This window comes from Saccopteryx bilineata, chromosome 5 (assembly GCF_036850765.1).
Source record: "Saccopteryx bilineata isolate mSacBil1 chromosome 5, mSacBil1_pri_phased_curated, whole genome shotgun sequence".
NCBI classification, from domain to species: domain Eukaryota; kingdom Metazoa; phylum Chordata; class Mammalia; order Chiroptera; family Emballonuridae; genus Saccopteryx; species Saccopteryx bilineata.
This window is the reverse complement of record NC_089494.1, coordinates 156,031,877-156,103,965: the sequence shown is the minus strand read 5'-3', so window position 1 is coordinate 156,103,965 and position 72,089 is coordinate 156,031,877. Positions and strand designations below refer to the sequence as shown.

The 72,089-nt window shown below is 39.2% G+C and overlaps 1 protein-coding gene across 1 annotated transcript; it reads right to left on the bottom strand.

Annotated features, from left to right (window-relative positions):
- Window positions 1–45,301: 45,301 nt before the first annotated feature.
- On the bottom strand, window positions 45,302–71,016 carry HACD1 (3-hydroxyacyl-CoA dehydratase 1). Its single transcript, XM_066279553.1, has 7 exons — window positions 70,665–71,016; window positions 59,384–59,501; window positions 59,189–59,207; window positions 59,025–59,113; window positions 55,339–55,460; window positions 48,887–49,065; window positions 45,302–45,478 (listed from the first exon to the last, which is right to left on the bottom strand). Exons 1-7 carry the CDS (start codon window positions 70,916–70,918, stop codon window positions 45,396–45,398), a joined length of 864 nt encoding a protein of 287 aa, XP_066135650.1. The 5' UTR covers window positions 70,919–71,016; the 3' UTR covers window positions 45,302–45,395.
- Between the last annotated feature and the right edge of the window lie 1,073 nt (window positions 71,017–72,089).

The window sequence follows — 72,089 nt, the reverse complement described above, 5'->3', positions numbered from 1 at the left end:
ATGGCACTAAACTGAAGGCTTTCCCCCTTAAATCAGGAACAAGACAGGGTTGTCCACTCTCTCCACTCTTATTTAATGTGGTACTAGAGGTTCTCGCCACAGCAATCAGACAAAACAAAGAAATAAAAGGCATCCATATCGGAAAAGAAGAAGTAAAGGTATCACTTTTTGCAGATGATATGATCCTATACATCGAAAACCCCAAAGAATCCACAAAAAGACTACTAGAAACAATAAGCCAATACAGTAAGGTCGCAGGATACAAAATTAACATACAGAAGTCAATAGCCTTTCTATATGCCAACAATGAAACAACTGAGAAGGAACTCAAAAGAATAATCCCCTTCACGATTGCAACAAAAAAAATAAAATACTTAGGAATAAACATAACAAAGAATGTAAAGGACTTATATAATGAAAACTATAAACCATTGTTAAGGGAAATCGAAAAAGATATAATGAGATGGAAGAATATACCTTGTTCTTGGCTAGGAAGAATAAATATAATCAAGATGGCTATATTACCCAAAGCAATATACAAATTTAATGCAATTCCCATCAAACTTCCAATGACGTTTTTTAAAGAAATAGAGCAAAAAATCATCAGATTTATATGGAACTATAAAAAACCCCGAATAGCCAAAGCAATCCTAAAGAAAAAGAATGAAGCTGGGGCATAACAATACCTGACTTCAAACTCTATTATAGGGCCACGACAATCAAAACAGCATGGTATTGGGAGAAAAATAGACAGACCAATGGAACAGAATAGAAAGTCCAGAAATAAAACCACATATATATAGTCAAATAATTTTTGATAAAGGGGCCAACAACACACAATGGAGAAAAGAAAGCCTCTTCAATAAATGGTGCTGGGAAAACTGGAAAGCCACATGCAAAAGAATGAAACTGGACTACAGTCTCTCCCCCTGTACAAAAATTAACTCAAAATGGATCAAAGATCTAAACATAAGACCTGAAACAATTAAGTACATAGAAGAAGACATAGGTACTCAACTCATGGACCTGGGTTTTAAAGAGCATTTTATGAATTTGACTCCAATGGCAAGAGAAGTGAAGGCAAAAATTAATGAATGGGACTACATCAGACTAAGAAGTTTTTGCTCAGCAAGAGAAACTGATAACAAAATAAACAGAAAGCCAACTAAATGGGAAATGATATTTTCAAACAACAGCTCAGATAAGGGCTTAATATCCAAAATATACAAAGAACTCATAAAACTCAACAACAAACAAACAAACAATCCAATAAAAAAATGGGAAGAGGATTTGAATAGACACTTCTCCCAGGAAGAAATACAAATGGCCAACAGATATATGAAAAGATGCTCATCTTCTTTAGCTATTAGAGAAATGCAAATCAAAACGGCAATGAGATACCACCTCACACCTGTTCGATTAGCTGTTATTAGCAAGTCAGGTAATAGCAAATGTTGGAGAGGCTGTGGAGAAAAAGGAACCCTCATACACTGTTGGTGGGAATGTAAAGTAGTACAACCATTATGGAAGAAAGTATGGTGGTTCCTCAAAAAACTGAAAATAGAACTACCTTATGACCCAGCAATTCCTCTACTGGGTATATATCCCCAAAACTCAGAAACATTGATACGTAAAGACACATGCAGCCCCATGTTTATTGCAGCATTGTTCACAGTGGCCAGGACATGGAAACAACCAAAAAGCCCATCAATAGATGACTGGATAAAGAAGATGTGGCACATATACACTATGGAATACTACTCAGCCATAAGAAATGATGACATCGGAACATTTACAGCAAAATGGTGGGATCTTGATAACATGATACGAAGCGAAATAAGTAAATCAGAAAAAAACAGGAACTGTATTATTCCATACATAGGTGGGACATAATAGTGAAACTAAGAGACATTGATAAGAGTGTGGTGGTTACAGGGGGAGGGGGGAATGGGGGAGGGAAAGGGGGAGGTGGAGGGGCACAGAGAGAACAAGATAGAGGGTGACGGAGGACAATCTGACTTTGGGTGGTGGGTATGCAACATAATTGAACGACAAGATAACCTGGACTTGTTATCTTTGAATATATGTATCCTGATTTATTGATGTCACCCCATTAAAAAAATAAAATTATTAAAAAAAAAAACAAAAAAAACAAAGATTTGACCATATATATGTGGTTTTATTTCTGAGCTCTCTATTCTTTTCCATTGGTCTGAGTGTCTTCTTTTCTGCCAATACCATGCTGTTTTGATTATCATGGCTCTATAATATAATTTGAAGTCAGTTATTGTAATGCCTTCAGTTTTGTTCTTTTTTCTTGGGATTACTTTGGCTATTTGAGGTTTTTTATAGTTCCATATAAACCTGATGATTTTTTCTCTCATTTCTTTAAAAACTGACATTGGAATTTTGATGGAAATTGCACTGAATTTGTATATTGCTTTGGGCAATATGGTCCTTTTAACTATATTTATTTTTCCTATCCAAGACCAAGGAATATTTTTCCATTTATTGTATCTTTTTCGATTTCCCTTAATGCGTTGTAGTTTTCATTATATAGGTCCTTTACATTTTCTTTGTTTTGTTTATTCCTAGGTATTTTGTTGTTGTTGTTGTTGTTGTTGCAACCATAAAAGGGATTATTTTTTTAGTTCATTTTCTGAAGTTTCATTGTTTGCATATAAGAAGGCAATAAACTTCTGTATATTAATTTCATATCCTGCGAACTTACTGTATTGGTTTATTGTTTCTAATAGTCTTTTTGTAGAGTCTTTGGGGTTTTTGATGTACAGGATCTTATCATCTGCAAAGTAAAGTGAAACCTTTACTTCTTCTATCTTAATATGAATGCCTTTTATTTCTTTCTATTGTCTGATTGCTCTGGCTATAACTTCCAGCATTATGTTGAATAAGAGTGGAGAGAGTGGGCAACCTTGTCTTGTTCCTATTTTAAAGGAAAAGTCTTCAGTTTTTTGACATTCAGTATGATGTTAGCTGATGGTTTCTCATAAATGGCCTTTATTATGTTGATATAATTTCCTTCTATACCCATTTTGTTGAGTGTTTTAAACATAAAGTGATGTTGTATTTTATCGAATGCCTTTTCTACATCTATTGATACGATCATATGGCTTTTGTTCTTTGTTTTGTTGATATGGTGTATTACATGAACTGTTTTATGTATGTTGACCATCCTTGTGATTCTGAGATGAATCCCACTTGATCATGATGAATTACTTTTTAATGTGTTGTTGTATTCAATTTGCTAGTATTTTGTTTAGCATTTTAGCATCTGTATTCATTAGAGATATTGATGAATATCTTTTTTTGTGTGTTTTCTTTTTTTGTGTCGTCCTTGCCAGGTTTTTGTATAAGACTTATGATGGCCTCATAAAATGTGTTTGAAAGTATTGCCTCTTCTTTAATTTTTGGAAGACTTTAAGTACAATAGGAACCAAGTCTTCTTTGAATGTTTGGTAGAATTCACTAATATAGCCATCTGACCCTGGACTTTTATTTTTGGGGAGCTTTTTGATAGTTGTTTCTATTTCCTTCCTGCTTATGGGTCTGTTTAGGCTATCTACTTCTTTGTGATTCAGTTTAGGAAGATTGAATTGTTCTAGGAATTTGTCCATTTCTTCTAGATTGTTAAATTTGGTGGCATATAGTTTTTCATAGTATTCTACATAATTCTTTGTATATCTATGATACCTGTGGTGATTTCTCCTCTTTCATTTTGGATTTTGTATATATGAGTCCTTTGTCTTTTTTCCTTGGTGAGTTGTGCCAAGGGTTTGTCAATTTTGTTGATCTTTTCAAAGAACCAGCTCTTTGTTTTATTGAGTTTTTATAGCTTTTCTCTTCTCTATTTCATTTACTTCTGCTCTGATTTTTATTATTTCCTTTCTTCTGCTGGTTTTGGGTTACATTTGTTCTTCTTTTTCTAGTTCCTTAAGATGTGATGTTAAGTGGTTTACTTGGGCTCTCTCTTGTTTGTTCATATAAGCCTGTAGGGATATAAACTTCCCTCTTATTACTGTTTTTGCTGCATCCCAGAGATTCTGATATGTTGTATTGTATTTTCATTTGTCTGTATATATCTTTTGATATCTGCTTTTATTTCTTCTTTGACCCACTCATTTTTTAGATGTATGTTGTTTAATTTCCACATTTTTGTGGGTTTGTTTACTTCTTTTTTGCAGTTGAATTTTAGTTTCAAAGCTTTGTAGTCAAAGAATATGTTTGGTATAATTTCAATCTTTCTGAATTTGTTGATGTTATTTTTGTGGCTCAACATATGGTCAATTCTTGAGAATGTTTCAAGTAAACTGGAGAAAAATGTATACTCTGGTGTTTTGGGATTAAATGTCCTATAGACATCTATTATATCCAATTGTTCTAGTGTCTGATTTAAGGCCAATATTTCTTTATTCATTTTCTGTTTGGATGAATGATCCAGTGCCATCAGTGGTGTAGTGAGGTCTCCAAGTATGTTTGTATTTTTGTTGGTTTTTATTTTTAGATCCGTTAGTAGATGTCTTATATACCTTGGTGCTCCTTGGTTTGGTGCATATATATTAAGAAGTGTTATGTCTTCTTTATTCAATGCCCCTTTATCATTATGAAATAACAATCTTCGTTTCTGACTACCTTTGCTGTCTTGTAGTCAACATTATTAGATATGAGTATGGCTACATCTGCTTTTCTTTGAATATTATTTGATTGGAAAATCATTTTCCAACATTTTGCTTTGAATTTGTTTTTATCCTTATAGCTTAGATGTGCTTCTTGATGTCAGCATACAGTTGGATTTTCTTTTTTGATCTACTTTGCTACTCTGTCTTTTTATTGGTGAGTTCAATCCATTTACATTTAATGTAATTATTGACACGAGGGTTTCCTGTTGCCATTTTATATATTGCTTTCTGATAGCTGTGTATCTTGTTTGGTTCTTCTCTTTTGTTCTTTTGTCATTTGTTTATGTTTGGTTGTATTCCATACTTCTTTCCTCTGTTTCTTATTTTTAATCCATGTGTTTTTATAGTGTTTTTTCAGGGGTGGTTACCAATAAGTAATAAAAAGGATATATGTCATATTCATTGTAATACATTATCTCATGAGTGCTTGTGTACTCCATCCTCCTTTGCTACTGTTAATCTTTGTCCCCTCTCTTTTTTGGTCTTTGTTGTCACAGATTAATCTTGTTTTTATTGTAATCTTGTTGGAGCTTTTACTTGTAATTTTGTTTAGTTCTTTGTATCTGGTTGAATAACCCCCTTTAGTATTTCCTGAAGTAGGGGTTTTCTAGTGATAAATTCCCTCATCTTTTCTATATCTGTGAATGTTTTTATTTCCCCTTCATATTTGAAAGATAACTATGATGGATATAGTATTCTTGGTTGGAAGTTCTTCTCTTTCAGTACTTTAAATATTGGGGTCCACTCTCTTCTGGCTTGTAGAGTTTCTTCCAAGAAATCTGATGATAGTCTAATGGGGCTTCCATTGTATGTTATATTCTTCTTTTTCCTATCTGCCTTGAGAATTTCTTCTTTGTCATTGGTTTGTGATGTGCCTTGGAGTAAATCTGTCTGGGTTAAGGTAACTTGGTGTTTTATTTGCTACTTGGATTCAAGGCTCTACTTCTTTCTACAGTCTTGAAAGTTATTGATTATTTGTTTGAATATGTTCTCCATTCCATTTTCTCCCTCTTCTCCTTCTGTTATACCCATTATTCTTTTTTCTCTTTTCTTTTTTTACAGAGACAGCGAGAGTCAGAGAGAGGGATAGATAGGGACAGACAGACAGCAGGAACAAAGAGAGATGAGAAGCATCAATCATCAGTTTTTTGCTGCGACACTTTAGTTGTTCATTGATTGCTTCTCATATGTGCCTTGACCATGGGCCTTCAGCAGACCGAGTAACCCCTTGCTAAAGCCAACGACCTTGGGTCCAAGCTGGTGAGCTTTGCTCAAACCAGATGACCCCACACTCAAACTGGCAACCTCGGAGTCTCAAACAGGTCCTTCACATCCCAGTCTGATGCTCTATCCACTGGGCTACCACCTGGTTAGGCTACACCCATTATTCTTATGTTGTTCTTTCTGATGGAGTGATATAATTCCAGTAAGGCTTTCTCATTTTTTTTTAAATTTCTGAGTCTCTCTCCTCTTCTCTCTGTAGTATCTCTAGTTGCCTGTCTTCTATGTCACTAATTATCTCCTCTATCTGGCCTGTTCTATTAGCTAAGCTTGTTACCTCGTTTTTCGGTTCATGTATTTTTTTTTTTAATCTTTGTTTGGTTCCTTTTTATAGTTTCAGTTTCCTTGGTGAAGTATTCCTTTTGTTCATTAAATTATTTTTTGAGCTCTCTAAATGGCCTATCTGTGCTTTCTTGTATTTCCCTGAGTATTTTTTGAACTTTAATTTTTAATTCTCTATCATTTAACTTTAAGATTTTCAAGCAATTGAAATTATTTTTCTAGAGATTTTTTATCATCTATCTGAGCTACATCTCTGTCTTTTGTATCCATGATATTTGATTTCTTTTTTCTTAATGGTATTTTTGTATTTTTCTGAAACTGGAAATGGGGATAGACAGTCAGACAGACTCCCACATGCGCCTGACTGAGATCCACCCGGCACACCCACCAGGGGGCGACACTTTGCCCACCAGGGGGCGATGCTCTGCCCCTCCGGGGTGTCGCTCTGTCGTGATCAGAGCCACTCTAGCGCCTGGGGCAGAGGCCAAGGAGCCATCCTCAGCACCCAGGCCATCTTTGCTCCAATGGAGCCTCGCTGCAGGAGGGGAAGAGAGAGACAGAGAGGAAGGAGAGGGGGAGGGGTGGAGAAGCAGATGGGTGCTTCTCCTGTGTGCCCTGGCCAGGAATTGAACCCGGGACTTCTGCACGCCAGGCCGATGCTCTACCACTGAGCCAACCGGCCAGGGCATAAGAGATAATTTTAAAAAATAAAATAAAAATTGAAAAGATACAGTGGAAAAAAATGAAAATTCAGTAGTGATAAGTGGAACAAAAGCTACAGAGAACAAGGAGCAGAAACTGAGGAAAAATGACAAAAGAGATAAAATATTAAGTCAAAAACATGCAAAATGCCACAAAAAAGAATATGAATCCAAAATACATTAATTTGTTGATAAATGATGATCAAATGAGAAAAAAAAGGGAAAAAAGGTTTTTGAAATGAAATCCTAATAAAAAACAGAATGAAAAATGTAACATCTATAGATAAAGAAGTTTTAAAGGAAAAGCAAAGAATAAAAAGGAAAGGAGAGCCGTGGCCAGTTGGCTCAGCGGTAGAGTGTCGGCCTGGCGTGCGGGGGACCCGGGTTCGATCCCCGGCCAGGGCACATAGGAGAAGCACCCATTTGCTTCTCCACCGCCCCCTTCCTCTCTGTCTCTCTCTTCCCCTCCCGCAGCCAAGGCTCCATTGGAGCAAAGATGGCCCAAGCACTGGGGATGGCTCCTTGGCCTCTGCCCCAGGCACTAGAGTGGCTCTGGTCACGGCAGAGCGATGCCCTGGAGGGGCAGAGCATCGCCCCCTGGTGGGCAGAGCGTCGCCCCTGGTGGACGTGCCGGGTGGATCCCGGTCGGGCGCATGCAGGAGTCTGTCTGACTGTCTCTCCCCGTTTCCAGCTTCAGAAAAATACAAAAAAAAAAAAAAAGAAAAGAAAAGAAAAAAAAAGGAAAGGAGATAAAATAACTAAAATGGAAAAAGAAAAAATGTAATTTTTTCCTGGTGTTTTTTGGGGTTTTTTTGTTGTTGTTGTTTTTTTACAGAGACAGAGAGAGAGTCAGAGAGAGGGATAGATAGGGACAGACAGACAGGAACGAAGAGAGATGAAAAGCATAAATCATTAGTTTTTCATTGTGATAACTTAGTTTTTATTCATTGCTTTCTCATATGTGCCTTGACCGTGGACCTTCAGCAGACCAAGTAACCCCTTGCTCGAGCCAGCGACCTTGGGTACAAGCTGGTGAGCTTTGCTCAAACCAGGTGAACCCGTTTTCAAGCTGGCGACCTTGGGGTCTCGAACCTGCATTCTCCACATCCCAGTCTGATGCTCTATCCACTGCGCCACCGCCTGATCAGGCTTTTTTCCTGTTTTGAGAGGTAGCGTCTTCCTTTTTTATGGTAGGTGGTGTTGTACTACAAGTTTTGCTACTGTGGGGCTCTTGGGCAGAGATTTGCTGTTGTGTTGCTGTGCAGATGATGTAGGCTGGTCCCATTGGTAGGCAGGAGTTGTTAGGGTTTGGAGGCTCTGACAATAGGAGACTCAGTTTTCCCAGGTACCTCTCCCCACATCTCTCCCACCTAGCAGCCTGGGGACTTAGCTGTGAGGTTCGCCCCAGCCACTGGATGCAGAGAAAGAGGCTCTAAGAGCTGCCACATACCTCCCTCAGGTACTGCTTACAGCACAGTTCTGAGTAAGGCTGTGCCAACCAGAGCTGCCACCAAGAGCAAACAGGGCTAGTGCCTTTCTAAGGGCCAGCAGACAGGTCTAGCACGTATCAGTGTGCCATGAGCTGGGAGTCGATTGCTGATCAACTTTCTAAGGGCGCCCAGGCATGTCTAGTGTGCCTCAGTGCTCTGTAGGTCTAATCTCCACAGGCTTCTCCCTTTTGCACTGTTTGGTAGCACACAGCAAGCCACGTGCACACCCAGCCCCCTCAAGTTCAGCAGTACACACAGAAGCCTGTAATCACCCACTTAGGCAGACAACACCTGTGATCTCAGTCAGTGCCAGGAATACTGGAATGCGCTTTGATGCCTGTATTGGCTTGCGGAGGCACCCCGCCAGGACAGTCCCTGGCCCAGGGATCCTGGCCTCTGTACACATCCCATGCTGCTGCTGGTGGAGCTGGAAATGCATAAATGCGTAAAGACACTTGCAACAGCCCACGCAGATGTTTATCGTTGATAATCTCAGGCTAAGCCCTCTAGCCTGCATGTGCGCGCATCCACACCAGTGGCACCAGCTGGAGCCATTCGCACACTGCCCATGATCATAGAGCCGGAAGTGCACAAAGCTGCTGGTGCCGGTGCTGGCTCCCGCGGGCACCCCACACCAGTAACCTTTGTTGGAGCCTGCTGCCCGTAAGTGCCCCTCATCCACAATCTTAGGCAGAGCTAGCATGGTCTTTCTTCTGCTTGATCATTCACCCTAACCCAGCTTCCTCCTTCTGCCTCCAACCCTCCGCTCCACTCAGCTTCAGATAAAAGAACTCCTTCCTCAGATCAGTGAAGAAAGCAAAATACCCCTTTCTCTTATTTCCCTCAGAGTGGATTATATATTCAGCCACCTTTTTGCCCAATCATACCTTTGTCTGGTGTGTGTATATTTCAGGTGCTACTGAAATTTTTTTCTTTGTGTTTCGTTGTTGAATTTGTTGAAATTTCAAGGGGAGATATCGGGAGCACCCATCACAGTGCCATTTCTCTGACATCACCTACCTATATTTTTTAATGTTCTATTCTTTCATTCTTTTTCACTCTGTTTTAGTTTACACATTTTCTATTCATCTACCTTCAATGAACTAATTGTGCCTTCTACTTTGTGCCAAGTCTTCTCTTACACCCATGCAGAGTTCTTCATTTCACATTTTAAAAAAATTTTTGGAATGTAGATTTAATTAATTTATTTATTTATTAATTTATTTATTATGTGAGTGGAGGGGAGGATGAGAGCCAGACTCCCGCATGTGCCCTGACTGAGATCCACCCAGCATGCCAACTAGGCGACAATGCTCTGCCCATCTGGGGCATTGCTCCCTTGCTTGCAATCGAGCCATTTTAGCACCTGAGGCCAAGGCCAGGAGCCATCCTCAGTGCCTGGAGCCAACTCGCTCAAACTGCTTGAGCCATAGCTGTGGGAGGGTAAAAGAAAGAGAGAGAAGAAGGGGGATGGGTAGAGAAGCAGATGGTCGCTTCTCCTGTGTGCACTGACCAGAAATCGAACCCAAGACTTCAACATGCCAGGCCTACACTATATCGCTGAGCCAACAGGCCAGGGCCTAAGTTCTTTATGTTTTATTCCATTTTGCCAACTTTGTCTCTATTTTCTTAAATTTGTTCATCTGTTTTTTTAAAGTCCCTGAGAGCTAATTTCAATTCGTGCATAATCCATGGGTCTCTTTTCATTGTTTGCTTTTCCTCTTGATTATGGGTCATAGATATTTTTCTACCTCTTTGAATGACTTTTTTTTTAATGCTAGGGTACATATTATGTATAAAAGAACAACAGAGACTAAAATTAATGTTATTATCCCTTAGGAGATTTCCCTATTTGCACTTTTCTCTGTTAAGTAGATATTGTAAATTTAAAAAAGAAAAAATGTGAGCTTATTTAGGGCTTAGTTGAACCTTAGTTTTAGTTAGTTCACTCTGGTTTTCAATGTGTTTGACTTCTTTCTGCATGCCCCTTTCCACCAGGACTCTGTATTCTAAGCTTGTGAAAATAAAGAAATTTCACTCTATCTTTCTGGTCCAGCTTCTTGACCTCTCATGCAAATGTCTTCTAGGTAAAAGTGTTTTGGATGCCTCTGAAGTCCATTCAGTCTTGCAAACCCATGCAGCAGTCAAAATTTTACTAGTTTTTCTTCTCATCAGTAGCATTTCTCTGCCTAGGCCAAGCCAAATCTTCTGTTTATGGACAGACTCAGCAAATATTCTTTAGGAAGACAGCTCAGCAATTTCTGCTGATTAGGAAGAGCTCTTCCTCCCTGAAATTTTATTTCCTCTTGTCTAGTGTGGTACCCAGATCACTAGCTAAAGCAACATCTGAGAACTTGTTAAAAATAAAAACTCCCAGCCCTTGCCAGTTGGCTCATTGGTAGAGCATCGACCTGGTGTGTGAATGTCCCAGGTTTGATTCTTGATCAGGACACACAGAAGAAGTGACCACCTGCTTCTCCACCTCTCTCCCTCTCCTTTCTCTCTCTTTGCCTCTCACAGCCATGGCTTCATTAGTTCAAGAGCATTGGCCCCAGGAACTGAAAATGCTTCCATGGAGCCTCTGCCTCAGGAGCTAAAAATGGCTTGGTTGCAAGCATGGCCTCAGATGGGCAGAGCATCAACCCCAGACTGGGGTGCAGGGTGGATCCCCCGTCAGGGCACGTGCAAGAGTCTGTCTCTCTATCTCCCCTCCTCTCAGTTGGAAAATAAGAATAAGAAAGGAAGGAAGGAAGGGAGGGAGGGAGGGAGGGAGGGAGGGAGGGGAGGGAGGGAGGGAGGGAGGGAGAGAGAGAGAGAGAGAGAGAGAGAGAGAGAGAGAGAAATATTACAATATCCCCTAGCCCCAATTCATGCCAACTGAATCAGAATCTGTGCAGAGTGGAAGCCAATAATCTGTTTCAAGACTTCCAGATGATTCTGATACATGTTAAAGATTAATATCCACTCATCTAGTTTCTTTGTTTGATCAGCTTTCCAAAAGTCTTTAAAAATATTATTTTTTGTAATTTATCTATTCTTCTTAATTGTTATGGCAGGAAACATGAACTGCTACTACTTACTACAACCTACCCAGAAACAAAAGTTTCCTACACTTGTTCTGGTTACTTTGTAAGCAAGGTAAAAGACTGGATATTGCTTTGTTGTAGCCAATATCATCTCCTTTCTCTTTGAGGACATTGAAGTTTGTTTTAGGAAATTGTTTCATCAACCACATAGTTTGGGTGATGTAAACTTCTGTTAATTCAGGACCCTGACTGGCAGAGCAAATCAGATTATTCCATCCATTCACCCATGGTAATTGGCTTAAGAGTGGACACACAAGCCTACCAAATTCAGTGATGCCTGAGTAGTTTCTAAAAGAGAGACACTCTCCACTTGCACTGGTTTTTTTTTAATGGAGTGAGGATATAAACTTGAAGCCTGACTTCTTTTGACTAAAAATGAGAAGCCTAAAACTATCAATGGACAATCTGTAAAGCCTGAGAATGCAGCCTACTCCAAGGTAGATCTGAGAGATGAAATCCAAATGAAATTATTTGAACCCTAAAGCAAGCCACTCCTGAACCCTACACTATATATGGACATTTATTTGCAAGTAGTATGACCAACCATACTAGTTTGTCTGGAGCTGAAAGGTTTCCAAAGAAGAGGAATTTTTCATGCTAAAATATGCAACATCTTGGGCAAACTGAGGTGACTTATTCCCCCTAGATGCAAGAGATATTTAGAATTAATATATCTTTATATGCTGTCATTGAGAATAAGATGCAAATTGTCATTACAAAAGAAAAACCGAGTCTTTTCTTCTAATGTAGTTTTTCTCACTCAATTTTTGTTTCATTTTGTTTCATCTAAGCCTTAGACAAGATGCATTTTAAACTTAAGTCACAGCATGTCCATTTTCTGTTGCTAAAATTGCCACAGGGCTTTTAAACAGACTAAGCCATATATTAAATCTAAATCCATTCATCAAAATGATGAATGAGTAGGAATGCATTTAAAATACATCACTAACAAATAGCTTTCTGGAAAAGTACCAGGCAAGTTTGTTTCCCTAGTGAGTTGTAAACTAAGAACAGTCAAAACCAAAATATTTATACTAATAATTTTAGCCTGACTGGGTGGTGGCGCAGTGGATAGAGCATCAGACTGAGATGCGGAGGACCCAGGTTCAAGACCTCAAGGTCACCAGCTTGAGCGCGGGCTTATTTGGTTTGAGCAAAGCTCACCAGCTTGGACCCAAGGTTGCTGGCTCGAGCAAGGGGTTACTTGGTCTGCTGAAAGCCCGTGGTCAAGGCACATATGAGAAAGCAATCAATGAACAACTAAGGTGTCGCAATGCGCAACGAAAAACTAATGATTGATGTTTCTTATCTCTCCGTTCCTGTCTGTCCCTATCTATCCCTCTCTCTGACTCTCTCTCTGTCTCTGTAAAAAAAAAAAAATACTAACAATTTTAATTTGCATAAGATTTCATAAAAAGTGCTTTCAAAATGCCTTAAGAACTGTTTGTGAATTACATAGACATGGTAGAGTTCTACTGCCCGTTAAATTAGAGGTTAGGATATAATGCACAGCATAGGGGAAATAGTCAATATTATCATAATAAATCTGCATGGTGACAGATGGTTACCAGACTTATTGTGGTGATCACATCATAAGGAATAAAAATGTCAAATCACTATGTTGTACACCTGAGACTATAATAATATTGTATGTCTACTACACCCTAAGAACAGTAATTAGGAAATATAATTACAATTTTTATTTTGTTGGTCCATATGACTTAACCTTTATCTGCATTTATATCCTTAATTATGTCAACAAGTTATTGCATTTTATCATAATGAGGAATAAACTAGGACTATGTACTCTGAAACACAAGATGAATATAAATTACTATCTGATGAATAAATAATGAATATCTTTCAACAAGGTTACTTTCCCTGTCCTAACATCTGAAGTTTCCCAAACTGCCTTGCAGGAGGCTTTTGGCTCCACAAAAAAAAACAAAAACAAACAAACAAAAAAAAAACCAAACACTCAAAAATGTGAAGTTGCAATATCCATTATTTTAAGAGCATGATCCTAATATAATGGCACAAAATAAACCCTTACTTTTTTCCTCTCCTGTGACACAGCTGTTGTCTTAGCTTTTGACCGCAGCTGTTAATGTAGTCTGTGACTACTTCAATTCTAGCTGAGCAAAAGAAACTGTAGTTCATTAAAATCCGTTTCTCAATTCAAACAACTGCCAACCATATAAGTGGCCCCTACAATTAAGGAAATGTAAAGTGATCCCCACATAGAGGAATGAAGTCAAGTCAGAAGCCAAGCCAACAAATCATCTTCTACTTACAGCTTCCCAGAAACGCTTTGGCAGGGACAAGACCAGACCATGCACTAGAATAAGTGGATGAGGGCTTGCTTGTGTCATGCCACTATATATTCATCACACAAAAAGAATCTTTTCTCCTGGACTGCACTAGATTTCAGATCCTGTCCAGATTTTATATACTTTCAATAATTCTGTTGCAGCCAAGTTTTTTATTATCAAGAGATCTAGAGAGTCTTTAGAATGATCACAACATTGAGTAGATCACATCCACACTGCACTCCTTCTGAATTTCCTTCATTATAAATTCAAATAAGCCTCAGGCAGCTATTACTCTACTTTTCAATGCATTCTTATAACTGAGCTATAAATTTCTTTGCACTTGAAGTAATTCTTTTTGTCTTTCAGCATAAGAAAATATGAATTTTGCACACAATAATGGCAGTATTTATTCAAAATGTCATTTATGCCATGTTTACATGACAAACAAAATTATTTTACTAAACACCACACTGCTGCCCTTCTAATAGCATTTTGCACGTCCTTAATTTTAATACCTCTCTAGGTTGCTTGTTTATTAGTTTTAGGGAAAATAGGGAAACCTGAATATAATTTATTACCATGAGTGATGTGTTTTGAAACCTTGTTTAAATCAGATATTAATAATCAAATATAAAATTATGCACTATCAAGTCTGATGATTCCAAAGCTGCTTGGGATCCATGAAGTCACCAGAGAAATAACTATAGTACAATACAGAATAATTACTGCACAAGCCCCAAATAGTTTATCAGCTTACAGATTCTATCCCCCCCCACAATTTCTCACCATCTCTCTGTCCTTGCTCACCCCTCCTCCTTCCTGACACAGGCACACAGACACTCCCACAGACACCCACCTAACTAACACATTTATCTGTTATCTGAGACATTTAAATCAAACTAAGAAAAAAGTTGTGTGCAGAAAATTAAGTGGTTGACTTCTTTCATCATATGCACATTGTCTCTCATCTTTATAATATCTTTCAACCCTCCATTGTGCACAATTAATACAAAGATAAGCATGTAGACCAATGAAATAAGGCACAAATCCCCAAATAGATTCTATATGGATATCTATGTTTTCAAATAATTGAGAGAAACATCATAAAGGACATTTTAAACAGCTTGTGTACACCAAAGCCCTTGTGTCCAGTGGGAGAGTGTGCAGGAAACCTACAATAATAAGAGACAATAGAGAGGAAAAGAAATTGCAGCAAAAGCAATAAACAAAGGATACACATCTCCACCAGATAAACAGCTTTTTAAAATTTATAAATAAAATATCAAGAATTACATAGATTCAAACAATTAAACTGTTCCTTTTAGTAATCAATATTGTAAACTCTGAAGTACCATTTTGTACCTACTAAATTAGCTTTAGAAAACATTTTATAATTGCTGGTGAGGATGGAATAAAAGGGTGAAGTTAATAGCACTGAAAATTAGTATAAACTTCTGGAAAAGCAACACAATGAAAAAAGTCACCTAGAATTATTAAAACACTTATACTATTGAACCCAGTAATACAATTGGTTTGTATCTATTTTAAGGATAATTCAGTAGAAGAAAGAAAAAACTGTCTGATGAAACATGTTAACTACAGAATTATTTATGTAATCATGCAACTGTGTAATTAGAAAGAAACAATTAGATAAACAATATCTGCAGAAGTTGCTCACTGCAACCTTATTTATTGAAGTAGGGGGAGTTTATGAGGATGTAAAACACAGCTCAGGGAATATAGTAAAAATTACTATAATAACTATGTATGGTGCCAGGTGGGTACTAGACTTAATCAGGGGCATCACTTTGTACAGTACCCTATGCGGTACTCCTGAAGCTAATATAATATTGAATGTCAACAGTCAATTAAAATTTTAAGCCTGATTTGTGGTGGCACAGTGGATAAATCATCGACCTGGAATGCTGAGGTGGCCGGTTTGAAACCCTGGGCTTGCCCAGTCAAGGCACATATGGAAGTTGATGCTTCCTGCTCCTCCCCTTCCTCTCTCTCCCCCCTTCTCTAAAATGATAAATAAAATCTTAAAAAAAAAATTTTTTTTAAAGAAACTTTTTTAAAGTAAAAGAAGGAAGCCTAGAATCAAATGAATATCCAAAAGAAGAGAAATTATGTAAATATATCAGTTTCATGAAATATGATGTGACTATTTTATTTAATTGATTTATTTTGTTTTTCCAAGTGAGAGGAGGAGAAATAGAGACAGACTCCCGCCCGTATGTGAACCCGGCAATCCCTGTCAGGATCTAGTACTCTGTCCGTCTGGGGCCATGCTTGCAACTGAGCTATTTTTAGCACCTAAGGTGGAGACTCCACCGAGCCATCCTCAGTGCTCCAGGGATGCATTCAAACCAATCAAGCCATGGCTGCTGGAGGGGAATAAAGAGAGAGAGAGAGAGAGAGAGAGAGAGAGAGAGAAGGTGGGGGAGGGGTGGAGAAGCAGATGGTCACTTCTCTTGTATGCCCTGTCTAAGAATCAACAGGACATCCATAAGCTGAGCTGATGCTCAACCACTGAGCCAACCAGTCAGGGCCTGATGTAGCTATTTTAAATAATAATTACAATTGCTGTACATAAATCTGAGAATAAGTTTAATATTATGTATTTATAAATAAATTATAGAGTGGAATTATGGGCTGTTTTTCCTTCAATTTTTTTTTAAACATTTGAAAAGAATAAAAATAGGAGCCCTTTTATAAATAGGTAACCAGTTCATAGGCAACTGATAATACAAGCAAATTTGTATGTCTGTTTTCTTTGGGCACCAGCACCCTTCACAATTCTCTTTGGCTCTATGACTATGCTTTCACCAGTGGAACATCTGTGAATGCCACTGCCACATCTGGCCCCTAAAATCTTCCCACATGCCAATCTGGGAGTCTCTTCTGCCCAGCTACCTTGACACATACAGGCATGCTGACCTGGAAAGTCACATGTGAAATGTGGTCATAGGCTAAAAGGAGCCCAGGTCCCCAAATCACTGAAGTGAGCTGCACACCAACCCATTTTTGACCTTCAGGTGAGCTGGCTGAGACTTCTGGATATATTGACATTGGGTAGAGTAGCTAGCTTTACTCTCCTCCTCCCTGACTTGCAGTTTGATGATTTCCAATCAGCTATAGCAAGGAATTAAAGGAAACAAGCTGGAGCTCAATCAGGCAAAAATTCCGTTAGAATACTGTGGCTCCCACACAGACAACCCTGCTTCTTTCTCTTTCAATAAAAACTATCAGTTCTCTCTCATATGTCACCCCCACTTCTTCCTATTTAAACTTATTTTTTCATCTAAGCAAAAACTCATAATTTTGGTATCAAATTATCATCTCAATAAGTATTTGAAAACAGCCTACCTAATGTTATATGGAGAAAGAAGCATCTATCTACAGCCAATTACATCGGGTGGGTATTGGGAGGACTTAAGTGCAGTCAAAAATCAAGGCAAGGAAAAGGAAGTCTGAGAGTTTATGGCCACGGGGTGCCTGCATATGCCAATATGTGGTTGATATGTCTCTTATGGTTCAAAGAATTTGAAGTCAATGTGATTATCAAAGCATTGGTTAAGAAAATTTCTCAGGTTCAAAGTCTTTGGGGAGAAGGCGAAGAGGAGTTGTTGAACATCTTGCCACTGCCACTGGTCTGAATTGTCAGTTGAATTATCATCAACAAGGAGGGCACTACTTAGACACCTGCCAGGACTGGCCATCTCATGCCCATGTAGGTATCACTAATGATCCTGGCATTCTTTCCAGCCCATTCTGAATCCTGGGCACAGTGTCCCAGCAGCTGCTGACAATCAATCAGTTAGTAGATGACATCAGAGATTCTTGTCCTGCTACAAAGGTTGACAATTTCTCTAAGGATCTTGTGACTGTAGTTCAGGGCCGCTTGCCCTTAGACAGTGGGAGGGCCTTATGAAGCCACTCAGAGAATGTAAGTGCCTTGAAAAAGGCATATAGAATCAGAAATATAAACTCTGAAACAGAAAAAAGTACCTATTTTTTAAATCTTCACCGTCACAAACTGTAATTTTACTGATACAAATAAAACAGAAGTGTATAAATTTCAGTCTATAATTATCAAACCATGTAATCTAATCGGAATTGTTGTTTATTCTTAAAATTAACATATTATTTGAGAGCGCTTTTTTTTTTTTTATAGCAAAACTACTACAAAATGACACCTGGAATTAAAAGTAAACTTCAGTATGGCAACACATATGTATCCTTTGATCTCCCTTCCTGACAAATCTCCATTCTCTCACAATCTGCCCCTACCGGAATGACTGCCATACATTTGTTTTCTATCTTCCATTTTATCATCTGAGCCCTGCCTATATCCTCATCTTTCCTCACTTTTCAGAACATACCCTGTGTACCAGTCATGCAGAATTCCCTACAGTTTCCTACTGCAAACTCCTCCCAACTGCCTGCCTCTGCCCACCACACCCTGCCCTGCCTTTTCCATACACGTAGAATCCACATCACCCTTCAAGTCTCAACTTCAGGTGGCCTTCTTTGCAGACATTCCTATGTTAGCTGTCCCTCTTCTGTGTTCCCAAATCATAAATACAAAGCACTTGGCACATACATATTTTTTTTAAGCGAGAAAGAGAAAGAGAGAGACAGACAGGAAGGGAGAGAGATGAGAAGCATCAACTTGTAGTTGCAGCACTTTAGTTGTTTATTGATTGCTTCTCATACATGCCTTGACCAGGGGGCTCCAGCCAAGCCAGTGAGCCCTTGCTCAAGCTAGCAACCTCAGGGTCATATCTGTGATGCCACGCTAAAGCCGGCAGCCCCAGTCTCAAGCTGGTGAGCCTGTGCTCATGTAGGCAACCTCAGAGTTTCAAATCTGTGTCCTCAGCATTCCAGGTTGATGCTCTATCCACCACACCACCACAAGTCAGCAGCATACACATTTTTAACCATGGTCTGACTTGTCTTTTCTTTTTTAACAGAGTATAAGTCCCTTGAAGGCAGAAACAACCTTTCATCTTTGCATGCCCAGAGCACAGTGTTGGCAAATAGGCAGTTGCTTATTAAATTTTTTATGTGATTTATGAAGTGAATTGTGCAGCTTACAGCTATTTTGCCAAGACAACTTGTTAACCTAACTCCAAATCTCAGCTTTTTAGTTTCCTAGAATGCAATTGAGTAGCATGATTACTAAGGTATTACAGAGATTCTATTTTTTGAGACCAGGCTATTTATTTACTTATTTATTTATGTTTGCCTTGTTACAGTTTATAAGTTATTTACTAGAAATTGCTAACAAGTTGCTTGTCTCTACATATCAGTTGCTGTATTATAGGAACCCAGTAACAATGGGAGCAGCTAGTAGACACTTTTGAAATTTAGCTTTCTGTTGATACAAACCATCCATTTATTCATTCACTCATTCAATAAACATTTTAATGCCTACTATCTGCAAAGCTGTTCTAAGCGTTGAAGTTGCAGCAATAAAATAAAATAAATAAAATAAAAAGACCAATAAACCTGCCTGTTGAATTTACATCCTTCATGGGGGAAGCCAACAACACTGTAGTTTGTATTTTGTCAAGCGTTGTTAAAACATGAAGTTGCGGCCCTGGCTGGTTGGCTCAGTGGATGAAGAGAGCATCAGCCCAGCATATGGACATCCTGAGTTCAATCCCTGGTCAGGACACACAAGAGAAGTGATTATCTGCTTCTCCCCCCCTTCTTTCCCTCTTTTCCTTCCACAGCCAGTGGCTCAATTGGTTCAAGCATTGTCCCAGGTGCTGAGGATAGGTCAGTTGGTCTGAGTGTCAGCCTCAGACACTAATAATAGCTTGGTTGACTCAAGCATCAGCCCAAGATGGTAGTTGCCAAGTGAATTCCAGTTGAGGCATATGTGGGAGTCTGTCTCACTATCTCCCATCCTCACACTTAAAAAAATGAATTTGGCCTGACCTGCAGTGGCGCAGTGAATAAAGCCTCGACCTGGAATGGTGAGGTCGCTGGTTTGAAACCCTGGGCTTGCCTGATCAAGGCACATATGAGAGTTGATGCTTCCTGCTCCTCCCCACCTTTTCTCTCTCTTTCTCTCTCCTTTTCTCTCTCTTTTTCTCTCTCTCTCTTCTCTGAAATGAATTTAAAACTTTTTAAAATTTTAAAAAAATGAATTTGGAGCGTGATGTGTACAGAGTTCAATGATGGGAAATGGGCCGCTACTTCACAGACTAGGCAGGGAAGGCCTCTCTGATGAAGTGACATTTTGAACAAAATCCTAAAGGGAAGGGGTACAGTAAGTGCAAAGGACCTGAGGTAAGAGTGTGGTTGGCATTTTTCAGGAACAGCAAGGTGTTAAGTGTGGCAGGAGCAAAAAATAAAAAAGGAAGGTAGAAAATGATTGAGGTGGTAAGGAAACCAGGAGCTAATGCAGGACTTGTAGGCGATAGGCTGAACTTTGGCTTTTATTCTAAATGGGGAATAACTGAAAGGTTTTGAGAAGAGAAATGACATGATTTTTCTTGTGTTTTATTTTATTATTTTATTATTTATTAATTCATTTGTATTTTTCTGAAGCAGTCAGACAGACTCCTGCATGTGCCCGACCAGGATCCACCCGGAACGCCCACCAGGGGGCGATGCTCTGCCCATCCTGAGCGTCACTCTGTCACGACCAGAGCCACTCTAGCACCTGAGGCAGAGGCCACAGAGCCATCCTCAGCGCCCGGGCCATCTTTTGCTCCAATGGAGCCTCAGCTGCGGGAGGGGAAGAGAGAGACAGAGAGGAAGGAGAGGGGGAGGGGTAAAGAAGCAGATGGGCGCTTCTCCTGTGTGCCCTGGCCGGGAATCAAACCCGGGACTTCCGCATGCCAGGCCGACGCTCTAGCACTGAGCCAACCGGCCAGGGCATTTCTTGTGTTTTAAAGATAATTCGGACTGATAAGAGCAAAGACAGGGATCCAGGAAGGAATTGGGGAAGCAGTTAGGGACAACGGCAAAGATAAAGGCAGAACAAAATTGTGGCCAAACCCAGAATGGTATCAGCAGTGAAGTCATGTAATGTCTGTATTCTGGGTGTATTATGAAAGTCAAGCCAACAAATTGTGAGGTGTAAGAAGAACAATAATACATCAATGACAACTGCACAGTGAGAAGTAGAATAGATTCACCATTTACGAAGGTGTGAGATTTGGGAAAAATAGATACAGTTTCTTCTTGTTAGGTAAAGTCAGTGGTAGTCAACCTGGTCCCTCGCGCCCACTAGTGGGCATTCCAGCTTTCATGGTGGGTGGTAGCAGAGCAATCAAAGTATAAATAAAAAGAAAGATTTAACTATAGTAAGTTGTTTTATAAAGATTTATTCTGCCAAACTTAGCGAAAATCTGACATAAAGTACTACTTGGTAAGTAATTATTATTATATGCTTTAACTTGCTGTAACTCTGCTTTATAAATTTTATAAAGTAAAGTTACTTCCCTACTTTATAAATCACCATTACTGTGATTTATAAATGGGCGGTTAGAAAATTTTACTACTAACAGAGATACAAAAGTGGGCGGTAGGTATAAAAAGGTTGACTACCCCTGGGTAAGGTCATATTTATGTTGTATACTTAATTTTCTGAGGGTTAGTGAGGGTGTGCCTTTTCCTCTTCCATTTTTTCCCAGTCACCAAACCATGATGTTTCTCTCTCAACCTCTCAAAATGTCTCAGGCACCTTGACCCTTTCTCTCACATCTCCTCAGGTAAGGCTCTCAGGACTTTCTGGTTTGAATAATGCAGCAGCCTCCTAATTGGTTTCTAGCCTTCAGTCCAACATCTTCATTCTCTCCCATGATAATGGAAGTACAAAGTGCAGGTGGAATTGTCCCCATTATGTTCAAAAATCCACAGGCTTTTTCATGCTGAATAAGAACCATGCCTCTCCACTGGGCAAGAGTCCACACAATGTGCTTTTCTGGCCTTGCATCCTGTGACGTGGCCCACCATACGTTCCTGCTTTCTGTTGCATATTCTCCTGGCCTCTCAGTTCTATTGATTTGCACTACTCCCTCTTCTAAAACTTGCCCCAGCCCCAACCTCACTTCTAACTGTGTTTGTATGAACGTTTCCAATCTTTTAATAGCCATCATTCAAATGAAGCCTTCAAGCTTCACCCACCAAGAACTATCTTTCCTCCCCTAGATCCTCACACTCTCTGAGCCTCTGCTGAGTGCTGCGTATTGGTTACTTATGCATGTTTCTGCATCTCCTTTTGGATTGTGGCTTATTTTGTGAGAATGCAGAATTTATTAACCACATCTCTACAGTTCTCAGCAAAGTACTGCTCAAAATAGACTGCCAATAAATATCTGTAGTAGGTTTAAATAGCAAATTGCTACTGCAATGAGAACAGTCTTAATTTTGAGAAAAGATTTGCAGAATTTCTGGTAGATCATCACATAAAACCAGCACACACACAAACATAATTTTTTTTTTTACAGAGACAGAAAGAGAGTCAGAGAGAGGGATAGACAGGGACAGACAGACAGGAACGGAGAGATGAGAAGCATCAATCATCAGTTTTTCTTTGCGCGTTGCAACACCTTAATTGTTTATTGATTGCTTTCTCATACGTACCTTGACCACGGGCCTTCAGCAGACTGAGTAACCTCTTGCTCGAGCCAGCAACCTTGGGCTCAAGCTGGTGAGCTTTTGCTCAAACCAGATAAGCCTGAGCTCAAGCTGATGACCTCGGGGTCTCGAACCTGGGTCTTTTGCATCCCAGTCCGACGCTCTATCCACTGTGCCACCACCCGGTCAGGCACAAACACAATTTTTTAAGTGCATTTTTTATAGGATATTATCAGAGTCTGTTCAGAAAAACAACTACTTCATCAGAATAATGTATTTTATTTTTTAACAATGCATTTTAAAGGTCAGATTCCAACACTCTCTATAAATATAAGCCTCCCTGGAGTAATATTTAGAAAACATTTTAAATTAGATGTTTTGTTCCTTTGAGGCCAAGTATGTTTTCATTTTTGTATGCAAATAAAAAATATTGATTTTTCTTCTTTACTGAAAAAAATATCCTTTGAAACAAACTAGGCGAACTGCTGATTGCTGCAGAAAGCCAGATGTCTAAAGGCAATGAAACAGATAAATCAGCATCTCATAACTTAAGGATATTTTAAGGGAAAACTGGTGAATGTTATGGTTTGGAATCTTGAAGCTAGCTGGATATTCTGCTTACTATCACAAGTGTGTCCAGAACCCACTTCATTGCTGCATATTAACATTATTGGTATAAATGTTTTCCCCTACTAGCCTGCTGCCCTTGGAGCCACACTTTATTCACCCCTCTGTATTAAAATCATTGGTATTAATATATTTTCCTTACTAGGTTATAGATTCCTTGAAAGATACATTCCCTTAAGTTATTGGTACTTACATGTTTTCCCCACCAGACAAATTCCTGGAGGACGAGAGCCCACTAGATGCCACTGGCTCTTTCCACATAGCTTCACACAGAGCATTCACTCAACAAATGTGAAACTCATCTTGCCCCTTGGCTAGCCACTCCATATGACTTCCTTTCTTTGCTAAAGGACACTGCAGCCCATCTCGGATTTAGAAGCCTGTATTACCTGTAATATAGGTTCAGAAGCTATAAATATAAGCAAGATCCAAAATGACAGTAGTTTAAACAGTGCAGGTATAAGCTTCCCAAGAGCTATCTTTGCAGGTGGCTCTGGACCCGTGTGGTCACGCAGGACGTGCATTGCATGGCGCCACTCCATGGGGTCCCGTTGACACTGAGCCCTATGGGACTGGTGCCTGCTGTGCTGGTGAGAGGTACAACGGCACAGGTGTCTACAGCAGCCTGCTGGCAGCTTCACAGTGGTAGAGATCTGTGCGCCTTTCTCCTCCTGCCCCACTGTTCCTAGGGAGTCCTAAGATCCACCAGGTTCCAAGATGGAACACTGCCACCACATCCACATTCCGTCAGAGCACGCTTACTGGAAGCCGCATGTGTCACTTCCACTCACATTCCATTTTCTAGAACTTAGTCACACAGCCATGCCTAGATGGAAGAGGCTGGAAAAGATCTTTATTCTCAGTGCCAAGTTGTAACTCAAGGACTCTATTACTATAAAGCGGAGAATAGATTTGGAAGACAATTAGAGGTCTCTATTACAAAGCAGAATGCCATCTTTTATTTGGTCACTTACATTTCTATTTCTGCAAGTTTTATTATAACTTCTCTTCATGATAAGCAGGAATACCTTATTTGTTGTCTGAATTTCTGTAATATCATCTATAAATAATGACAGCTTTGTATCTTTCTTTCTCACCCATATATACTCCCTCCTACCCTGCCTTATTGCACTAGCTAGGACCTACCTCCAGACCAAGGTTAAACTGAAACTGTAATAGTGAACACACTTTTCTATGACAAGGAAAACATGCACTAGACTACCGTGTAGTAGTATGTCTGCTGTAGGCTCTTTGTAGATACTGGTTACTGAATTAAGAAAATCCCTTTTATTCGCCATGTGAAGGACAGGACATCTATAAGCTAGAGTTCTTGACAACTAAGTGTTTGGGGACCTCCAGCATAAGTTTTTTACCCACTCTAAGTCCCCAGGTGATGAACTGAAATCACATGGAGAAAACTAAACAACAACAAAAAACTGTTCAGCTGATCCCAGTCAACTCAGAAGACACTGAGAGAGAGTTAAATGACTGCTATTTCAAAGCCACTAAGTTTTGCAGTGGTTTCTTAACTTGAAAATCTATTATAAACACACACTTCTCATTCACATTACAATTCACTGTATGCAGCCTTGCATCTGCCGCCAACATGCCAAAGAATCTGTTCCAGTAAAACTCATAATGTAACAAATCATTGGAAAACCTAACAGGCACCTTCCCATTCTTGCCTTACTGAAATTCTTTCCACATTTAGTTACTGATCACTCCTCCCCCTCTTCGTAAAAAAAATAAAATAAATATGTATATATATAATATATATACTTATATATATACTTATATATACTTATATATAATATATACTTATAATATATACTTATATATTATATATATTATATATATATATCTTTTTACAGAGACAGAGAGAGAGAGTCAGAGAGAGGGATAGACAGGGACAGACAGACAGGAACGGAGAGATGAGAAGCATCAATCATTAGTTTTTCATTGCGCATTGCGACACCTTAATTATTCATTGATTGCTTTCTCATATGTGCCTTGACCGCAGGTCTTCAGCAGACTGAGTAACCTCTTGCTCGAGCCAGCGACCTTGGGTGCAAGCTGGTGAGCTTTTGCTCAAACCAGATGAGCCCATGCTCAACCTGGCGACCTCGGGATCTCAAATCTGAGTCCTCAGCATCCCAGTCTGATGCTCTATCCACTGTGCCACTTCCTGGTCAGGCTATATATATTTTTTTATATTATGGCACAGTGGATAAGCATCAACCTGGAACACTTGACGTTTCCAGTTTGAAACCCTGGGCTTGCCTGGTCAAGGCGCATATGGGAGTTGATGCTTCCTGCTCCTCCCCCTTCTTTCTCTCTCTCTCTCTCTCTCCCTCTCTGTCTCTCCACTCTAAAATGAATAACAACAAAAAGAACTAAAAAGTTTTAAATTGTCACCATCAAAAAGTTTCCCTTCCATTTTTCCCCATCTTTGCCTCCCAATGGATAAAAACTATCCTTTTCTTAGATACCTTTCTATAGTTTCTATATATACAAAAAATATACACATTTCTCCTCTTCTCACTTTTTTTTCCCTGAAGTGAGAAGCGGGGAGGCAGAGAGACAGAGTCTTGTATGCAGCCCACCAGGATCCACCCAGCATGCCCACCAGGGGGTGATGCTCTGCCCATCTGGGCCATTGCTCTATTGCAACCTGAGTCATTCTAGCATCTGAGGTGGAGGCCATGGAGCCATCCTCAGCACCCGGGCCAACTTTGCTCCCATGGAGCCTTGGCTGAAGGAGGGGAAGAGAGAGACAGAAAGGAGAGGGGGAGGGGTGGAGAAGCAGATGGGCATTTCTCCTGTGTGCCCTGGCCAGGAATCAAATCCGGGACTCCTGCACGCCAGGCCGATGCTCTACTGCTGAGCTAGCCGGTCAGGCCTCTCCTCTTCCTACTCTTTAAACAAAATATGCATCTTATACAGCCTGTTCCATCTCCCTTGGATTTTTTCTTATTAATATGTCTTGGAGACTTTTATATTAGGGAACTCAATTTTAAAATCATATTTCTGAAAAAAACCCACACACACAAAAAGAACCTTGTACCATATTGCTGGTTCTAGATAAAAATGCTCTTTATCCTCCTAAAGGCTTTCTACACAGCCCACTGAAGGGGAAGAAACTTGAGAATATACGGACTCCCTTTCCTCTGTTGATTCAGAAATGGTCAAATATCCCATTCTCTTTGAGGTCTGCCCTTATAAGAAAAATAGTCAACAAGTAGACCGTAAGTGAATTTCTTGTCCTGTAGTGTAAGGGCATGACAATTAGTTCTGATCGTCACCTAGTGACAATGTCAGGGCATTACACTTTTAATTGCCGAGGCACCCATTTCAAAGACACTCATCTCGAGTATACACACATGGCCAGCTACACAACCTGCCATGCTGCCCATGAAGCTCCCCTTTCATAATGCCCTGGGTGACCTAAATGACTGACCACTTGACTACTTGCTTTCTCCTTACCGTGCTTTAATCGCTGCTCTTGTTCTAAATTCACCAATAAAAGGCGAACTATCAAAATCCTAGGGTTCTAGGCAGGACCCCTGGCTCACATACTTTCTTTTTACCCATGACCTCCCTGTCAAAGTTCCCTGATGGCTGTTGCTGAGGTGCATCCTGCAACCATAATAAGAACCACCTCAAGGGCTAGTCCAGCCCCACACTGGCTCCGAGCAGGGTACACACAGGCCCAGGTGATTGTCTAGGCATCACTGCCCATAGGCTGTCACATAAAACACACCTTCACCACCCTGGCTGGTTAGCTCAGTGGTAGAGCATTGGCCTGGCGTGCAAGAGTCCCAGGTTCGAATCCCGGCCAGGGCACACAGGAGAGGCACCCATCTGCTTCTCTACTCCTCCCCCTCTCCTTCCTCTCTGTCTCTCTTCCCCTCCTGCAGCCAAGATTCCATTGGAGCAAAAGTTGGCCCTGGTGCTGAGGATGGCTCTATGGCCTCTGCCTCAGGCGCTAGAATGGCTCTGGTTGCAACACAGCGACGCCCCAGAAGGGCAGAGCATCGCCCCCTGGTGGGCATGCCGGGTGGATCCCAGTCGGGCGCATGCGGGAGTCTGACTGCTTCCCTGTTTCTGGCTTTGGAAAAATACAAAATAATAATAATAATAATAATAAAATAATAAATAAAGTTGAGCATCTTTTCATATGTATTTTAAAAAAATAAAAAATAAAATAAAACAAATAATAAAAAAACACACCTTCACCAAATATCTGTTTCAAGTGAAAGTTGATTAATGCTTTTATCTGAAGAGACTTGGACACAAACAAAAAATAGAGGAAAGAATGGAAAATGAAACATGCAAATCCCCTCCACACGTGACAAGTCCAAGAATCTTTTCCTTTGTCGCATATAAGTAATTATATGTTCAAGTAACCCTGAAAAGTTGCCCTGACACACACAACAGGCAGCATTCCACGCTGGTGAGAGAAAGGTGGCATTCAATGAATAGTGTTAGAATAATATGGAATTCATGCAGGTAAGAATAGATTCCTACTCTACACCATAATACTCAAAACTCTCTAATGAAAAGTTAGTTATGCAACCCATAAAAACATATAGAAATAAAAGAAAATGTACCTGAGATTTTGAGGTCACTTACTCTTTTTAAGCAAACTATAAAATTGGGAAAAGGCCTGACCAGGCGGTGGCGCAGTGGATAGAGTGTCGGACTGGGACGTGGAGGAACCCAAGTGCGAGACCCCGGGGTCGCCAGCTTGAGTGCGGGCTCATCTGGTTTGAACAAAGTTCACCAGATTGGACCCAAGGTCGCTGGCTCGAGCAAGGGTTTACTTGGTCTGCTGAAGGCCCACGGTCAAGGCACATATTAGAAAGCAGTCAATGAACAACTAAGGTGTCACAACGAAAAACTGATGATTGATGCTTCTCATCTCTCTCCGTTCCTGCCTGTCCCTATCTATCCCTCTCTCTCTCTCTCTCTGTCCCTGTAAAAAAATAATAATAAAATAAAATTGAGGAAAATTGGCAGATTTTGTACATAAAAATTTACCTCTCCTATAAGACAAAAGCCATCATAAGCAAAGCTAACCATAAGCACTTGATGGAAACATATATGACAAAGCATGCACATACATGAATACAATTTATATGCAGCTACAAATCAGTAAAAAAGACTAACAATTCCACAGAATGGGAAAACAATATGAAAAGGCAATTTGCAAAAAAAAAAATACAAATAACTAATAAGCATAAAAAATATGTTCAATTTTAATAATTAGGTAAATATACACTGGAAAAAGTTTAAAAGATTTACACTATTTAGTGTAACAATATAAGAAAACAGGTGCTGGCCTTGGCCAGCTAGCTCAGAGGTAGAGTGTCGGCCTGGCGTGTGGAAGTCCCAGGTTCTATTCCCAGCCAGGGCACACAGCAGAAGCGCCCATCTGTTTCTCCACCCCTCCCCCTCTACTTTCTCTCTGTCTCTCTTTTAGCCTCCCACAGCCAAGGCTCCATTGGAACAAAGTTGGCCCAGGTGCTGAGGATGGCTCCATGGCCTCCCTACCTCAGGCACTAGAATGGCTCCAGTTGCAAAGGAGCAACGCCCCAGCTGGGCAGAGCATTGTCCCCTAGTGCCTTGCTGGGTAGATCCCGGTCAGGCACAAGCAGGAGTGTGTCTCTCTGCTTCTCCACTTCTCATTTCAGAAAAATTTAAAAAAATTAAAAACAGAAAAAAAACAGGTGCTGCTTGACCAGATGGTGGCACAGTGTGTAGAGCATTGAACTAGGATGCAGAGGACCCAAGTTCAAAACTCCAAGGTGGCTAGCTTGAGTGCAAGCTCATCTGGTTTGAGAAAGGCTCAGCAGCTTGAGCCCAAGGTCCCTGGCTTGAGCAAGGGGTCACTCGGTCTGCTGTAGCCCCCAGTCAAGGCACATATGAGAAAGCAATCAATGAACAATTAAGGTGCCGCAATGAGGAATTGATGCTTCTCTTCTTTCTCCTTTCCTGTCTGTCTGTCCCTATCTATCCCTCTCTCTGTCTCTGTTACAAAAAAATAAAAATAAAACAGGTGTCATACACCTTGGTTTGGGGACGGAATTGATGCGGCTTTGTGGAGCACAATTTAGCAGCATCTACCAGAATTTTAAATGGATGTTCCCTTCACCTGACAGTTTTACACATACAAGTCCCTCTTACGTGTGTACATCCATACAAAGGTAAAATGTACTCGGCCCTATTACTAACCTCTCTGAAACTAATCCTTCACTGGCAAAACGTTTATTTTAATATTGTATATTTTATTTGGTTAATTTTAAATGGGATAAATTAGCATATGGCCTAGAACAGAGTAACTTTCAATAAATGTTATCAATTGTTATTACTCTAACCACTACCACTTTATTATGACACTGCTATAATGATAGATTGTAGACAAATATATTCATCAACAGAGAAATACAAGACATTACACATACATGTACATGCATAAATCTCCAAAACACTGTGCAAGCAAAATCCCATAGTTATGTCTAGATTATTCCCAGTTATTTAACTCTGTGTGTGTGTGCATCTGTGCATAAAGGGAAAGAGAAAGAATTCATGTGTGTTTATAAAGGTCTGAAGACACCAAGCTGTTATCAATGCCTGAAGTATTAGAACAAAGGGAACAAGTGTAGAGAAACTTACATTTTTAACATCATTCTATATGGTCTGAATTTTGACCTTTCTAAACAGCCAGAAGATGTAATGTTCCTCCTAAAACTAGTGAAAGTTTCCTCATCTAAAACTGTAGCAGCTTCAGTTAATGCTAGTGAATTTGGTTATCTAGTTTTTCAGATTAAAAATGATAAAAGATAACATGACTAATATTTTGTACACCATTTAGGATAAGAGATTTACATCTCACATTTATAATGGGGATATAAAATGAGCTTAAGTTTTTGAAGAATCATCTTACTGCTAACAATCACAGCTTAATGAGCCATTTTCAAACAAAATTATTTCATCACATTCTGATTAAGGAATTCTTCATTTGAGAAAACTGTACAACTTTTCTATTCTTCTGTTAACACACATAGAAATTACTATTATGCTGACACAACAGAATTCTCTAAAAGGATCTCTGTTGTAAGGATGGTAGTCATATCCTCTCATCCCTGACATTCCTGTCAGGGGATCGAAGCCCCCTCTTCTCACATCACAAGCACTGCCAGGGGCCTATGCTGGCTGGAGAGCTCCTCACCACGGCTACTGCCTAGTTTGAAACACTATCAAAAGACACAATCATCAGGATACTCATTTACCCTAAAGGAGACCAATTTATAGGTAGCTCCTTTTCATTGTTCTACTACTAAAAGAAAATATAGCCTTCTGCTTCTAATCCAAGACAAGAAAAACAGTTCAATATGAGCAATCTTTCAAACATCAAAGTAGAAAAAAATATAGGAAAAGAAACTTATACTAACACAATTATCTATAAGTGACCTTAAATTCTACCCAAGAAATAAGTGGGTTTTGGTATGACTTTTGAAATTTCACTTGGCACAATATAGTTCTTATAAAACCAGTAAAAGCAAAAAAAATGTTATTAATAGCTAACATTTATTGGACACTTATATTTGCCAAGCTCCATGCTACACAGTTATAAATGTTATCTCATTGCAACTCAACCTCTTACTATATCTTACAGATGAGGGCTCTGAAGCAAAAGAAAGATAAGTACTTTTCCTCAAATCTAGCTGTGCTCTTTCCCAGGGCTCCTGTTCTTAACCATTAAATATGTCACCATTCCACCACTGAATATGACTGATGAGACAGAATCTATGTGTCATCAGAGTATAATAGTCATAATATCCCAAGATGTTATTTATAATTTTTTATTTTGTATTTGCCAATAAATAAAACATACTCATTACTGCTAAAGAAATATTTATAGCTTTAATCTATTCCACTCATTATAAACTAGAATTGGTACTAAACAGCTCAGCCTGAATTCCACAACACTCAAGTGGTTTTTTGTATTTTAAAATACTTTCTCAAAAACTATCTGGATGCATTTATATAAAGCAGTTAACCCGTAAGTGTAAGAAATAATTAGGGATTTCTGGGGCCAAAAGTGCTTCATAACTGTGAATATGTACAACCTCTAAAATAACCAACATTTTTACAATATAATCTTTAAAAGCCTTTTTTCTAGCCATACCAATACCTAACTTTTGCCAACCCTCACACAGTAGTTTATACTGCTTACCACAATCTCAACCCCACAGCAAAAGAATTGTAAACTCTCATATATTCTGATTTTGGAGTGGAAACAAAATGTTAACACCAGGTTTCAGAGCAAACATACAAGCTAAGTTGTAAATTAATCTTCCATTTCCTCGGTTCTTAAAATTAATTTTTATTAAGTGAGAGGTGAGGAGGCAGAGACAGACTCCCGCATGCGCCCCAACTGGGATCCACCCAGCAAGCCCCCTACCAGGCAATGCTCTACCTATTTGGGGCTGCTGCTTTGTTGCTTGGCAATGAAGCTATTTTAGTGCCTAAGGGGAGGCCAAGGAGCCATCCTCAATGCTCAGGACAATTTTGCTTAAATCAGAACCATTCAAACCATGGCTGTGGGAGAGGAAGAGAGAGAGAGAGAGAGAGAGAGAGAGAGAGAAGGAATCAAGAAGCAAATGGTTGCTTCTCCTGTGTGCCCTTACCAGGAATCAAACCTGGGACTTCCACACTCTGGGTCGATGCTTTACCGCTGAGCCAATCACTCAGGGAAAAATTAATTTGTTGTGTTTTAATAAAGTTGTTAAAGTTTAATTCAATAAAACAGCTTCTGAACATATTAATTTCACCACAGGTGTATTTTAGTCAACTTATGACTCAATTAAAAATCATTCAGGCAAATTATAATTATTTTCTGCCATGCAGATTTCTCAAAAACTGGATCATATATGTTGTCCACAATCTTGAATTTATTCATAAAATGTTTTATTTTCAAAAAAAGAAAAAATTAGAAGTTCTGTTCAATTAACAATACTACTAAAGAAAAATCTTTTAACAGTTTCTAACTGTAATACTATCCATTTACTTCATTCATTAAATTCAGCACAACAAAAATATTTAATGCAGACATGACTACAGTTATCTGTCTTATGCTCTAAAGTGAGTAGGCAGACCAATCATATGGCTATAAAATAACAATTTAAAACATGCAAAATGGCCTGACCAGGCAGTGGCGCAGTGGATAGAGCGTCGGACTGAGATGCGTAGGACCCAGGTTCGAGACCCCGAGGTCACCAGTTTGAGCGCAGGCTCATCTGGTTTGAGCAAAAGCTCACCAGCTTGGACCCAAGGTCACTGGCTCGAGCAAGGGGTTAGTTACTAGGTCTGCTGAAGGCCCGCGGTCAAGGCACATATGAGAAAGCAATCAATGAACAACTAAGGTGTCGCAACGAAAAACTAATGATTGATGATTGATACTTCTCATCTCCCTCCGTTCCTGCCTGTCTGTCCCTATCTGTCCCTCTCTCTGATTCTGTCTCTGAAAAAAAAAAAAATGCAAAAGTCTTACTACTTTACATAATGTAAATATCAAGTTTTTCATTTTTATTAACTTAAAATGATGGTGTTCATTTTGATTAGAATGATAATGCTAATTTTTTTCAGTTCTGTAAGTACATTGGATATGGCATTAGGAAGAGGTTATCTCCCTTCACCCTGACATTTCTCTATTGCAGTATTCCCAAAGGGTGTTTAACAAATAACCTGCTCGAATCAGAACTGCCCAGTAGCTCGCCAAAAATGAAGAGTTCTCAGTGCCATGGCCACTGATACAAACTCTCTAAGGAAAGGACTCTGGAGTCTTCAGATGATTCACAAAAGCTGTGGTCTGAAAACCACTGTTGTACAGTTATTACCCTTAATGCAAAACCACATTTTAAGTGGATTTAAGAATAATTTTTAGTTTTCAAATTGTACAAACTGCATTTAAAAATATAGAAGTAATGCACTATCATCAATCAAGAAATAAAATGTATTTTTATAGCAACCTCAGTCTTTCATTACATATCATTTCAGTAAAGCATTTAGGAACACCATGATAAGAGTACATAACAGGTGGTGGCACAGTGGATAGAGCATCAGATTGGGACGTGGAGGACCCAGGTTCGAGACTCCGAGGTCACCAGCTTGAGCACGGGCTCATCTGGTTCAAGCAAGGCTCATCAGCTTGAGCCCAAGGTCGCTGACTCGAGAAAGGAGTCACTCGGTCTGCTGTAGCCCCCTGGTCAAGGCACATATGAGAAATCAATCAACGAACAACTAAGGAATCACAACAAAGAATTGATCTTTCTCATCTCTCTCTCTCTTCCTGTCTGTCTGTCCCTATCTGTCCCTCTCTCGGACTCTCTCTGTCTCTGCCACACACAAAAAAAAGAGTACATAACAGCAAAGAACAGATGCTGGAGTTAAGAATTTTTAAAAAAACCAAAGTGTATTAATTACTCATGGAGTTTTACCTTCTAGCAGCATAAAGCCAATCAATGTAAAGGTGAGTTAATAACATGCCTGGAAATTGCATTTGTAAAAAAATCACTACTTTGTAAGCACTCAAAAAGACATTAATCTGCCTGACAAGGCAGTGGCGCAGTGGATAGAGCATTGGACTGGGATGCAGAAGACCCAGGTTCGAGACCCCGAGGTCGCCAGCTTGAGCGCGGGCTCATCTGGTTTGAGCAAAGCTCACCAGCTTGGACCCAAGGTCACTGCCTCGAGCAAGGGGTTACGCGGTCTGCTGAAGGCCCGCGGTCAAGGCACATATGAGAAAGCAATCGATGAACAACTAAGGTGTTGCAACGAAAAACTGATGATTGATGCTTCTCATCTCTCTCTGTTCCTGTCTGTCTGTCCCTGTCTATCCCTCTCTCTGACTCTCTCTCTGTCTCTGTAAAAAAAAAAAAAAAAAAAAAAAAAAGACATTAATCTTCATGTATCAGAGCACAGATATATTCAGGTTAGATAGAAAAAAAAAACCCCAGTGCCTCATGTCAAAGCCAAACTCCAGTGAACTAAACAAAAGGTCTTCTATTGGCAAAATATCTACAACAAAAATATTTTTTTAAAAACACAAATCCTAAAATATCAAAGTATCAGCAGTAAATGGAACAAATCAATATTCCTTCCCAGGAGTAAATAAACTAAATCTAATGACTTGGACACATCAAACAAACCCCATTTGAGAGACTTGGTATAAAACACCTGTCCTGTAATGCTGAAAATGTAGTCATGAAACATGAAGGAAAACCAAGGACCCGCTCTGGACTCAGAGTTAACTAAATGCAATGCCTGAACCTGGCTGGATTGGATCTGGACCAGAACATATACATGTTCAGAACATCACCCTGATGAGATCTGAATAAAATCCGTGGTTTAGATAAAGCTACGCTAGCAACATTAACTTCCTGGTTTTGATCATTGTGCCATGGCTATGTCATAGAATTTCCTTGTTCTGAGGAAATACACACTGAAGTAATTAGGGATTAATGGTGTGAACTTCTTGGAAATGATTCATAAAATATTATAAATATATATGAAGAGAAAGCTACAGCTACTTGCTGTAGCTTTCTAAAATCAATTTTAAAGACATTGTATTATCACATATCAAGCTATAAAGATATGAAATATTTTAAACCAGAATTTGAAAAATGTCACCAAATGCAATTGCAAGTTGCTCATATTAAAATTTCTTGATACATTTTTCAAAATCTAAAGTCTACAGGATTGAATTCTGGTTCTGCGTGATTCAAGCCCTGACTCATCTTCTGAAAATTCTGGTGATTTCAGGAGCAATCCAAAAGAAGATAGTCGCAGGAAACAAGTGCAAAGGACTTTCAAATACTTCCTATTTTGATTTTTTATTAATTTTAGAGAGAAACATCAATTTGTTCCACTTATTTATGCTTTCATTGGTCGATTCTTGTATGTGCCCTGAACGGGGATTGAACTCACAACCCTAGTATATCTGTACAATGCTTTAATTAACTGAGCTACAGGGCCAAGGACTACTTTCTCTTTTTTAAATCAAAGTACCTTTTGAGCACTTTGTTTTCTACACAAAGAACAGGTTAGAATTAGCTGAAATGGAAGATACTGAAGATAAACTAAACCTAAAATTATGCGTACTTTGAGTATACTAATATGTCACTAAATAGTTTGATGCATTTTCATCACACTGTGAATCCATTGAATACTTTTCACAGATACTGCAGTGTGGGGCATAAATGTTTAGTGGAAGACACTGCTCCAATCTCAGTGAGTATGTACTTTCAGTTCTTTCTTTTTTCATTGAATTTACTGAGGTGACACTGGTTAATAAAATTATATGTTTCAGGTGTACACTTCTATAACACATCACCCGTATATTGTACTGTGTGTTCACCACCTCAAGGCGAGTCTCCTTGCATCACATCTCTCCCCCTTTTAATCTTCTACCTCCACCTACCGCCCTTTCCCTCTGGTCATCACCATACTGTCTGTGTCTGAGGTTTTCTGTTTGTTTTTTGCTTAATCCCTTCACCTTTTTCACCTAGCCCTGAAAACACCTTCCCCTCCCCTCTGACTGCCGCTGGTCTGTTCTCTATCTGTGAGTTTGCTTCTATTTTGTTAGTTTATTTTGTTGGTTAGATACCACAAGAGTGAAATCCTATGTTACTTGTCTTTTTCTGATTGGCTTATTTCACGTAGCACAATGCTCGTGAATGGCAAAAGGTAACATTTCCTTTTTTACAGCCGAGTACTATTTCAATGTGTAAATGAAATGTACCACAGCTTTTTTATCCACTCATCTACTGATAGGCACATGGGCTGCTTCTAAATCTTGGTAATGTATAATAAATAACACTACAATGAACATAGAGGTTCATATATTTTTTCAAATTAGTGTTTTGGGTTTCTTTGGATATATTCCCAGAAGTAGAATTTCTGGGTCATAAGGCAGTATCATTTTTAATTTTTTTACATAGCTCCATACTGCTTTCCACAGTGATTGCACCAATCTGCATTCCCATAGTGCATGAGGGGTACTTTCATTTGTAATTAAAGTTAATCACAATTCCTGCTTCAAGACATTCCACAATTTAAGGGTGGGGGAAGTATTACAGCTGTTTTAAAGGAAGTATATTTGAATTAATGCAAATTTCAGGAAAAGGATTTGCAATATTTTTCATAAGACAGGCCTTTAACAAGACAAATATGTGCAAGTTTTATACTGTTTCCAAATACAAAACCTCCCTGAAAATTTCTTCCATATAAAAACACAAGATGAAAATGGATCAAGCCATATAAGCAGAGAAGGTCCATCAGCATTTGAGAATCAGTAACCTAATACAGATTGCTCATTAAAACATTCAGCTGCAGGGGAAATATTAAAATGTAATATAATAAAAGAAATAGCACCTTCTGAAAATCAAGTTATCTAAAATGAAATTTTGCAGAACTATTCTGAACTACAAGTCACATGAAATTATTTGAAAAGGAGGTGGTGAGATTTACTTCTTGGGGCAGCAAGATGGCAATGGAGTAGGCAGACGTTCCAACTTCCACCTCTCAGAACCAAAGTGGATTATAACTTAATTTTAACAACAATCATCTGGAAAAACCAACTTTGGGCTAAACCAAGAGGAATCTATAACCAAAGATTACTGAAGAAGCCACACTGAGACTGGTAGGAAAAGCAGAAACACGAGAGGGCCCAGTTCCCGAGAGCAAGCGGCCTCCCGAAGGGACTTGTGTGGTGGTGGGGTTTTAATGGAGAGATGAGGGTCCTGGACCCCAGGACCGAAGCCCCAGCCTGCAGCCCTGGAGCCTAGAAGAGGCGTTCAGACAGTATTTAGCTGTGAAACAAGTCAGGATGCTGTTTGTGAGAAAGAGACAGTTTTCTCAGACCCAGGATTCATCTTAAAGGGACCTTGCAGAGAATCTCTTTCACAACTACTCACCTGGGGCTCCGGGGAATGGGGAGAGCTGAGAGGACCAGAGTAGCAGGAAGAGAGTGTAATCTAGGAGGCACAGGGAGAAACACTCTGAGGAACAGCCACCCTAACCCCTGGGCTGAGTCACTCCCCAAATCTAAAGTGAATATTTTTCCTGAAACCAGCAATACTAGCAAAGGGAGGCAGGTCACCAGCCAAATAGTTGCTCTCCTGCTACAGTCAGAGCCAAGAATCACTTAGAAGCAGGGATCCCATCAGGGAGATACAGTACTGAGTGCTGAGGTATGAGCTACAACACCACCCCCACACTGCTGAGAGCTTGCCAGAGGGTGGGTGGTGGTGAGAAGCCGGGAGACCACCACAGGTGTGGCCCAAGCACGTGAATGCAGTCCCACTTGCGGGCAGGAGCAGAGTCCAGGGAACCAACCCAAGCTTGGGACCCCGGTGCTCAAAAGCAGTCCTGTCCGTGGGGGCAGGGTGGAGGCCAGGGCGGCCAGGACTTGCAGACCTGGCACGTGTGCACAGTCACACCCATGGAGGCGAGGTGGTAGCTGCAGCGACCACAGCAGCAGGCCAGCACCGGCACCACTCGTGCCTGAATGCCCGAGGTGGTAGCAGTGGTGGTGGAGTGTCTGTGAACAGATAGCACCTCGGGAACACAAAGGCCACACCCATTAAACTCCTGTGGCCACACCCTTCTGAGGGCTGAAAAGAAAGAAAAATAAAATAAGGTTGGATAGAACGTCACCTGAGACTAAGGGGCAAGCCACATCCAATACCTTACCTAACCCCTGATTTAGAGTACTGAGCCCAACAAGTAGCCACCAATAAGAGATGGCAGAAAGCGGATCTCAGGGGAACCTGAACATTTAAATGAACATCCTCCAGGCCAAAGTAGATAAAAGCCGGCCTAAGTTGATATTAACAATGGCACCTGGACTCAGCAGAGGCAGACACAGGATCTGGATCACCTGTTGCTCCAAAAAGATAGATAAGGGCCAGTCATAGGCAGAGACCCCCACTGGTCTGCGCCAGGCTCCGGCCAAGAAGGTCCAGGGAGGGCACATCCAGAGGCCAGAATGGAGAGCATCAGTTCAGGACCTAACAACCCTTGTTAGAGTGATATCTTAAGGAAGGGCTCCTCATACCTGACCCAGATAAGATATAGAGAATGGAAAAGCGTCTCTACTATCAATAGTTAAAGAGACCACAACTTGAACAAGCCTGCAAACCACAAAAAGAAACAATGGGAAGACAGAGGAACGTGAGCCACATGACTCAACAAGAGGTGGATGAAATTGAAGTAATCAAATTACCAGATGCATAGTTTAAAATAATGATTGTTAGGATGCTTAAGAATCTCAAAGCTACAATAAATGGACTTAATGAGCACCTATATAAATAAAGAAACTGTAAGTATCAAAAAGGACACTGAAATCATATAAAAGAACCAGACAGAAAAGACAAACACAGTATCAGAAATAAAGACTACACCAAAATGAATGAATGAATAAAAAGCAGGCTGGATGAAGCTGAGGATCGAATTAACGACTTAGAGGACAAGATAAGCAAAAGCACAAAAGCAAAAAGAAAAGAGGATCAAAAAGACTGAGGAAACTCTAAGAGAGTTCTGAGACAACATGAAGAGAAACAATATCTATGTAATAGAGATTCCTGAAGGAGAAGAGAAAGAACAAGGGCTAGATAACCTGATTGAAGAAATTATACCTGAAAATTTCCCTAAATTGATGCAGGAAAGAGTTATACAGGTTCAAGCAGAGAGAACCCCATTAAAAAAGAACCTATACCAAGACACATCATAATCAAAATACCAAAGCTAAGAGATAAAGAAAGAATACTAAAAGCTGCAAGAGAAAAACAGTCAATTACCTACAAAGAGCCCCCATAAGAATGACATCTGACTTTTCAACAGAAAAACTTGAGGCCAGAAGGAAATGGCAAGAAATATTCAAAGTAATGCAGAACAAGAACCTACAACCAACACTTCTTCATCCTGCAAGGCTATCATTTAAAATTGAAGGAGATATAAAAAGCTTCCCAAACAACAACAACAAAAAAAAACTCAAAGAATTCATCACAACCAAACCAATGCTGCAAGAAATTTAAGGGGCCTGCTCTAGACAGAACAAGGGGAAGGGAGAATAAAAGAGGAATGTAGTAAAAGAGGAATGTAGCTTTTAAAAAAAATGGCAATGAACAACTACTTATTAATAATAACCTTAAATATAAATGGAGGAAATGCTCAAATTAAAAGATATAGGGTAGAGCCTGACCTGTGGTGGCACAGGGGATAAAGCATCGACCTGGAAATGCTGAGGTCGCCGGTTCGAAACCCTGGGCTTGCCTGGTCAAGGCACATACGGGAATTGATGCTTCCAGCTCCTCCCCCTTCTCTCTCTCTGTCTCTCCTCTCTCTCTCTCTCTCTCTCTCTGTCTCTCCCTCTCCTCTCTAAAATGAATAAATTTTAAAAAAATTAAAAAAAACATTGCTTAAAAAAAAAGAAGACATAGGGCAGCTAAATGGATAAGAAAATAGGACCCGTACATATGCTATCTATAGGACACCCGCCTCAAAACAAAAGACACACATAGACTGAAAGTAAAGAGATGGAAAAAAATATTTCATGCAAATGGAAATTTAAAAAAGCTGGAGTAGCAATACTTATATTTGACAAAATGAACTTTAAAACAAACACTATAGTAAGGGATAAAGAAGGTCACTACATAATGATAAAGGGAGCAATCCAACAGGAATATATAACCATTATAAATATCTACACACCTAATATAGGAGCACCTAAATATATAAAGCAGACTTTGATGCAGATAAAGGGCGAGATCAACAGCAATACTATAATACTAGGGGATTTCAATACCCAATTAATATGACTAGATAGATCCTCAAGAAAGAACATTAACAAAGAAAAATCAGCCTTAAAGAACATACTAGATCAACTAGATTTAACAGATACCTTCAGAACCTTTCCACCAAAGCAGCAGAATATACTTTCTTTTCAAGTGCTCATGGTACATTCTCTAGGATAGACCACATGTTAGGGCATAAAACGAGCCTCAAAAACTTTAAAAAGATTAAAATCATATTGAGAATCTTCTCTGACCACAATGGCATGAAACTAGAAATCAACTACAATAGAAAAACTAAAAAACACTCAAACACTTGGAAACTAAACAGCATGTTATTAAATAATGAGTGGGTCAACAATGAGATCAAGCAAGAAATAAAAAATTTCCTTGAAATAAATGAAAATGAGCATACAAACACTCAAAATCTATGGGACACAGCAAAAGCAGTCCTGAGAGGGAAGTTCATAGCATTATAGGCATACATTAAGAAGCTAGAAAAAGCTCAAATAAACAACTTAACCCTGGAACTAAAAGAAATAGAAAACGAACAGCAAGTACAGCCCAGGGGAAGTAGAAAACAGGAAATAATAAAGAACAGAGCAGAAATAAATGACATAGAGGCTAAAAAAAACAATATAGAAGATCAATGAAACCAAGAGCTGGTTCTTTGAAAAGGTAAACAGGATAGATAAACCTTTAACCAGACTCACCTAGAAAAAGACATAACTCAAATAATTAAAATTAGAAATGAGAGTAGAGAAGTAACAACTGACACAGCAGAAATACAAAGGATTGTAAGAAAATACTATGAAGAACTGTATGCCAAAAAATTAGACAACCTAGGAAATGGACAAATTCCTTGAAAAATATAATCTCTCAAAAATCAATCTGGAAGAATCAAAAAACCTAAATAGACCAATTACAACAAATAAGATCGAAACAGTTATCAAAAAACTCACAACAAACAGAAGCCCTGGGCCAAATAGCTTCACAGGCGAATTCTATGAAACATTCAAAGAAGAACTAACTCCTATCCTTCTCAAGCTATTTCAAAAAATTCAAAGAGAGGGAAGACTTCCAAGCTCCATTTATGAGGCGAGCATAATTCTGATTCCAAAACCAGGCAAAGACAACACAAAGAAAAAACACTATAGGCCAATATCCTTGATGAATTTAGATGCTAAAATTCTCAACAAAATATTAGCAAACTGGATCCAGCAATACATGAAAAAAATCATTCATCATGATCAAGTGGGATTTATTCTGGGGAGGCAAGGCTGGTACAATATGTGCAAATCAATCAATGTGATTCATCACATAAACAAAAGGAAGGAGAAACACCACATGATAATATCAACAGATGCAGAAAAAGCATTTGATAAAATCCAGCACCCATTTATGATCAAAACTCTCAGCAAAGTGGGAATACATGGAACATAGCTCAACATAATAAAGGCCATCTATGACACACCAACAGCCAACATCATACTCAATGCATAAAAGTTAAAAGCAATCCACTTAAGATTAAAAAAAAAAAAAGGCAGGGTATCCCCTTTCACCACTCTTATTCAACATAGTCCTGGAAGTCCTAGCTACAGCAATCAAATAAGAAGAAGAAATAAAAGGCACTGAAATTGGAAAAGAAAGAAGTAAAACTATCATTATTTGCTGATGATATGATACTACTGTACATAGAAAACCTGGAAGTCTCAGTCAAAAAACTACTGGTCCTAATAAATGAATTCAGCAAGGTAGCAGGATATAAAATTAATGCACAGAAATCAGAGGCATTTTATACACCAACAGTGATCTGTCTGATGAGAAATTAAGAAAACAATATCCTTCACTATTGCAACAAAAAAATAAAGTACTTACGAGTAAATTTAACCAAGGAGGTTAAAGACTTGTACTCGGAAAATTATAAAACATTGATAAAAGAAATAAAAAAAGATACAAACAAGTGGAAGCATATACCGTGTTCATGGATAGGAATAAAAAACATCATTAAAATGTCTATATTACCCAAAGCAATTTATAAATTCAATGCAATTCCTATTGAAATACCAATGACATACTTCAAAGATATAGAACAAATATTCCAAAAATTTATATGGAACCAAAAAAGAACACGAATAGCCATAGTAATCTTGAAAAAAAAAGAATAAAGTGGGTGGTATTACACTTCCTGATATCAAGTTATAATACAAGGCCACTGTACTCAAAATAGCCTGGTACTGGCATAAGAACAGGTATAGAGATCAATGGAACAGAACAGAGAACCCAGAAATAAACCTGCACCTTTATGGATAATTGATATTTGACAAAGGAGGTAATGCATACAATGGAGTAAAGACAGTCTCTTTAACAAATAGTGTTGGGAAAATTGGACAGCTACCTGCAAAAAAATGAAACTGGACCACCAACTTACACCATTCACAAAAATAAACTCAAAATGGATAAAAGACTTAAATGTAAGTCATGAAACCATAAGCATCCTAGAAGAAAAAAGGCAATAAGTTCTCCAACATCACTCACAGCAATATATTTGCTGATTTATCTCCATGAGCAAGGGAAATAAAAGATAGGATAAACAAATGGGACTATATCAAACTAAAAAGCTTTTGCACAGCTAAAGACAACAAGAACAGAATAAAAAGACAAACCTCACAATGGGAGAACATATTCGACAATATGTCTGATAAGGGGTTAATGACCAAAATTTATAAAGAACTTGTAAAACTCAACACCAGGAAGATCAACAATCCAATCAAAAAATAGGCAAAAGAAATGAACAGACACTTCTCCAAAGAGGACATACAGATGGCCATTAGGCAGATGAAAATATGCTCATCACTAATCATTAGAGAAATGCAAATTAAAACCACAATGAGATATCACCTCACACCAGTCAGAATGGTGCTCATTAACAAAACAACACATAATAAGTGCTGGCAAGGATGTGGAGAAAAGGGAACCCTCCTGCACTGCTGGTAGGAATGCAGACTAGTGCAGCCACTGTGGAAAACAGTATGGAGATTCCTCAAAAAATAAAAATTCAAACTGCCTTTTGACACAGCCATCCCACTTTAAGGAATATATCCCAAGAATACCACATCAATGTTTCAAAAGAAGAAATGTATCCTCATGTTTAAGGCAGCGTTGTTTACAATAACCAAGATACGGAAACAGCCCAAATGTCCGTCAGTGAACTAGTGGATTAAAAAGTAGTGGTACATATACACAATGGAATACTATGGGGCCATGAAAAAGAAGGAAATCTTACCTTTTGCAACAACATGGATGGAACTGGAAACTATTAGGTTAAGTGAAATAAGCCAGGCAGAGAAAGAAAAATATCACATGACCTCACTCATTTGAGAAATCTAATGAACAATATGAACTGAGGTACGGAATAGAGGCAGAGGTGGGATCAAAGGGACCAGAGGGAAAGCAGACAGAGGGAAAGGGGATGAGAGGATGGGATCAGAGAAGGGAAAGAGATAGGTGAAATTATATACACATAGCACAGCGTTATAGAGAGTATTAAAGCTAATCCTAGAGGAAAAGGGGGAGGGTGTTGGGGGAAGGGGGAAAAGGAGATGTTGTGGGGAACACAGGGGAGGGGGGATTCATTCGAGGGGACACTAGGATCTATGTAAACACAATAAATTAAAATTTAAAAATAACAAGAAATGGAGGTGGTGACAAAATTTTACATGTTGATGTAAATGCAAATACAGAACATTTCAAGCCAAAGTTATGCCTATTAAAGCAGACAAAAGTTTCTTTTCCTTATAAAGTCATATATTTAGTATTCTCTCTCAACTGGGTTGGTAAAGCAGCATACTTTATTATAAGGGGGAAATTGCCTGACCTGTGGTGGCACAGTGGATAAAGCGTTGACCTGGAAATGCTGAGGTCGCCAGTTCGAAATCCTGGGCTTGCCTGGTCAAGGCACATATGGGAGTTGATGCTTCCAGCTCCTCCCCACCTTCTCTCTCTGTCTCTCTCTCCTCTCTCTCTCTATCTCTCTCTCTCCCTTTCTCCTCTCTAAAATGAAAAAAAAATTTTTTTTTAAAGGGGGGGATATTATTTAAATGACCTACTTTAGAATTAAAACTATAAAAGTACATCTTTCCGTGTATCTTTTAATTGCACACATAGATAGGAGCTTTATTGTAAGACTTTTGCTATTATGTAGAATTTAGATAAAATGAGTCTGTTTTAGGCCATAGCCCCAAACTTCTACTTACCTTAGTACCACAAAAAAATTAACATAATATGACTTTAATTAGATGAATCCATCGTATAGAACAGCCTTTCTCAGCCAGGGATCTGAGTATAACATTATGATCAGACCTGTTATTTCTTAATAAGTGAGGCCAAGTATATATGTTGTTTCCTTTCTTTTCTTTTTTTTTTTTTTGACAGAAACAGAGTCAAAGAGAGGGACAGACAGCAGGAAGGAAGAGAGATGAGAAACATCAATTCTTCATTTTGGCACCTTAGTTGTTCAATGATTGCTTTCTCATATGTGCCTTGATGAGGGCGCTATAGCAGAGTGAGTGACCCCTTGCTCAGGTCTGCGACCTTGGGCTCAAGCCTGTGACCTTGGGCTTCAAGCCAGTGACCTTTGGGCTCAAGCCAGCGACCATGTGGTCGTCTATGATCCCATGCTCAAGCCAGCGACCTCGGGGTCTTGAACCCTGTTCCTTGCATCCCAGCCCGATGCTCTATCCACTGCGCCACCTCCTGGTCAGGCTATATGTTGTATCTAATCCCTTAAAATCCCTTAAGAGTTGAAAAGGTTGTCCTTGAATAGTTAATTGAAATAAAAATAAATTTGCCTAGTAGTATACATAAGTAATTTCCATGGCCTAGACATATTTTCAAAGAATATTTTCCAATTGTGACATCCATATCTAAAATCTCACAACAGTAAATTATAGCCACGCTTCCAAAAATTGTTATTAGTCAAAATGCTCCTTTATAACTTGAAAAAATAGATCTTGGGTTCAAGAAACACCAATGCATTATTGATGTTATTATAATTCTGTATTTACTCATCACATAAATTATCACTAGCAGACATATAATGTTAAATCACAAAACTAATTTCTAAATATTAATTTTAAAAGTTTTGAGCATATGTTGCAAAAAACTTAGTAAAACCAAAAAAGAAAAAAAAAACAAAAGGCTTTTTTTTGCAGGTAATACACCAATGATTTTCTTAATGATCATCATCTACCCAGGAATTGATAAATACTTGCATGGATCTTGTAGAAAATGGACCTGGCACAATGTTTAGACAATATTAGCAAATGCAATGTGTGTCAAGTTATATTTGACGAAATAAGACAATCTGTAATATTTCATGAAGTTGTTTATTCTTGTTATTAAAACTTGGACTCAAGTAATCCTGGTTATTCTGGACAAAGCACCTTGTTTGTGGAGGTCATTTAATCTTCCTTTTCGACAATCACCTCTCCGTGAAGCACCTTTCTTCTTTGACGTAACATGTGAAAATAGAGTTGTGGAAACACTTCATTGAAAAAGAAAACAAAGAAAGATAAGCTATCGTTGGAAATTACTTATACTTGAGAGCTCTTAAAGGAGGCAAAGTTTGAGAGCAAGCACATCATATTCCACTGCTACCCCCTAATACTTACAGGGTCCACTGCTACCCCCTAATACTTACAGGGTCCACTGCTACCCCCTAATACTTATAGAGCTCAGGGTAGGAGTACAAATGGAGGCACACATACCATCTGCCTAAATATTTTAATGCCGTAAACTGTGGGTTTGCTAAGAAGCCCATAGCTTACGGCATTAAAATATCTTGATAAATATATCTTCGTAATGTCCTGGAAGGCCATGTTTAAATTTAGAATCCTGTAACAATTTGGAATACTGTGCCAGAACACCCCAGCAAAGTTGCCCTCCTCGTTGCCTTCTCTCCCTTCTATTTGTGGTCCTGAACCACAAGGAGTCTTGCGACTCTATGTGTGGATATGCAAGCCCACACAATCCATACCCTCCCAAACGGCTGCCCGTAGCTACCCTTTTAATTTCAGGGCTGTGTACACGGCTGCCATGGCTAACCCTCAGGAGAACCGCCTGGGGAGAGGCCTAAGCAGTCCCTGATGTACACTCAGTGCCACTGTGGGTAGCAAATTCCACGGTCACTGGTTCGCAGAGTGTGTACCAGAAGGCAGGAGACCTGTGTGGAGAACCATACAGGGCCTAGAGCAGAAGCCCCTCTTAGCTGGATATAAGGGTAGTCTGTTATATACAAACTCAGAAATGTGCATGTATTAGACCAGTTAGACAACCAGTCATCTACACTATCAAATTTTGGGAAATCACTCTAAGTCAACTTTAATCAGTACTTTGGATTACAGTATAAATATTAGTGAATGAACAAATTCACATCAACTATCAACAATACAAATGTGAAAATGATAGTTATAAACGTGAATATGATAAATAGAATAACCAAATCAATGAATTTAGTAACAAAACACGCTTTGAATATCTTGCTTATGCAACTTTAAATAACTATTTTTAAAACATAGTTCAAATGGAGAAAAGTAGACATTAGCTTTTACTTTTTTAAATTTAGGTACTGCCCATTTTGATAAAAATAACCATTATATTACACTATGGGCCTAAATATATTCAGGTAATACTATATACTTGAAGCAAACTGACTGATGATTGTAAATGCTTCTCTAACATTCTGAGTAGTTTAATAGAAGTATAGGTTTGAATTCAAATCCTGGCCTTATTAACTAACTGGGTAACCTCTCTAATCTGTCAAGTCCTGATGATAAATAAGAACTAACAATACATCTTTTGAGTATTAAAATAAATTCTGAAAAAGTACCTTTAATACTTTTAATTAGCAAAGAATGTAGTAAGCAAAGCAAAATTAGTTATTATTACTGATATTAATAATCAAGGGGAAAACAGCCCCCTGGCTGATATCTCCCAGCAAGTGGGCTTGCAGGAAAATGTCAGCATGATGAACTGAGAGGCTGCTACTGACATGGGATGGAGTTATATCTCCCAGGACATGGAAAAACACAGTCAAAAAAAACTAGTTTGACCCTGGCCGGTTGGCTCAGTGGTAGAGCATCGGCCTGGCATGCGGGAGTCCCGGGTTCAATTCCCGGCCAGGGCACATAGGAGAAGCACCCATCTACTTCTCCACCCCTCCCCCTCTCCTTCCTCTCTGTCTCTCTCTTTCCCTCCCGCAGCCAAGGCTCCATTGGAGCAAGGTTGGCCGGGGCGCTGAGGATGGCTCTATGGCCTCTGCCTCAGGCGCTAGAATGGCTCTGGTTGCAGCAGAGCAACACCCCGGATGGGCAGAGCATCGCCCCCTGGTGGGCGTGCCAGGTGGATCCCGGTTGGGTGCATGCGGGAGTCTGAATGACTGCCTCCCCGTTTCCAGCTTTGGAAAAATACAAAAAAAAAAAAAAAAAAAAAAAGAAAGAAAAGAAAAGAAAAAACTAGTTTTCTTGTTTCAAACCATGATTTGTTGGACCGTGGGTTTTCGTGCAGATGTCTCAGTGGTCATGAGGAACAGCACTCTATGCCTAAACTTGCAACTATGATATTACAGACATTGAAACAAGGACCAGCTCTGCTCAAGGGTGCTGCCATTCATTGAGTGTTGGGAAAAGCACGGGGGTATAAACAAGTGTTATAGGTATATCACTCCTTAGCCCTCCTGAACTGATTCTGGTGGAAATCTAATGATAGGCTGAAATGGACCAAGGGGAGGGGAATAAAAACACTACCTGACCATCAAGTCAATCTTGATTTTGAAAAGCTAAGAAACTGGAGGCTTTCAGGTGCTGATCACGTTTTATGCTCATCTCCTTTAGGTTAAATATTTTATATTGTGCCAATGTAGATTTAGATTCCATAAACTTTTTTTTTCTTTTTAAGTGAGAGGAGGGGAGATAGAGAGACAGACTCCTGCATGCACCCCAACTGGAATCCATCAGGCAACCTCCATCTGGGGCCAATGTTCAAATCAACTGAGCTATCCTCAGCACCTGAGGTTGAGGCTCAGACTGACTGAGCTATCCTCAGCACTCGAGGTCACGCTCCAACCAATTGAAGCACTGGCTGTGAGAGTGGAAGAGAGAGGAGGGAGAGAGGGAAGAAAAGCAGATGGTTGCTTCTCATGTGTGCCCTGAGCAGGGATTGAACCCGAGACATCCACATGCTCTGTCCACTGAGCGAACTGGCCATGCCCAGAAACTTTTCTTATTCATCTCTTACCCCACTGACATCAGTCTCTAATTTTATTGAAAAGAGCAACTAACCACCTTGCTTTACAATGTCCCGCTAGTGACTATCAAAATTTGACCTAAGCATATACTATAATTAGTATTTAAATGGAGTAAAGCTTCAATAATTCATTGCAACTATTAAAAGGTGATGAGAAATTAGTAAAAAGGCTCAATTATTCAAAATATTTTAGGAAAAGTAGCTTCATTATTTTCTAGGGCATAGAGCAGCACTCATAAGACTAAAAACGTACTCCTAGATTTTTCCAAGTACATGCTTAATGCATACGTAGAAATGACCTGACATTTTTTGAATAAAATGTTTCTATTCAGATACATAATTCAAAATGCTTACAAATGTGTGCTTTAAAAAAAAAAATTCTGCTAAGCTTATTTTTAAGTAATTTTGAGAAGGTAATCATCTGTGTATTAATTTACTTACCTTTCTTCTCATAACTAGGAAAAAGTCTTTTGTGACTCACAAGCTCTTCAATTATTTCAAATTAATGAATATATGTGGGATTGAAAAGAGGTCTGATATATTTGCAAGCCATTATTTCTCTTTAATTATTAAGCTAGCAATTATAATACCTTTCTAAGAACTTTCAGAGCATATGATAAATCAAAAGTACTAATGAATACATACTTACATGGTATATAAGAGGCCATGGTGATAAGAAGAAAATAATAGTAGTCAAAAGAGACATTGTATTTATTAGGAAGTCTTATTGAAAACATTCCGGTTTTCTTCACATATGGTAAGGCAGCATATATTGTGAGAAGTTCACCAGCAACTCCAACAGGATATAAGATGATAAAAAAATTATATCTGGAGAAAGAAAAACCTCAAGAGAATTATTTTTCTAGAATATGTATTACATTTCTCATCATGGTTCTTTTGCTATTACTATATTTAAACTTAAAAATTCTCCTTCCTATACCTATTTATAATAACCTCACACGAAAAGGTTGATTTTCTTCTACTTTAATCACTTGCTTATTAATTATCCCCCACCCCCCATAGTTTACATTTCAAATGGAAAGATTATAATAAAAAGAGAGGTCAACTTACATTATAATACTAAAATAACTGAATACACTTTTAAAATGTATATGCAGTCTTTTAAGCATTTTAAAGTATACAAGTATTGTATTGTAAAACATATGTAGCACTGTAAGGTACTGTGACAGTAACTCCTATGACACCTGGAATCACAAGTGTGTATTTTTTGCCCCCCTGCAGCTAGACATTTATTGTTCAAATGCTGTGCTTTCAAAGACCAGTTGTGATCCTAATTTTACACCTAACCTTGAAATTGCCGGTATAGTTCTTCGGGGGAATTTTGGAAACTGTGGCTACTAATTAAAAGAGAATTAATATGTCAGAAAACTGATAATACTACCTAAATTATCCCTAACTACTAATAAATATATTATATAAAACTACGTTCACAAACAAAACAAGTTGTTTCCTGCATTCTTATATTAAAAACTAGTTTCATTTGCATAAAAGAGAGCTGAGAGCCTGACCAGGCAGTGGTGCGGTGGATTCGAACATCAGACTGGGAAGCAGAGGACCAGGTTTGAAACCCTGAGATCGCAGACTTGAACGTGGGCTCATATGGCTTGAAGGCGGGCTCACCAGCTTCAGTGAGGTGTTGCTGGCTCGAACATGGGATCATAGACATGACTCCATGGTCGCTGGCTTGAGCCCAAAGGTCACACTGGCTTGAAGCCCAAGGTCGCTGGCTTGAGCAAGGGGTCACTCTCTCTGCTGTAGCCCCCCACCAGACTCCCCCACCCCGGACCCATTAAGGCACCTAAGAGAAAGTGATCAATGAACAACTAAGGTGCCGAAACAAAGAATTGATGCTTCTCATCTCTCACCCTTCCTGTCTGTCTGTCCCTCTCTGTTTCTCACTCTGTCTCTGTAAGGAAAAAGAAAAAAGAGAGAGCTGAGAGAGTTCTATTCAAAATCCCAAATCATCATATTTCATTCATTTGGATTGTGGCAAATCCTCTGACATGAAGCAGGCCAGGTGCCATTTATGGTACAGTCTGAGGAACAGTCTCCAAGTTTCTATAGTGCAGCAGCAGGAGCTTCCAGGATCCAAGGCAAATACATTTCTCCATTTTTTAAAAAAAATAAAATAAAAAAACATTTTTCTCCAAGTCAGTCACTATATAGAAGGAAATTAGAGTCAAAACTTCAGTGGAAAAAAAAAAAAAAGACTCCCTATCTTACATAATCATTTTGTTGGCATTAAGAGATATTAGTAAAGAAAAGTCAAATTTGTCAGTACGACAGAAGCTTGGAGACAACCTAAAAACCACCTTATTCTGATATGCCAAGGATATGCAAGGACTAGAGATGGTGGATGGGGACAGAATTATTATCAAAAGAAAATGGTCCTTTTCCTGTCCCTCTTATCTACTCGTTTCCCGCAGTATATATATATCACCTGCTTTCTTTCCAGTCTGTGAAGTTATTTGTGTATCATTTAAATCAATCTTTTGCTATATCAATTTAATATCTCAATCAAAAATCATATAACTGAACATATTAGATTCCTTTTCAAGTAAAATATTCAGACTTATTTAAGTATTTTTAACTTTACATGACTCAAGATTTTTAGAGGTAGCATTGTTCTTTAATTAAAAAAAAAACTCGCCTGACCGGGCGGTGGCGCAGTGGATAGAGCGTTGGACTGGGATGCAGAAAACCCAGGTTCGAGACCCTGAGGTCACCAGCTTGGGCGCGGGCTCAACTGGTTTGAGCAAAAGCTCACCAGCTTGAGCCCAAGGTCACTGGCTCAAGCAAGGGGTTACTGGGTCTGCTGAAGGCCCGCAGTCAAGGCACGTATGAGAAAGCAATCAATGAACAATTCAAGTGTTGCAACGCGCAACGAAAAACTAATGATTGATGCTTCTCATCTCTCCGTTCCTGTCTGTCCCTGTCTATCCCTCTCTCTGATTCTCTCTCTGTCTGTTTAAAAAAAAAAAAACTCCTAAAATAAACTAGTTTAAAATCTTAAAGAATGATTATTTTTAATGAGATGAGAATAAATTATATAATTTTCTTCATTTGCATTTATAAAAGATTACATGTCACCAACTCTGAGTTCTGATGGCAGCAGGATTTAACTAACATTCGGAAAAAGATATAATTTTCCTTAAAGATTTCTAACTGGTATCTAAGTTTTTTTAAAGGAAATGTATTTTTGAAACTAAAATGAAAACATAACAACATATATAATTATATTTGGTGAACTTTTCTAGGAACACTTCCAACACAAATAGAATCAGATTATATTTGAAGCATCACAGTAGGCCAACTAGTTATAAATGAAGTAATTTCTAAAGTGAAGCTTTATTTGAGAACAATAGCTTCAACATTTGAACAGCAAATACGACTTCGGGTTATTTAAGGGGGTTGGCAAACATAATTACTCACGATTATAATGAAATGACATGATGTATTAGGCTAACATGCATTTCAAAGTTGAAAGGTACCTTGTTTAACATTAAGACGACTGAAAAAAGAATTTCTAAACAGCAAATTTCAACATGCAATGGTAGAGTTCTGAACTGTTCCAGAAATTCAAGACGTGCAAATGCATTCCAAAAGGCCATTAAAGACTATTATGTTCCACAAACAAATGTTATAAATACAGTAAATTTAAAAAGGACTATGTCAGGAATTAGTATTTTTAAAGGTGCTAGGGGTCCAGAAGACTGAGGTCACACAAAATGACACTGGCAAGCATTCTAGGATTAGAGTTCAGTACCTTCCAAACCACCGACCTTATGAAAGGCCCAACTGCTAAAAGTGAGTACATTTGCAGGTACAACAGGAATAAACCAAAATAAAACCAACCAACACATATAAATGGTAATGCAACCTTCTTAAGACAAATTATGTTTAGGCTCAAATTTTAATTTCAAAGCATTTTATTTTTTTGTTTTGTTTTGTTTTGTTTTGTTTTTTGTTTTTTTTTTTGTTTTTTTTTTTTACAGAGGCAGAGATAGACAGGGACAGACAGACAGAAACGGAGAGAGATGAGAAGCATCAATCATTCGTTTTTTCTTGCGCATTGCGACTTCTTAGTTTTTTTTTTTTTTTTTTTTTATTCATTTTAGAAAGGAGAGAGGGAGAGAGAGAGAGAGAGAGAGAGAGAGAGAGAGAGAGAGAGAGGAGAGAGAGAGAGAAGAGGAGAGGAGCAGGAAGCATCAACTCCCATATGTGCCTTGACCAGGCAAGCCCAGGGTTTCGAACCGGCGACCTCAGCATTTCCAGGTCGACGCTTTATCCACTGCGCCACCACAGGTCAGGCCACGACTTCTTAGTTGTTCATTGATTGCTTTCTCATATGTGCCTTGACCGCGGGCCTTCAGCAGACCGAGTAACCCCTTGCTGGAGCCAGCGACCTTGGGTCCAAGCTGGTGAGCTTTTTTGCTCAAGCCAGACGAGCCCACGCTCAAGCTGGCGACTCAGGGTCTCGAACCTGGGTCCTTCCGCATCCCAGTCTGATGCTCTATCCACTGCGCCACCACCTGGTCAGGCCAAAGCATTTTATTACAAACAGAATGATAAGCCACAAATGTCAAAGTCTGAAAAATTATATAACACAATTAATAGTGATGGCCCTTGTACAGGGAGATTATAAAAAATTTAAAAGGGTTTTTCTCTTCTTTTTGGTTTATTGGTTTACTTATATATTATCATTTATTATATTTTAATATGTATATTATGTTATAAAAAGTAATCAATAAAGAAAAAGTGGTAGGCTTTTAATATATAGGGATCAAAAACAAGTCTGACACTAGTTATGGATTACCTTCAAACAAGTTAGAAATGTATTACTATAAATGCCAGTTTTAAAAATAACAGAAATATGAATATAGCATGACAGTATTTATAATAACTCAAAGCAGTATTTATAACATTAGGAACCTAAGAAAGATCTATATTCTAGAGATAAAACACTGAGTCAGTTATACTACGAGCTAAATCTAAATATGCTTAGTGATTTTTTAAAAAAAGAGCTACAAGATATAAACAAAAAGAAAGTGCTTGACCAGTGGTGACACAGTGCATAAGGCATTGACCCGGAATACTGAGGTCTCAGGCTCGAAGCCTGGAGGCCACCGGTTCTGAACACGGGCCTGTCAGCATCGGGTCACTGGCATGAGCAGGGGATTGTCCATACAATTCCAAAGCACTAGCCAGTTTGAGCCCAAAGGTCGCTCGCTGGCTTGGCTGCAGTGAAGACACATATCAGAAACAATCAATGCACAACTAAAGTCAAGGCAACTATGGCCTGACCTGTGGTGGCACAATGGATCAAGTGTTGACCTGGGAATGCTAGGGTCACCAGTTTGAAACCCAGGGCTTGCCTGTTCAAGGCACATATGGGAGTTGATGCTTCCTACTCTCCCACCTTCTCTCTGTCTCCCTCTACTCTCTAAAAATGAATAAATTAAAAAAAAAACCCAAAAAATTTTTAAGTAAAAGCAATTATGAATTGATGCTTCTCACTCTTTCTCTCTTTCAAAAATAAAAAAGCAAGTATAATGCCATCCTATTTGTTTTTAAATTTCACATTTTGTTTTGAAAAAGGCTTGGATAGGTAAACTCTAAATGTTTTCCATCCAAGGGGAAAGAAGTGGATCACATAAAAGTATAACAGGGTCTTTCTACGTTTTTTTGTACAACCTCCTATACTATTTGAGCTCTTTACAATGAAAACATATTATTTCTGTAGTTTAACAAAAAAATGTAAATGAAAATGAAATTACTGTGGAACCCTTTTATCCTACTACATAGGATAGATGCATACGATATCTACATCTATTATCCTGTGCCTCCTTGAACTTCTAACCACCTGGCATGTCACATAGCTGTTAGTGGTTTTATTTTTTGTCTCCTCCATCTTGGATACAGAGATTTTGTTGTGTTCATGCCAGCATCTCAGGTATGCAGTTGGCGCACAGCACATTAAGTTCTTGTTACTGTTGTTATTGCAACTATAAGTACAACAAAGAGAATGAAATAAACAAATCTATGCTGGTTTGTGATTTGTTCTCCAAAGAACAGTCTAGTTTTTATAATAATTTTAAGTTCTTTTTTTATTTTATTTTTTACTTTTATTTATTCATTTTAGAGAGGAGAGAGAGATGGGGGGGAGGAGCTGGAAGCATCAACTCCCATATGTGCCTTGACCAGGCAAGCCAGGGTTTTGAACCGGCGACCTCAGCATTTCCAGGTTGACGCTTTATCCACTGCGCCACCACAGGTCAGGCTAGTTTTTATAATAATTTTATAAAATATCAGCTGCTTAAAGAATTCAAACTTTGAAAAGAACAAAACTGGCTCTGGCCTGTTGGCTCAGTGGATAGAGCAGTGTCGGCCTGCTGTGTGGATACTTGATCAGGGCACACATGAGAAATGACCACCTGCTTCTCTTCCTCTCCCTTTCACCCTTCTCTCCCTCAGCCCCAGGTGAATCCTGGTCAGGACACATGCGGGAGTCTGTCTCTCTATCTCCCCTCCTCTCACTTAAAAAAATAAAGTCTTTTGCTTTAAAAACTGTTGTTTTAGGACAAATATTTAGAACCTTTGAAATACAAATGTTGTTCCCATTTCAAATAATAAAATTTCAAATAAATGAGACTTTTAAAAATGTCTGTCTCTGCTATTTAAGACATACTGAAAGAACTTGACATTGCGTGAATAAGATACTAAAAACTGTGGCTACCAGATTGAAAAATAAATCAATCCGACAAAATGCCTTATTTTTGGCACAGAGTTTATTTAATATAATTCCAAGAATGTGTATTTTTCTTTCAAAGAAAAATTAATGACCAACTTATAGGTTAAGGATGCTAATATGACTTGTCTTATATTGATTTCACTAAAAATATATATTACTGTGATTTCTCTCTGATCATTAAATTATGCCTTTAGAATGCAACTTATAACTCTGCTAAATGTATAGAACAGCAGCACCCTGGCACCACAGGATTAATTCTCTGGTGTTAGCTTAGCAACCAAATACACATGCACAGGACTGCAAGAAACTAAACTACAAGGCATCGCCACCTGGCCCATTTAATGAAGTATGGCAAGTGGTTGAGAAGACTGAATGTGTAGAAGGAATAGCGAGTAATCTCTGTCACCGTCCACGCGACCAGAAAAAGCACCACACTCTCCTCATTCTGGATCTGCAGAATGACAGAAAAATCCAGTGTTGTTTGGGCTGAACTTTTCTCTCCATAAGAATATTTTATCTTAATTCTTTACTGTGCATCTTTTATTATAATGGAATGGTATGGTTAGACAGATATAATGTCACCACTTCATAATTCATTATAAACACACAATTTAAATATGTCCTTAGCACAGAAATGGTCACATTTCTACGGGATTCTCTCTCACCCTTTAGCTATCCACAGATAGCATCATCCCCCCCCCAAAAAAAAAAAAAACACCAGCATGGGAACAATCTAACCCTCTGATGATCTACTGGCCATCAAATCAGGCCCACTCTGTTGTAGCACTAATTCAAATCTGCCCACTTGTCTCTGGCCTTGCTACCACCAATTTAATCCAGGGCCTTATCACTTCTCATCCAGACCACATGACAGCCTCCTAAAAAGTCTCTCCAGTCTTTATTCTCTTCATGGAAGAAAATTTCCTCTTAGAAGCAAAACAAAGAAGCAAACAAAAACAAAATTGGAGGCAGCTAGTCCTGTGACTTAACAGCTTCATTGGTTCCCCTAGTCCCTGGTCGGCAAACTGTGGCTCGCAAGCCACGTGCGGCTCTTTGGCCCCTTGCGTGTGGCTCTTCCACAAAATACCACGTGTAGGTGCTACCTCAATAAGGAATGTATTCAATACCTACCTATACAGTTTAAGTTTAAAAAATTTGGCTCTCAAAAGAAATTTCAATCATTGCACTATTGATATTTGGCTCTGCTAATGAGTTTGCCGACCACTGCCCTAGCTTAACAAGAGGAAAGGCTACAATGCTACCACCTAAGCATGAAGTTCAAGGTTCTGTATAATATGAGCTCAGAAATCTCTCCAACTTCATCTGCAATCACTTGACTCACCTCCACCTTGACCACCACACCCCTGCAACCCCAATACGTCTCTCTGGTGACAGTGAACTTGACGCTCTGAACATTTGTGCCTTAACACATGCTATTCTAACTAGAATGCATAGAAAACCTTTTATCCTTCATCTTTTTAAGATTGAGTTAAAACATAAGACACTCTAAAAAACATTTCCCAAACCTCTCCCCTCACCCTGAGCAGTAATTTGCTCACCCTCCTTGTTCTCAGTATTTCGTTTGTATCTGTATTACAACATGGGCCAATATTGTACAAAAATGTGTCTGCCTGACTGTTATATGTCTATCAGTGCTCAACTTACACATTCTTTTCTCAAGGAGCTGTCCTTCACACCCTAGGTCAGGCTAAGTCCCCAAGTATATTGTAGTACATGCTGGTCTCTAGTTTCAAAGCACCAATACTAATATAATGAAACAATTATTTGTGCAACACTTGTTTAGTATCCCTCCCAATTATAGTCAAAAACCATATTGGTGTTACCTATAGCCAGATTCCTAGCATGGTGTCATACACAGGGCAGTTGTGCAGTGTTTATTGAATGATTCAACATATGTATATGACTGCCCCTTGTACCCCAACAGCTAGGACACAGGACGGCTGGAATGCCTTATTCATTTTCTGTAAATCCATGAATTATCACAGTGCCAGGTATACAGAATGCACTCAGTAAATGTTGGTTAAATTAATGAAAGAGTGACGGAAAGGGAAAGTACAGTTAGATAAAATTAAATAGCAATTTTACGGCAGAGATCCTCTGGAGCATAAAGAAAAAGCAGATGGATCTTCTTTCTTTTGGGGACTGGCCACCCTTTAGCTTGTTTTTATTTTAGACTCTTTTCTCCAGTTAATGTTGGCCACCCTGTCTTTTCTTTCTTCTTCCTCAGTCTTCAGACTCTCTTTGGTCCTGGCTCAGCTCTGACAGTCATCTGCTGTCCAGATAGTCTCTTTTATTCTGTTAATATTGGACGCCTGCTTTAAACTCATAGCAATCTGAATTAAAAGTCTGGCTCTCCATGGACCAGTATGGCAGTCACTGGTCAGGGACCAGGTGGACTGAGTAAGTTGAGTGAAAATACTAGTCAAGAGGGCTAAAGTGTAGAGCAGTGGTAGTCAACCTGGTCCCTACAGCCCACTAGCGGGCATGCCAGCTTTCATGGTGGACGGTAGCGGAGCAACCAAAGTATAAATAAAAAGATAGATTTAACTATAGTAAGTTGTTTTATAAAGATTTATTCTGCCAAACTTAGCGAAAATCTGACATAAAGTACTTGGTAAGTAATTATTATTATATTCTTTAACTTTGCTTTATAAATTTTATAAAGTAAAGTTATTTCCCTACTTTATAAATCATCATTACTGTGGAACCGGTGGGCGGTGAGAAAATTTTACTACTAACAGAAATACAAAAGTGGGCGGTAGGTATAAAAAGGTTGACTACCCCTGGTGTAGAGTAATAAAAGGGCAGAAGGTCCAAGCGATCTGTCTCCACACAGACAGGAGGCCAGTGAGTCTTGCAGGCAATGGAAGGGAAGACAGGTCTCATCCCAAGTGGAGGAGACAAGAAAGGCATCTGAAGAATGGAAAGGAGGCCAGAGATCTGTCCTCAAGTAGACAGGAGATTCCAGAGGCTGTCAAGAAGATGAGAAGGGCCCATCTGGGAAATGTTTCTGTTATGGTTTAAAAAACCCAATATCAGTCCTGGTCAGTGGCTCTGTGGATAGAGTGTCAGCCCAGCATATGGACATCCCAGGTTCGATTCCCAGGCAGGGCACACAGAAGAAGTGATAATCTGCTTCTTTCTCCCCTCTGCTCCCAGCCTCTCTCCCTCTCCCCTTCTCTTCCTTTCCCACTCCTATAGCCAGTGGCTTGATTGGTTTGCACATCGACCCGGGTGCTGAGGATAGCTCAATTGGTCCGAATGCAATAGCCTCAGGTGCTAAAAATAGCTCAATACTTGAGCATCAGCCTCAGATGGGACTGACAGGTGGATCCCGATCGGGGAGCATGCAGGAAACTGCCTCACTATCTCCTCTCCTCTCACTCCCCCCCCCCAAAAAAAAGAAGATGCAGCCAAATGTCTTGACATAGTAAGCATGTGTGTGTTTGCCTAAAAAGGTTTAAGCCATTAAATACATTCAGGTCTCTCTCCTATCATGTCTCAATAAAAATGTACTTATTTTTCCCTAGGCTCCTTAATTCCACTAACTTTTAGTCTTTCCCATTTGTTCTGATCTCCAGAACTACATTTACTTTTTTAAGTCTCTTGTTACAACATTCAAGGCTACATGAGAAAAAATAAACTGTTTACAATGACAACTACAATTATAAAAACAAAGACAATACACATAACCTTAGTAGAAAATAAAAATTTCTGTTAACCATTAGAAGAAGAATATTGACTTTAAAAGTTGGAAAACACCAGAGGAGAGTATATTATGAATATAAAATGCCAATATTTGTTTTTGCCTGTGTTTCAGAGTTATTCTACTAATTCACTGAGTCAACAGACAATCACACTTAAATCCAAACCCAGTAATTTTTTTGTCCAATAGTTCTCCTTCCTGAAATATACCAGTATTAACATTTTAGATTTCTATTAATAAAAAAGCTGTCCCGCAGGCTCAAGTAGAGAATATGTCTGCGTCACTTACTGGTTTGATACTGTGAGTAATGAGCCACACCATAAAAATTCTGGAACTCACTTGGACCCCAGCCACAAGCACAGAAGTAGGCACAATTCCTTAAAGAGAAAAACAAGTCAAACAGTGTCTTCAGGCAATTTATACCAAAAATAAAAATTAAATAAAAAACTCACCAATTAAGCAGTGAACTATCTGTAAGCAAATAAAAAAAATCACAAGTTAGTAGCGTTCAACATAAAATAAACCCGTTAATATTGTGCTTTAAATGAATCTATAGGTTGTATGTAATCAACAAAACTGCTTTGCTTAACAAATATATTTTCAAGTAAATACTAAATGACAGAAAAATAGCATCATTGAACACTTACCTCAAGCAAGGCAAATGTCTGGAAAAATTTCAGTGTCTTCTGAATACTTTTATATAAACCTTTGTGTGTTCCTTTTTCCATATAAAAACGTACCATGGCAATAGCTAGAACCAACCACCTAAAGAAAATAAAAGTATTTTATAAAGTTCTATCAAAATGAATACCACTGATCTTCCTAAAAAGGATGCCGTAACTTATATAGTAATAACATGTATGTTTTATTATGCTCAGTTAATTATTCTATTTTTAAAAATCCCAGGAAGAAATGATGCACATTATTTTTACATTGACTCTTCAAAGGAGGGTCTAGAGCATATTTGAGACTGACTACATAAAAATGTCAAACAACATTCATTGTGACTGACAGACTGAAAAACATCGGGTTTACTATCAAAAATGAAGTTATTATAAAGCATTTAATAATTATATAGAATTATATAGTGGTTTCTTAAGGTAAAAAGCTGTGTATGTATAAATATCTACTTTATATAAATGCATAATATATAACTATATGTAATTATAAATAAAATCTTTAATAAGAATCAATATTTTTATAACTTAAATAAAAACAATTGCTATATAATGGACATATTGAAGATCAGGCATGGACCTGCTTTTATAGAGTTTATTTTTTTTAAAAATCTATGTCCTCACTTTTCAAATTCTATTTGTACATCAAATATAGAGTCTTTACTGTGAACTAATGGTAATTAAAATATAAGCTGCCCTTCAGGAGACCAGCTTTATCACCTTACTACTCAACCTCCTAAACCTAGTGATGAGAGGTAAATTTTTTTTTGGTTTCTCTCACAATTACAAAAATATAGTTAAGTTTGAAAAAGTCCCACCATCTGTAACTGTTTTAAATCTGAAATGATGTACCCACGGACATGAATAGCCACCCCAGGCTTTTAAATTAGTGATCTCCAGAGTGTCTAGTTAAATGGACTTATAAATTACAAAATTACTTTTAAAAATAAAACAAAAAACTCATCAGATTTGTACTGAACCACAGAAGATCCCAAATTGCCAAAGCAATCTGGAGAAAAAATAACAAAGCCAGAGATATCAGCAACAATAATCAAAACAGCATGGTATTGGCAGATTAACAGACACATAGACCAACGGAACAGAACTGAGAGCCCAGAAATAAAACCACATATATGTGGGCAAATAATTTTCTATAAAGGAGTCAAAAACACACAATAGAAAAAAAAAAACCTTCAATAAATGGTGCTGGGAAAATTGGAAAAACATGTGCAAAAGAATAAAACTAGACTACAATTTGTCCCTCTGTATACAAATTAACTCAAAATGGAGCAAAGACTTAAATATTATATCTGAAACAAAAAACTACATAGAAGAAAAACATAGGTACTAAATTCACAGACCTTGGTCTTAGAGAAGATTTTATAAACTTGACCCCAAAGGGAAGTAAAGGCAAAAATAAATGAATGGGACTGTATCAAACTAAAAAGCTTCTGCACAACAAAATAAACCACCAACAAAGGAAAGCAACTGCCTGACCTGTGGTGGCACAGTGGATAAAGTGTCAACCTGGCATGCTGAGGTTGCAGGTTTGAAACCCTGGGCTTGCCTGATCAAGGCACATATGGGAGTTGATGCTTCCTGCTTCTCCTCCTTCTCTCTCTATCTCTCCCCTAAAAATAAATAAAATCTAAAAAAATTTTTAAAGAAAGGCAACCAATTAAATGGAAGTAGATATTTGCAAACAACACCAATAAGAAATTAATATCCAAAATAAATAAAAAACTCATATAACTCAATACCAAATAGATAATCCAATTAAAAATGTGCAGAGGACTTGAACAGACACTTCTTCCAAGAACACATACAAATGGCCAACAGATATATGAAAAGACGCTCAACTTCACTAGCTTTTAGAGAAATGCAAATCAAACCTACAATGAGGTACCACCTCACACCTGTTAGAATGGCTAGTATCAATAGGACAAATATAAGAAGTGTTGGAGAGGCTGTAGAAAAAAAGGAATCCTCTTTCACTGCTGGTGGGAATGTAAACTGGTGCAGCCACTATGAAAAACAGTATGCAGTGTCTTCCAAAAAATCAAGAATAGAGTTACCATATGACCCAGCAACCCCTCTTCTGGGTATCTATCTTAAAAACTTGGAAACATTTATTTGCAAAGATATACGCACCTCTATGTCCACTGAAGCATTACTAGCATTATTCACAGTAGCCATGACATGGACACAACTCAAGTGTCCTTCAGTGCATGATTGGATAAAGAAGATGTGGTACATATATACAATGAATACTACTCAGCCATTAGAAAAGACAAAATACTGTCATTTGCAACAACATGGGCGGACAAGGAGAATATCATGCTAAGCAAAATAAGTCAGACTAAAAAAGTCAAGAACCATATGATTTCACTCATATATGAGATATCAAACTGAAAGCAACAAGTGAGCAAATAAGGAAAATAAACAAAAACTCATAGACACAGATAGCAGTATAGTGGTTACCAGAGGGGAGGGGGTAGGGTAGTAGTCAGTAAAGGGGGTCAAATATATGATGACAGAAGAAAATTTGACTTTGAGTGGTGTGCACACAATGCAATATACAGATAATGTATCACAGAACTATATACTATAAACATATATAACCTTACTAATGTCACCCTAATACAGTTAACTAAAAAAAGAGAAAATATATGGTTTTAACTTTTTAAGGAACAGTCATAAAGTGACTTCAGACTCCTACAAAGAAACTACTGATTGAATCAGATGAACATGCAAGCTCAATAGAACATAAGTAAGTGGCAGAATGACACTTTCACTCTTGGATCTTCTACTCCACCTCAGCACAGAAGAGAGAAGCCATGACTTTCTTATGAAATGTGAAAGGTCAGATGAATGTCTGAAACTATCACAAAGACCTCTGAAATGTAGACATATTCCTGATAATGACAATAACAATATAGATTCAGCGTGCTTTCAGTGTTCTACACACTGTTCTAAAAGCATATTTAACACCTAAAAAAAAAACACATATTTAATCTCTTAATATTCCACCCTAACAGTGACCCTATGGGGAAGTGACTACTATAATCCCATTTGACTCCTTAGGCCAGGGGTCGGGAACCTATGGCTCGCGAGCCAGATGTGGTTCTTTTGATGGCTGCATCTGGCTCGCAGACAAAACTTTAATAAAAAAAATAATAACGTTAAAAATATAAAACATTCTCCTGGAATGCTGAGGTCGCTGGTTCAAAACCCTAGGCTTGCCTGGTCAAGGCACATATGAGAGTTGATGCTTCCTGCTCCTCCCTTCTCTCTCTCTTTCTCTCTCTCTCTCTCTCTCTCCTCTCTAAAATGAATAAATAAATAAAATCTTAAATATATATATATATAAAACATTCTCATGTATTACAATCCATTCATTTCCTACCGCTCATGTTCATGGTTGCAGGTGGCTGGAGCCAATCACAGCTGCCCTCCAGGACAACACCAAATTTTTATTGGATAATGCGTAAGGTACACGGGTCGTTGTATGGCTCCCACGGAATTACATTTTAAAATATGTGGCGTTCATGGCTCTCTCAGCCAAAAAGGCTCCCAACCCCTGCCTTAGGAAATAGGCAGAAAGGGTCACATAAGCACTCACCTGCGACCTAAACCCACCACTAGCTCAGAGTCTATGCTCCATTATGTTATACTGGTCTGGTTCTAAGTATATACTGTGCCTTGAGATATTTTCTAATCATAGTAATTCATATATTTAAATTATAAGCAAATTTTAAAAAGTTATAGGGAAAGTTATACTCAAATATTGTAACTGACATCAGTGTGCTCTCAAAAAAGTTTGAAGGTCATTCTTCTATATGAGACAATCACCATGCAGAGACATCAAGTGACTTATCTAAGTCTTAGAGTAAGTTAATGGTTGAGTTTGAAATACAATCCTTGAGGTCTCCAAAACCCAGTGCTGTTCCCTTTCCACTACAACACGGCTTTACTGAATCCAACTGCTGGTGTCACCCCCACATGAGAGCTGACACTGAATTCTGTGCTAGGCTAACCCTAGACCACTAATCTGGATAGTATTTTAGGTACCCTCCAGGTTTAAAACGTTATTTCATTACCCTCAATTCCAAGTCCCTACACTACTTCTAATAAAGAAAACAAAAAGTTCATCCCTGGCTGGTCGGCCTGGCATGTGGAAGTCCCGGGTTCAATTCCCGGTCAGGACACACAGGAGAAGCACCCATTTGCTTCTCCACCCTTCCCCCTCTCCTTCCTCTCTGTCTCTCTCTTCCCCTCCCACAGCCAAGACTCCATTGGAGCAAAGTTGGCCCTGGTGCTAAGGATGGTTCCATGGCCTCCGCCTCGGGGGCTAGAGTGGCTCCAGCGGCAATGGAGCAACACCCCCGGATGGGCAGAGCATCGCCCCCTGGTGGGCACACGGGGTGGATCCAGGTCAGGCACATGCGGGAGTCTGTCTGACTGCCTCCCCACTTCTTACTTTGGAAAAATAAAAAAGAAAAAGAAAAAAAAAGTTCAATAAGATGTTTGAATTCACACTTTCCATATACATGGCTCTTTTTTTTTAGGTAAATCCAAAGTCATATTTTTACAAAAGATCAAAGAGGTAAGTTATTAGCCTACCAAAGAATTCATGGGCAAGTTTTCTGTATTTTTAAATAGCATGACATAAAAATTCATCCATTATATCATTATAACAAATTTTACTGTTACTCCATAGGTGGCAGTATTGTACCAACTAGTATTGTATTATGATAATACTAATCACTAACCTGTTTAAAATAAAGGAAATTAACACAGTGGGGTCAGAAAGGGCCACTGAACCATCTATGCTAATCTCTCATCTGGCCAAGAACTAATCTGAAGTAATGAGCACTCACTTCCTAAATCCCACTAGAACAAATTCTCTCCTAAGGGCCCTACATTTACCTAACTGGACTTCTACAGCCATCAGTTCAGTAACTGTACCAAAACCAAAAGCAATTCCAAAAACAATTAGAACTTATACATTTAGAAATTCTTTTCTGAAAATGTTCTGTATTAAATGTGTATGTGCATGCATGGGTGTGTGTGTGTGTGTGTGTGTGTGTGTGTGTGTGTGTCAGAGCTATTGATTACCCAAATGGATACACGGTTTTTGACAAAACACTCTCTAAGGAAAATGTAAACATGTGTTCCACTTGTAGAAAGTTCCTTGCTTACTTGTGTAATTTATTTTATTGTCTTTAGGTTCAACATTTATTGCTAAGCCAGGTAATGTGCCAGAAGCTGGGGAATTAGAAGATAAACAGGACAGTTCTTACCTCAAAGAACAGAATCAGTAAGTGGAGACAATAGAACAGTGCTGTAACAGCAGATACATGCCATTATTTGCTAAACACAGGGCCTTCTTCTGGAGCCCATATGGCTATAACCACCCTGAGAAACCTTACTGAGAGACGGGCTTTCCTCTAGCTGTCTTCTCATGTTTCTTTTTCTCCTGAGATTTCTTGGAGACCACATGCTTCTTTAAGAACCTGTTTATCTACATCTCCTTTTTAAAAAAAATTTTAAACACTGCATTTTAAATGTTTACTACAATTTCAAACATAAACAAAGATATAGAGAATGCTATAATGTGCCCATTCCCCCCTTCAACTATTATCTTATGGACAATTTTGTTTCATTTAAACCTTTTTCACTTCTCTCCCCACCACCTCCTCTCCTCATTATTTTGAATCAAATCATACCTCTTACAGTAATTCATAAATGCTCAATTATATATCTCTAAAAGCATTTTTAAATAAACATAATTAGAATACCACTATCCCATTTTTTTAAATTGACAATAACTTAAATCACAAAACAATGAAAACACAAATTTCCTCAATTGTTTCTTTTCTTTACATTATGATTGAAATAAAAATCATACCTTGCAATTAGTTGCTCTGTCTTTAAGTCTCATTTAATCTATAGGTTTCCCCTCCCTCCCTCCATTTGCTTTTCTCTTAGAGTTTTTCTGTCAAGACACTAAGTGGTTTGTCCTGTAGTTACCCTCAGGCTGGGCTGCACTAATCAAATACCCAGTTGTCATTTATTTGTTCTTCTGTCCCCTAGAATTCCTGTAAGTTGATAGTTACAGGGGCCTGATCACACAGTTCACGGTCCAGGCTACTTCACAGGCTGTGTTGTGTACTTCTTTGGGGAGTACACAATTTCTGGCTGTCCCTCTTGTCTGTGATGTTAATCGTCATTGATAATTACTGTCCAGACCCATTATTTTAGTAGTTATTAAAAAATCACATTCTAATTTTATCTTCTTTATTTTAAAAAAAACTTTTTATTTATTGATTTTAGAGAGGAAGAGGGATGGAATGAGGGAGGAAGGGAATGAGGGAGGAATGGAAGGTGGAAGGGAGAGAGGTGAGGTTGGGAGAGGGAGAGGGAGAGGGAGAGGGAGAGGGAGAGGGAGAGGGAGAGGGAGAGGGAGAGGGAGAGGGAGAGGGAGAGGGAGAGGGAGAGGGAGAGGGAGAGGGAGAGGGAGAGGGAGAGGGAGAGGGAGAGGAGAGAAAAACATCAACCCGTTGTTCCACCTACTGATGAATTTACTGGTTATTGTATATGCCTTGACTGGGGATGAACCTGCAACCTGGCGTATCAGGATGGTGCTACCCAGCTACCCAGCTAGATCATTTCTTCTTTATATTATACCTCTTTGAAAGTAACCATTTGGAGGCTTGTACCAGCAATGGTCTTTGACATTCATACCATCCATACTTTCCTATATTGCTCAATGACACGTCTAAATTTCCTTATCTGAAACTTTCGTTTAGCAGCTAATGCATATTTTAACTTATTGCACATAACACATTTAAGTTAACAGAGTTAAGCTGAAAGGTTCATAAAAGAAAGAAAAGCAGATAAACTAGACTTTATTAAGACCTTCTGCTCTCAGAGACATTAAGAGGAGAATGAAAATCCAAGCCCAAACTTGGACAAAGTATCATATTTACAAGTCACATAATCTGATAAAGGGCTTGTATCCAGACTATATGAAGGACTCTCAAAGTTAACAGAAAGTGAAACAACCCCATAAAATATGGGCAAAAGATCTGAACAGACACCATTCCAAAAAGATAAACAATTGGTAAGTAACCACATGAAAAAATGCTCAGTGTCATTAGTCCCTAGGGCAGTGGTTCTCAAAGTGTGTGCCCTAGAAGATTTCCAGGTGTGCCCTATGGTATTCCAGAGAAATATGTGTCTGTTGGGGACCAAAAAACCAACAGGGTTTTTGGAGTTTAGATTTTGGGGGGTACAGAAGTGTGGGGAATTGGCTGTAAACTGACAGTCTGCCCCCCCCCCACCTCCACCTCGCCTGATTAGGTTGCAAAAGGCTGTTAAGCTGTGGTGCTGGATTGTTTCCACTACCTCCCACGGAGAAAGACTGGAGGCAAGTTTCTTCTATCCTTTGTTTGGTATAAAGTTAAGATGATATGTATGGTGGGGGTTTTCTGCACTCAACACAGTTTGCCTTTCAAATATATGCCCAAACATTGAAGAAATCGCTAGGACACATCAGGTTCACGTTTCTCATAAACATAAGAATGAAAAAACTTAACACATTAGCACCGGGACCTGCCGAATTTACTAAATCTTACTAAGAATATAATTATCTAAAAAGATAATTTCTTATCTTTTTTTTTAACCCCTTTTTTACAAATTCTAAAAAGCGTAACAAAAAATATAAACATAAAAATATTTTTAATGTCAGAATAAATTTAATTTTGTCATATTTATTTTGTTTAATTACCATAAAAGCATGCTTGGACTTTATATATTTTTTCTTTAATATTTGACTTAATTATTATAACATATTTCTCAGAAATTTGTATATAGTGCACCTACAATTATTTGTAGGATTTTAAATGTGCCCGACTTCAAAAAGTTTGAGAACCACTGCCCTAGGGAAATGGAAATTAAAATCACAATGAGATAACACAGCATATCTATTAGGACATCTAAAACTATGACTGACTATACCAAGTGCTGGTGAGAATATGCGGCAACTGGAACTCTCATTCATTGACTGTGGAAATGGAAAATGGTACTACCACTTTGGAAAACAGTTTGGCAGTTTCTTAGGAAATCAAGACTGTGACTTCCATATGACTGAGCCACTCTACTCACAGGTGTTTATCCAAGAAAAATGAAAGCATATGTCTATCTAAAAATCTGTACATGAATGTTCATAGCAAAAAATAAGAAAGGACCCAAATGTCCATCACTAGATGAATGGATGAACATGTTGTGGCAAATCCATGCATAAAATATATGTCTATTATTTAATATTTTGGAAAACATATACCATATGCCTAAATCTTGGGTTTGATGATCTAATAATTCACAGTATGAATAAAATGAAAATGTCTTAAATAGTTGTTATTTCTGCAAGAAGTGTATTTTTAAATTAACCACTAATAATAGGAACTATCATTTTTAAACACCAACTGTGTTTCAGGCACCCTGCTAAACACTTCATATCTATAATGTTTAGTCCCTGTAATAATCTAGCAAAGCTGTGTTGTTCCAATTGTACAGATGAGAAAACTCAGGGGCACAGAGGTTAAGTAACTTATCTGAAGTTCCCCAGCTAAAAAGTAGTGAAACCTAACCTTTCATCAACACCTTCCCGTACCATTTACAGATTAAATCCAAACATGTTACTGCGGCATTTGAAGCCTTTGCAGTGACCCAGACTGCCCCTCCATCTCCATTTCCCTCCCTACACTTCAGCCCATTTGCTGTTGCTTCATCAGCATGCCCAGTGATGTCATGCCCAATTCAGGCTGCTCCCGTCTATGCCTACTAAATCCTACGCATCCCTCAAAGCTCAGTTGAAATGCTGTCTCCCCCACAAAGCTTTGTTACTCTGACCTAAAACCTCTATAGATACTTATTTCATTTCTTTTGTTGCCCTAGGAAGGTTATACTTCTTCAAGGACAGGACCTAAAATATTTATTAATCTTATGTTGCTTAGTTAACCTAGGAAAATGCACTTAGCCTCAAAAGTATTTGTTGAAAAGGAAAAAAAAAAAGGAAAGAATAAAAGCTCACTTCCCTACCCATATTTACTTATATTTTTAATTTATTGATTTTAGAAAGAGAAAGGGGGAAGAAGGGAGGAAAGGAGAAACATCAATTTGTTGTTCCACTTATTTATGCATTCGTTGGTTGATTCTTGCATGTGCTCTGACCCAAGACTGAACCCGCTATCTTGGCTTATTGAAAATACACTCTAACCAACTGAGTTACCTGGCCAGGGCCCTTACATCCTTTAAATGTGTCATTCTACTCTGAGAATTCACCCTAAACAACTAATTCAATACAAATAATAAAAATAAAATGTTATTAGGGCATGATTTAATCAGTTATCATATATCTACTCTACACTTATATGACCATGAAAGACTGTATTTATGAAAATTACATATAAATATTTGACAGAATAATAAATGAAAACAATATACTATAGAGCAGATACTATAACTACAATACTCTATAATGTATATTCATTTACAATAAATATTTATTGACTGCTTCATGGAGCTTACACTTTAATGGAGAATGACTGACAATCATCAATAAGACAAGTTAGTAAAATAGACTGTATAATTATATGGCAATAAGTGGAATGGAGAAAAGTAGGAAAGGGCAATAATGAGTTTTTCAGTGGGGTTGCTATTTAAATGAAGATAGCCAGGTAAGGCCTCGCTGAGAATAGGTTTCAATAAAAACCTGAAGGTTAGATAGTCATACAAAACAATTTTTTAAAAGGTCATGCTAGTTTATAGAATTATGCAAGTTTTTTCACACTTCTGTAAAAATTGTATTTCTTAAATATTTTATTTTCAAAACTATTACAAAAAAAGTAATAAACATTCCAAAGTTCTATTAAGAGAAAAGCAAAACCCCATTAAATGTAGACCTTTGGGTTCCACTTTCAACACTTCTCTAGCCTTATTTGCCAAGGTTCCCCAACTTCCCAATTAAATCAAAAGAAAATACCCAAGTTTTATCACATTTCATGCCTATTTCCAAAATTTCTCACTGGAAAATATCTACCCTCTACATATGTAAATCCTATTCCTTCTTCAAATCTCAATGCGTTTAGAAAACCTCCAAAGAATTAGTTACATAGATCATTCCATTTCAGTTACCCTTGCCTTTAACAGAGATGAAATGACAAGGGACCATCTCACAACAGGCAGGGAGACAGAGAAGTTTCAGATAAGCAGTAATTTGCTGGGGCAGGTTGGAAAGAGAGGAATGAAGTGTGAGAAACCAAAGGCGACAGCATTAATTCTGCTCTAGGTCGGGTAAGTGACCTAGAAAATTTCGAAGAGGGTGAGATGGTCAAAAGTCACGGGAGGTATATGTTGGATATTATACGAAGAGTGAACAGCCTGAGCAAAAATGAAGAGAGCTATGAAAATTAAAATGAATGGTGCGATAGTCACTGTGTAACAACGTGTAAGTCAAACTCAATGCCAGAAACAAAACTACAAAGTATCAGTAAATGGAGCATGGGGCCCTAAAGATGCTGGACACGAGTGACACGCTCCAATAAGACAGGGTGTTTTTGTGTTTTGGGTTTTTTTTTAACAGTCCCAAGAAAGAAGCTCTAGGAAGTATGTTTACTTAAAAAATAAAAATCGTGGTGACAGTAACAGTTTTAAAAGAAACCTCTGCCCAGAGATCTGCAACACGAGGGAACGCACACTAGGGGTCGGCAGCCGAGAAAGCGGGTTTGGGACACCAACGGGACAGCTCCGGGCTCCGGGTTGGCTGAATACAGGCGTTTCTCCAAGAACAGGAGCAGCGGCGGTGCCCGGGGCGGTCGGGCAGAAGCAGCCTCCCCCGCCGATCGGCCCCGCATTCCTGGCCGGGTCTATACTTAACCTCCGGCCCGCGCTGGCCGCCGCGCCACGCCGTGCACCGTATTAGGCAATGCCCATGAGCTGGGCCCGGTCCCCCGCCCCGCTCCATTCAACCCGCCGGCTGGGCCGGCGGCTCCCGCGCCCCTCCCCCACGGCCTCTGCCCGCGCCCCCACGCCGCAACCCGACCCCGCGCCCACCTCCGCGCGCCCCACCTGCGCGCCCCTCGAGTCCGCGCCCCCAGCCGTCCAGCCGGCGCTGAGCGCGCGGAGTATCAGGACACAGCAGCGCGGGGAGGCCTGAGGGAGCGCAGGGACTCTGGGGCGTACGTACCCCGCGGTCATGGCGATGTTGTAGAAGGTGAGCCAGGCGGTGGCCGCCCAGCCTAGGCGCCTTCTCTTGCTGGGGGCCTCCCTCTCCTCGGTGTCGGAGGCACCGCCGTTGGTGCCGTCCTCCTCGCTGGACGCCATGGTTGCGGTGCAGCCGGGGGAGGTGGCCGAGAGGGGAAGGGGAGTGGGCGGGGGCCCTGCCCAGCGCGCAGCTGAAGCGCCGCTGCCCGCTGCCGCCGCCTCCGTCAGGCGCCCCATCTGCCGCGCGCAGGGGGCTCGGCGACGCCTGCCCGGCCGCCGGAGGGGTGGAGTGGGCGCCCCCGGCCGCCGCCCCGGGCGCTCCGCCCCCGGCCCGCGTGAGGGCGCGCGAGGCGGAGACCCGGCGGCCCCGCCCGGAGCGCGGGGCCTCTGGGGCCCCAGAGTCCGTGGGTACGATTTGTGGGCTTTTACGAAACACCTGCCTGCTGGCTGAGGGAACCTCCTCTCAGAGAGACGCCGCAGGCGCCGGGTGCCTTGCTACGGCATTCGGTCAGTACAGACTCACCTGGGCTTCGAGTGGCCCTGCCCCACCCAGCCTTTCATAAAGTGGTTTCTGGATGCCGAGACAGGTACAGGGATATTCCCGCTAAAGCTTCATTCTTAAGAGCTTTGGGCGAAGAAATTTCCACTTCACCTGGCTTCATTTTTACTGGCCTGAGGGGCGTGGGATAGTGGGAACACAATAGGACTGACCATGGAGCCAGGTGTTGTAAGGGCATTGATTTATATGCAGTGCAGAATGGTTCCTGTTTGAGGGAAGCTCGAGGAAAGAGGACATGGCAAAAAAAAACCAACGAAGAAAAGTTTGAATACATAAAGGCAATCCACCGACCTAGGGCTCACAAGAACCATTTCCCAGTAGGAAGCTACTATCCCACTGTTCTTCACGCTATGGTTTTCCTTTATTCATTTATTTGTTTAATTTGCTTACTTATTTATTTAAATCTTCCTCCAAATACACTTTCTCCTAATAGCTCTTGCCTATTTCCCCTTCAAGAAGGCAGGGTCTGGAGTTGCAGTACTGAAATTCAAACCCCAAATTTCTGGCTCCACCAGTCTGTGTGAACTTGGGCAGCTAAACCTCTCTTATGCCTGTTTCTTAAATGGAAAGAATTTAAAAACCTACCTCATGTGACTGTTGTGAGATTTAAGTGAAATCATCTGTGTAAACCACTTACAGGCCTGAAACACTTTGAGTCCCCCCCAAATCAGCATGTTAGCACTCTTCTGTCAATTCCGGAATTCCGTCGATCCAGGGGAAGAAATTCTGCTCAGGCCAACGGAAGCGATCTGTTTAATAGGAGCTCCTCCTGGAACTGGAACTTTGCCCCAGTCCAGGGCCAACCACCCAACAACTGTAGAGACCCAGGTCTGGGAGCTTTTCAGCTAT

Excerpts from the sequence above, each read along its gene's own strand:
- HACD1 (XM_066279553.1), bottom strand. The coding sequence starts at position 70,918 with ATGGGGCGCCTGACGGAGGCGGCGGCAGCGGGCAGCGGCGCTTCAGCT. Across the intron at positions 59,502-70,664 it reads AACATCGCCATGACCGCGGG|GTGGTTGGTTCTAGCTATTG; the intron begins GTACGTACGCCC and ends TATTTTCTTTAG. Across the intron at positions 49,066-55,338 it reads TACTTCATTAAATGGGCCAG|ATATAATTTTTTTATCATCT; the intron begins GTGGCGATGCCT and ends TTCTTTCTCCAG.